Source organism: Lepidothrix coronata, unplaced genomic scaffold (assembly GCF_001604755.1).
Source record: "Lepidothrix coronata isolate B3197 unplaced genomic scaffold, Lepidothrix_coronata-1.0 Scaffold31, whole genome shotgun sequence".
NCBI lineage: Eukaryota > Metazoa > Chordata > Aves > Passeriformes > Pipridae > Lepidothrix > Lepidothrix coronata.
The window spans coordinates 5,311,011-5,383,099 of NW_016690211.1; the positions used below are offsets into that span (position 1 = coordinate 5,311,011).

The 72,089-nt window shown below is 40.1% G+C and overlaps 1 protein-coding gene across 1 annotated transcript; it reads right to left on the bottom strand.

Moving 5' to 3' along the window:
* Positions 1 to 2,796: 2,796 nt before the first annotated feature.
* LOC108495561 (chondroitin sulfate proteoglycan 4-like) lies at positions 2,797 to 42,593 on the bottom strand. Its single transcript, XM_017811377.1, is given in 15 exon segments — positions 2,797 to 7,208; positions 8,463 to 9,622; positions 9,624 to 9,853; positions 10,352 to 10,535; positions 14,736 to 14,908; positions 18,910 to 19,041; positions 23,028 to 23,226; positions 29,465 to 29,641; positions 30,257 to 30,727; positions 31,582 to 32,196; positions 32,199 to 33,697; positions 33,700 to 34,466; positions 34,468 to 35,153; positions 35,747 to 35,910; positions 42,510 to 42,593. Coding segments are annotated over 15 exon segments (7,194 nt in total). The 5' UTR covers positions 42,583 to 42,593; the 3' UTR covers positions 2,797 to 6,544.
* Positions 42,594 to 72,089: the final 29,496 nt, after the last annotated feature.

Sequence of the window (72,089 nt, forward strand, 5' to 3'; positions counted from 1 at the left end):
CTAGGGAACCAGTGAAATGGGAATGGGATTAAATGTGTCTTTAACTGTAATTCGTGGGTTCAGATTAGAGTAGGCTACAACAGAGATGTGATGACCAACTGTGACCTGCCTATTGGCTCTTGAATGGCACACAGAGAAGTACTGTGCTTCTGAGGGCAGATCCCATGCTCAGAAGCAAGGAGATGTCTCCAAATCCCAGAAATGAGCACCACAGGGAAGACTAAATGAACATAAGTCCTGCAATCAGGAGCAAGGTGATTCAAGGAAGAAAAATGAGCAACTTGTCTCACTGATGATTATACTATAGCATTTCTAGAAGCGTATAGAACCTGAGATGGCCAATACCGATTGGCTAAGGGATTCTATAAAGTAGCCACTTGATTGTTCTAGTCAATTCATCATACTTCTGCTTACTTCTACTCCTTGGTCTAATTTTATCCTAGTGCTGCTCTTCAACAGTCTTTTGTTCAGCCATGTGTAAGCAAGATCAGTTCTAAAGCTACTCTCCTTTCTTTCGAGAACTAAGCTCAGGTCCATCTTTGTTTGCATTACTTAGCTCAGTGCCCAAAATCAAGACCTCTGTTGCCTTACTTATAAATACCTTTCAGTGTCTGCAGATAACTAGATTTACCATTAATCATTAAATACAACTACAGTCAGTCAAAAGCCCAAGCAAGTTCACCTTACTTCACTGCACTTTGAACCTTGCAGCTCTGTTTTTAAGGTAATATTCATGCCAACAGACTTTAACATCTGAGTTACACCCTAGGCAACTTAGCTCAGCCAGACTGGGAGATGATTATATAAGAATTTTGGTAATCTGATCTGATGAACCCACAACTGGACTTCTTGAAAGGCAGCCACGTTCCTAAGTCAACATTCAAAATGTTCATGCCATAGGAGATTTATTTCTACTAGATTTCTCGCTAGCTGCAGAGGGAAGCAGAAGAAAAGGCAAACTGAACTTCTAGGTCTTCATACCCCTGTCTCAATACAACTGTCCCCTTTAGTGGGAACAAAACTCCTCTTGATACTTTCTCTTCCCATTCTCTCGTGGTGAGGTGAGCTCTGCAAGTAGTAGTGGCACATAGCCTACTTGTCTGAGACTGAACCAAGCACATCACCTCTGCCTTTCAAACAAGCCCATAGGTCTGCTTCCAAATGACCTTCCCCTGCTTTTAGAAACTCTATCTAATGCCAGAAAGCTTGTCTCTGTAATCCTACTACCTTCCCCTGCCTCTTAAACAACCTCTTCCTCAGCACCCACTGCTAAGCAAAGCAGCTTCCCTGGTGGCTTTGCACATCTCAAACCAACCTCCTAAGTGCTTCTGCCTTTCCTTTATATGTGCTTAAATATGTACATGAAATACAAACTCTTGATTACTCTGATTTTTTTATTCTCTCAAGAATTTCCTCATCAATGTGCTTCCATGCACCATATATAAAAGGACCTGTGCAAGATGAAGTTGTACAGTGTATGAGCTGGAGCAAATCTCTGTGATCATTCACATGCTATACATCACATGAAGTTATTCCGATCTACTGCTTGTGTTCTTCAAAGAAGTTCTGACACTTGGTAACATCCCATATCAATGCTCAGTCTGCTCATCCTACATTTTTACTCAACAAATTTATGCAAACTAATGCCCCTCTCACTGTGATGCTATGCAAATATTTTGCAGCTGAAATCTCAGCCTATAAATAACTCCATGTCTGGCAGTGCCTACCAGCATGTATAAAGCGTTCCCACAAATATAACCAAGCAGCAAGACTAGAAATGAGGAAACAATCACATAAAGCTAGCACTTCACCACACAGAATCTCCGTACAAACAGATGTGAAAATACAGATTTCCCCAGTTGCAATGAAAGAACATTTTGTTCTGGGATTACATATGCAAGCTCTAGCAGGAATTATTTAGCTGAAACAGGTGAAGATAAATTAATACAGTTTCCATTGAATATGCCAGGACAATTATTTTCAGCCCATTTAAAAATATTCACAGAATGTACTTCAACATAGCATCACAAGGACTGACTGAAAAAAACAGTGCAGGCAGGATGGAAGCCTATAGCTAAGGACACTTAAGTACATTCACTCTGGATTTGGCCTTGTAATAGGGAGTAATAGGATACTGCAGGGAAAGTTGTAGCTGGCCCTTACTAATATTTTAATAAAAGGAAAACCATAAGAGGCTTATGACCATTTCTGTCCTATTTTATCTTCTTCCCAAACCAACATTTTCTGAGCTGTAGGAGGGGAACTAGACTCACTACTGCTGAGACAGACTTCTGCGCTCAGGATGCTGAGTCATGGTGCAGGGAAATCTGCTCCCACAGGCCACCAGCATTTCTGATGCATCAAGAGAAAGTTCCTTACCTCAAGTTACAGGAACAACTACGAAGCACCTGAGTTCTGATTAAGAAAAAAAAATCAGGTTGAACAATGCATTTGGTGTGAGCCTGGAGTAAGTGCATACTTTTGATCAAGTGAAAAATCAAAGACTAAACACCACTGATGTATTAACAGTTAAGAATGCAATATTTTAAAATCTTCTAATCATGTGCAGCTAAATAACAGAAAATCTTCCTGAAATTAGCCCAGTGCAGTCCTGTTTGAGCAAGTTCAAATCAATGCATTTATTCTCATGTTACTTTCATTCAAGCGCTGGACATGGCCACGTTAGATGCACAATGAGAGGTCTCTCCTTTTCTAGCCATACACATTGTGTTGCACTAGGCACAGCAAAACAGCCATCCCAGCATATGTGCAATTTAAAAAATAAACATCATAAAACTCAAAAGAATGCTGTTACTGGCACAGGGATCCTGTTCTGTCTCTTCACTGTTGTGACACAGCATTGCACAGGTCTTTAAAGAAAGCATAAAAACTTAACTGTGTAGATTATAAACAAAACAGTTTATTGATTTAATATATGTTTTCAAGGGACTTCCATGTTGCAGTTTAGAACTCCATTTGGTAAAAAAGGGAATCTTTCACAAACCTCATCTTCACTAAATAAAACATGTAACTTCAAGGCCAAGTGAAACAACCAAAATATTCAAACCAGATCCTGACCGTTAACTATGTAGGTTCCTAGAATCACAAAAGAATCCATAAGCACAAAATGCGGGGGTTTTTTGAGTTTTCTAGATTGACAGTAATTTAGGAAACCCAGTATGTGATTCATCCTAGCCAGATTGTACCATCTCAAAGCTGGACTTCTAGCTAAGCCAGGACTGACTTCTCTCATCTATATAAAACATCTATGCGTGAACAACGTAGACTGTCCTCTGGCAAAGATTACTCTGTACCATCCACAGAGAAAGTTTACATTATTGTAATCAGATTTTTTCCTGTTTTTTTTTTTTAAATAGGGATTCAGGGTGGGATATAAAAGCAAAATTCATATGTAGTAATCAGCTACAATATTACCTCTGCATTTTGCATTAAACCAAGTAATTACTGACACAATAAGCTCACATCCATACAGTTTTCATTAAAACATTGCATAATATGGTAGCCATTTTGGCACAGCTGCCTCACAGTAGCAACAGTTGAGGGAGAAAACTGAATGCTTGCACACTACTCTGATGAATTAGGTGTTTAGGCTGATTTTAACAATTAAAAACAAACAAAAAACAAAATCGGAAAAAACCCTCAATGTTTTAAAAATTGAGCCAAATGCTCAAGATTCAATCCCGTAATTCCTGATCTACTTGAAATGAACATCTGTTGTCAGCCAAAGCCTGACAGTGAGTAAGACTGGAAACAGTGAGTAAGACTTCATCCCCTTATGCTAAAGCCAAAAGAGCCTGCACAAATTCTATCACCTTTTCTGAGGTTTTCATATAGGATTCCTTGCTCAGAGCATGCAAGTGCTCAAACTCAGGAATGCCCAGTTGTGGAGTTCTAACTGCATTGCGGGTTCTTTGACTTTGACACTATTATGTCATGGTCTCACTTTTACATTGCCAGCAATATGGAAGCCCCACGCTCCATCTCTACTACGCATCCCGATTTGGGCACACCTGTCCTTACACCAATATCTTTATTAAAATCTCATGAAGCATGCATTTCACTTTCATATTTTTGTTCAGCCTGTCACAAGTCAGCAGTGTGCATTTTGTCACCAGACTCCAGGAGCTTTTGGCATTGTCCAAACTGTACCAAACTGTAGGCACACCACTTGATCTCCTGGTCAGAATTGGAGCATGAGACCTCTTGCTGTTAACAGGACAGTCTCAGTGGTAGAGCAATGTGAGGCAGGCTTCATTAGGTGTCAGGAAAGCGTCAGGATTACAATTATTTACTCCTCCTTGGAGTGTGGCCTTGGAGAAGGTGTAAAGGGATCAGGTTGCTGCTACTGTCCAGAAGGCATTGGAGACAGCCTGCAGCTGACAGCTGGGATCTGGAGGAAGCTGCTGTCTGCTTGGTATTACTAGAAGAGGTCTCAGGAAATGGCAAAAGACATACAGCTGTACCTCCGCAAAGGATGCTGGGTTGCCTCTGTGATGGCTGACAACACCACCTCAAAACAGTGCCAGAGATTTTCTTGGAAAAGGAGAAAAGTCCACAATGCAGATCTACAGTGGTCCATAAGAGACACGTGAACATCCCGAGCCTTTTACACTGATCAGTTACTTGAATTCACATGCTGCCATCAGGGAAAATATGGTAATGACAGACAAAAACCCTTGGTGTTCAAATACATTTTAGTTTGAGCATATAAAGGGTTCATATCTTTAGTCTCTGGTGCCCTAACAACTTGACCAGCTGAAGAGATGGCTTGCATATTTTCTGGTGATGAGCTACTCTTCTTGAAGTGGGCTCTGAAAAATGTATTGCTTAAAAATGCACCCCGATCATGGCTGAACATGGCAGAGGTGGTAAAAATGAGAGGGGCTATCCCCAGTGCTCCTGTGTTTAGTTATCAGAACACAGCAGTACGGAGTTTAAGTCTGGCCCTCCTTGTAGGTAAAAATTTCCCATAATTGAAATATATAAATTACAGAAACATACCTAATCGTTAACAATAAAAAATCATCCAAAACAAAGCAGCATGAAATGAATAGCACCAAGGCTCTTGAGATCCATAAATCCATTGTATAAAAGTGAAAATGACAGTACATAGGCCTAAATAAAAAAGGTATTCCAGTGTTAACTGAGCGAGTGCAGTCCTGAGAGTGCTGAGAACAGTGTTTTTACAAAGAAGCTATCTGGAAGCTGTAACAATATAGAGGTAGAAAATAGATGAAGATTTGAGTGGTAGTAAGAAACTGGTTATGATCACACCACCATTCCCTTGAGTTTATTCAGTTCATTCTTTGAAGTCAACAGGAATTTTGTCATTTGTCCTCTGTGGAAGAAAAACTGGACCTTAACTGGAGGCTGCATATCACTGTAGAGCTTGGATTTCCAAAAATGCTAGAATATTCCCTTTGAACAGAAACTATTGCACATTTTATCACCAGAGCAAAGTTAGTAAGTAGGTAATACTCTGTTTGTAGCGTGTAAGGCATATGTGTTCAGTGTTCTGGGAGATGAAGGGTAAATTGTGAAACTTCAAAATAGGATACATTCTACCTCACAGGATTGTTTCTATCAGTAGCTCCATGACACATGACAATATGCAGCACAGGACTTAATTCTACTGTCATCTGCTTGAATACACAAACTCCAGAGAAAGTTAGGTTTGCTTCACTGAAAGCAGAATTAACCCCTTTGTCAGGAGTAGGAAATTTTGATATGCACATCCAGACATAACCTAAGCCTGAAGATAATTCAGCAGACAGGCTGGCTGGCAGATACACAGTTTTTGGCATGTGGATTACGGGTCACAGATATATTTTGCCAGCCTGCAGACACTAAAGGCTAGAGTTCAGTATCAAATAAGGAAAAAGAAACCAAAAGAACAAACAACATCTCACAGCATTTTACTAGAATCCTTATTCAGTACTGTACTATTGTTGCTGAGTTGAATTCTGGATTTCCAGTTCAGTGACCTGGATGAACACCCGTCAAAATAATCACAGCTTTGTTTCTTCAGTACTGGCCTCTGAACAGCCTTCAGGTCAAAATTATATTATTGAGATTAGCACCATGGCAATTACCTATTGGAATAGTTTAAAGTTCTTCGAATACAAGTCATGATTCAGGAAGGAATACAAGACCTTTATAAAAAATTACTTCTTCGAAAAAAAGTAATTCTATTAAAAATATATAATCCATGATAGAACATTCCATTTTACGTGTCATGGAAAATAAAAAATAGTGCATACATAGAATGCACTCAAAATACATGAGGCCAAATTCTGCACTGAATTAAGTGAGAACTTTGCTGATGTACTAGCTGGAAATCTTATTTTATGGCCACTGTAATCACTAAGATTTTTATTATTATTATTATTTCACAGATATTTAGATTTCATCTAGTGCATCATTTGACCTATAATAAATGAGTGCATAAAGAACAAATTATATGTCAACAACATATATTCTCTGTTCCATACTACATCAATTAGCATGACCAAAACTGGAGTAACTACACCCAGTACTGACTGCGCTTCAAAGTTGGGTTTGTTTTCCGACAATATTGGATGACTTCAGGATCAAGATTTAAAATGCTGTTTTGCAGAGGCCTTTCTATAGTTGGAGAAACCACTGCAGGAAGCAGCTGCTCATGTCTTACTGCCACGAATGTTGATGCTGTACTTCTCTCAGCACCCTTCAGAAGAGGAGTCACTGTAACAGTAGGTACAGTCAAGCTCCATTCCAGACACCGACCGGGACTACTGAGGATTGCATCTGCTTGACTTTTGACAAGTGATTTCGTCTTCTCTTTCTTCTGGCACATTAACAAAATGCACACAAAAGTAACAGCAACAATGAGTAGCACAGACACCAGGACCAGAGGGATAATGATGTACCAAGCATTGCTGCTTTCACCCACTTGCTCTCTGGGACTCTTGGCATTAACCTGGCTTGTAGTCTTTATCTCCTCAGATACACTTGTTCTCATTGCCAGATTTAGCAATGGGCCTTTCTCATGTAGATATCCCCAGTGATTCTGCCCTGGCCACTTAGTTGATTCAGGCTTCTGTGGTGCTACTGCAGGCTCTTCCTCCTGTGAGGAAGCTGGTGCCTCATACTTTGAGGTAGTATGAACCTTTAAAGTAGTCATGCTGGTTACGAAAGGCACTTCTGTCATTGTCATGGTTTGAGATAGCCCCAAAATCCAATCCCCTAGTCTAAGCCCCTTCCCACATCTCAACCTAATGTGAGATGGGTTTTTTCCAGACAAAACACACCAGACTCAGAATGGAGGAAAGGGAATATATTACAATGACTGTACAATAAATACCAAATCACATTATACACACGATCACAATATCTCTACCATGACATATGTATTTACAATGGACCAGATCTCTTCTCCCCTCCAAATAAAAGTCCAGGAGGGAAAGAAGGACAGATCCCTTCCAGTCTCTGAACAGCAGGAGCATCTTCCAAGGCAGCAGGTTTCTTCTTCTCATGTATGCAGCAGCTGTGGCTGGCTTTCTGCCAGCATCCACGAGGGAGGTATCCAAGCCTCTCTCGGCCCCATCGCCTCACAACTGAGGGGTCTTCCGTGGGCTTCGTCACCCCAGACAAGGTCGTTTCACCACGGTCATATCACGAAGACACAGGGGGGTCTTCGTGACGGTCTGGTATCTCCAGGAGATTCAAGCTCCTGCAGGGCCTCTGTGCCCTGTTCTCAGGCTGCCACCATGGCAGCAGTGCGAGGGGGAACCAAAGGCAACCCCCTCTGCATTCCTCTGGTCATCCCGGTCCAGCTCCGGGACCTCTTTGAGCTTCTTAGCTCCTCTCTCTCTCCGGTGCTGCATATCTAAAACTCTCTCCAAAATAGGAGTCCATGTCCCTCTTCTCTAAGAGGGGTCTCAAGGGAGTTTTGGGGTCTGGTATCAGTCTTACCCCAAACTCTGTAGCTCTGCTGCTCTCTCTCTCTCTCTCCCTTCCAGGAGTCCTTTCTGCGATGCTGCATGTCTCTGTTGCTTCTCCAGTTCAGGTCTTATCTGTCCTGGCTCTGTGCCACTGTTTCTCTGGTCAGTGCCGGCTGCTGCTCTGTGCCCATGGAGAAAAACATCTCCCGGCATACTACAGACACTTAGTCCAGTCTAACACTGTTCCAGGTCTTTGCAGTCCCCTCCCAGCCAGGGGCTGGGAGGCCCCAGAGGGCCCAAGGGGCTCAGAGCCCCTTCCTCGTGGCTCACAACATGGCCACCACTCCAACAACCACAACTAAACTACAACTCATCTCTTCCGGTGAGCTTGTGATATGTTTACATTTTTGCAGGAGCGCCCATTGGGCAAAACTTCAAAACTTCCAGGGGTTTCCACCCCTTGGGGTCTACCACTCTTCAGCCTCTGGGGGAAAAACCAAGGTCCAAACCACCACAGTCGTAAAACCCTGCACAAGTGGAGGACTGTGTGGCACAATGGAATACTGAAAACAGCCAACAGCAGGTTGCACAGCATCTGCCCTGAGTATAAATGTAAATGAGTCATTTAACAGATCAACGCCCGTCATATTTGTATCTATGTCTAGAAGCAAAACACCACCATCAATGTCAGCCTGGGTGAATGTCTGAATGTCTTCAAACACTGCATCACTCACAAACTTTTTCTTTACAATCTTTCCATGTGAGGGGGGCACTATCACTTCAAATCTAGGATTACTATTTGTCAAATTAGCTAGCTCAGATGCATCCAGGTCACTGCTTCCAAATTTATAAGCCACTCCATTTGAAATCTGCAGATCAGGTACAACTTGTACTAAAGGCTTCACTGTGATGTTCAGCACTTGTCCTGTTAAATTGCCTTCTGCAGTGAAAAGCATGAACTTCAGTACTTCTTCGGATGCAGTGAGATTTGACAGGTGGTAGGAGAGCCTTCCCGAGTACAAATCTGCCTGCTCAAATTTAGTAACCTGCTTATTTCCAATCATCAGGTGCCCGTATTTGAGTGGCTGAGTTATTTCATACATAATGTTAGTGCTTTTTCCATTTGTGACAGCTGAAAGCTGAACATTAGTAATAGTGACAGATGTCTGGCCCTGTGGAAGTACAACATTGGTAAGGTTGACTAGGACAAGAACAATTGGTATGACTTCAAGACTGAACAGTTTGTATAAAGGGCGATGTTTACCGTCAGTCACACTGAAACAAAACACCCCAGAAGATGAACTTCCATCCTGTACATACCAAATGTTACCACTGTCAACATCAGCTTGTGTGAAATCTTTTATAGAGACACTGAGATTGCTTTTCATTGCTAAATAACCATTATTGGGGTTGCTAACAATGGTATATTTGAGCTCAGCTGGGGCATTATCTAAGTCTTCAACTTTCAGGTTCTCCGACCCCAGCACTGACATATCTCCTTGCAGGACTTTCAAGTGCAGCCTTTTAGTCTTGAGTTCTGGAGATTGGTCATTCACTGGAAAAACAGTGATATTAAACATCTCCTCTAAAACTTCACTGTGGGGCTTTGTTGCAGACTCGCTCTTTAGGTTTAACCAAACAGCAAAAGCAAAACTGTCATTAAGCGATTCAGAATTATATTATTACATACACAATTCCAAATTTGTTCAGTATGTATTGGGAGAAATTAGGTTTTTCTTTGGTAACGTTTCTTTCTCCAACAACAATCATGCCATGTTGGGGGAAAGAAACAACCTGATACCAGACTTCATACATGGAGCACTGTATGTCAGGTAGTTTAATCAATAGATTTGAAGCATCTAAATTTGTTTTATTGATCAATACTCTGCCTCCTTCCTGGACTGTGGCACCTGGCAGAAAGGAAAAGAGAATCTTAGTAATTGGCAATTTTACAGTTGCAATACTTCAGAAATCAGATATCAAACACTGATGATGCTCAGAAAATTTTCTCCTTCATAGTATCCTTGATTTCTATATGTCATAACTAAAAATGTATTACCACTACTTTTAAAATACAGTCACACATAAGAGACAAGATTTTCTACTGATGCATATACTAAAATTAAAGAAATATCAGAGTGTCAAAACTTCTGAGTGTTTTCACCTACAATTACAGAAAATAGAGAATATTCTCTACAGCAGTAGGAATCATCAAACATAGGTAGTTAATCTCATTTCTAAAGATGTAGTGATGTGGCTTTCCAAGATACTATCTACATTACACTGTGTCAGAAGTATTCTGTTTATTGCTTACTGAAGAGAAAGGAGCCTTTGTTTTTCCTCAGTTCTTCCATGGAACCCTGACAGACCCAAAACAATTTGGAGCCCAAACAGTACAGCATTTTTACCTGTATTTGCTAGAAGACGACTATTCCGATCATCTCTGGTAATTTCATATGAAATGACAATATGGAACACCTGGAGGTCCAGAGCTGATGGTGGAGAGGAGACAGTAAATGTAAAGAAATCTTCTGCACTCCGGCCAGCTAACTCAGCATGTAAGTGTTCGTACATGATCACACCTTCATCAACCTATTTTGGGTAAAGGAAAGTCACAGGTGTAAGAGGAAAATGACTTTAACCAGAGGACTGTTAAGGACAGAAAAAAAATATCTTGAGAACATTGTTCAAAGAGGTCTTTGTACCTTAGTCCATGCACAGCATATATGGAACTTAAAGAATTGTTTATGTTGGAAAAGACCTTTAAGATCAAGTCCAACCATTAACCCAGCACTGACAAGTCCACTACTAAACCATGTCCCCAAGTGCCAAATCTACACATCTTTTAAAATCTCCAAGTTGGTGATTCAATCACTTCCCTGGCCTGGTTCAATGTTAGATCACCCTTCACATGAAGAAAGATTTCCTAATATTCCAGCTAAATGTGCCCTGGCACAACCTGAGGGCATTTCCTCTCATCCTATAGAGCTTGTTACTTAGGCAAAGAAGCCGATCCTCACCTGACTACAGCCTCCTTTCAGGTAGTTGTAGAGAGCAATAAGATTCCCCCTGACCCTCCTTTTCAGGTGCCCCCTGAGCCTCCTTTTCTCCAGATAAACACCCTCAGTTCCCTCAGGCACTCCTAGTAGGACTTGTGCTCCAGACTCTTCCCCAGCTCTGTTGCCCTTCTCTGGACACATTCCAGCACCTCAATGTCTTTCTTGTAGTGACTGGCTCAGAGCTGGACACAGGATTTGAGGTGTGGCCTTACCAGTGCCCAGTACAGGGGGACTGTCACTGCCCTGGTCCTGCTGGCCGTACTATTGCTGATCCAAGCCAGGATGCCATTGGCCTTGGCCACCTGGGCACACTGCTGGCTCATGTTCAGCTGCTGTTGACCAGCATCCCCAGGTCTTTTTCCACTGGGCAGCCACTCTGCCCCAACCTGAGGTTGTGCTGCCTGAGGTTGTTGTGACCCAAGGTCTTGACTTGGCACTTGGCCTTACTGAACCTCATACCATTGGCCTTGTCCCACTGATCCAGCCTGTACATAACTTACGCTGAGATTATCTTGCACTTCTCTTTTTCTTAAAATGGACTCTGTGTTGCCAGATTAGCTTACCTGCAAGTAGGCAAAATGTTACTGGGCATGAATGCTCAGTAAGAGCCTTATGTGAAGAGCAGAGATATATAACACTGAGAAACCTATTTCAAACTAGCAATGGTAACAGTGATCATAAGCTCAGCTGGACTGTATCTTTAGTGAATCAGAGTATCATATGTCTAAGGTTTTTCTTTACAAGGACACTAGCAGGTCTGGACTCATTGTCCTGAAAAAGCATATGAAAGACTGAAGGATTGAAAAGGACTTTGATGCAGGTATTTCCTGGGAACAGCCAAAGATACTTGGTAAGAGACTAAGAAAACCAGAAGGGAGTGTAACGACAGTTGAAATATAATGTCAAGTATCAGCAAAGAGCTGATGAAATTACTTAGTGGGAAATTTATACATCACAGCAAGAAGGGGATTCCTAAGAAACAGGAAGAAACCTGTTTTGTCCTACATGTGCCTGCACTGACCTTGCAGATCATCATACTCAAGAGAATCCTATCAGTCCACTGAGTAATCAAGACACAGAAGTAAATATTCAGAAAAACAAATGCACACACAACATAAAAACATTTATCTCTCTAAAACCCAAAGCGAAAGGCAGTATTTTCAGACTATTTCTCATCAACAGGAACTATACATGAATTTCAAGATCAATACCATAATACACTGGAACTGCAACAGAATTCCTAATAACAGCAAGATTAGAACACTCTAGTAGATTCAGCATCTGGTCTGCTTGCTAATTTATTCACTAGCCTGGAGAGAAGACAGTCATACCTATTAAATCCTTGGTAAATTCCAGGCAACTGCTAACCTGGCCTGCATGTGTTAGTTTGTAATTGCCACAGAGATCCCTGTCTGAGATGGCTCCGGTTCTGAGTTTACTATTGTAACACGCTCCTCACAGCCTGCAAAGTCTGACGGGACTCATTAGCACACGTTTCTATCACATAGGCTTGAAAGGTGTGAAAAAGGAAAACAAAAAGCTCCCTGCTGCTATCACAGATGAAGCATTTTAGCAGTTTAGAGACTGAGGTGTGAATACAGAGTTCTAATACTGAAATTATTGCAACAGCCCCCTTTTAGATCACTAGGGAAACTGAGCTTTCAAGGTCGGGTTTCTCAGCAGCCTCGAAACCATCCTGCTTTTTCTCTAAAAAAGTCAGACTGATGTGATAAAATCCTATATGCACATCTTCAGGTTTGTGCCTTCCCTATACTAATTTTATTTTTAATGGCTATTACAGGAAAAAAAATTATATCAAAAGGATACATTGATTCATGGTAACTTTCCAAAACCTCTAGGACTTCAAGTTGGGAGAGACAAAAAAAGCAAATATCATGCTGAAAAACTATTGTGTTATTCAAGAGTGTTTAATGCGCAAATCATTTTCTTATATTCCCAAACAACAACTGTTCAAGAAAAAATGCCTTGAAAGGCAATAGTGATTTCAATCCTTTTTTTTCCCCCTCTGGCAACAAAGCAATAAACGACAGGGCACAGGAAGAGTTCAGCACCACAGCAAAACATAGTACTTTTATGAAGTGAAATCTGAAGTTCCTCAACACAGAATGAAGAGTATGAAAACCCAAAGTACTAATCTAATGCAAAATATTTTCAGTTCCAATCAGATTTACAAGCTCTTATTACTAAACAGAAACTGAATGTCTTAGTCTCCATTACATGGAGAATGTACAATGTTTGTAACATCAATGTAATTTTTTTACTGGTATTTTAACTCCATGTGCTACAACACACTAGACTGAAAATTTATTTAGATACCTTTTCTCTCCCTCATACCTCATTCTCTACCAGCATCAATAGCAAGCAATAGGTTTGGATACCTTAATTCTACCTGTAAGCAGTCACTTAGCTCTACTTGTTTGAAATTAAAATGGCCAATAGAAATATCTCCAAGAGACAAGAAAAGCATACATATTATTATAGCTCAAATCCTTACACAATTTACAGAGTTCAAAGGAAATTTAGCTATACATTAGTAAAAACTAAAGCTACAGAGAAATAACTGGTATGTTCTGACATGGCACTGTCTAATAAACATACATAAAAATCATATCCATAGGCATAAAGAGTGAAACTCCAAAACCTTAACTGAAAGATTTTCTGTCGAACATGCTTAACTTTTTCATTTAATGCTCATAAAAAATCATACCTTTTGGGATCAGAAGGGAGCAGCATCATCATATAGTTCATCTCTTTAGTAACTTAAGACAAAACTCAGCATCTATTGTAACAAGACCAATAACATCATGGGATTAGTACGTGGTTTTATGAGAACCGTTCTGTGTTCATTTTGCTTTATAAAGTCCAAGTGGAGATTCATTCCATCACAGTCCTCGGTCAGGCTGTTTGAAAGTTTGATGATAACTAATAAAAATGTCAACCTTTTTTCCAGGTTTTACCTATCAAGTTTCAATTTCTGGCCAACAGATTTTCTCATTTCTTCACACATTGAATCAAACAGCCAGATTTAAAATCTGTAAACATAGGTTTTTCCATGAGCAAAGTCAGAAGATTGACCCCCTTTTGTCTCCCTCACTTTGATTTTCTGAGAATAACTTAATGCAGAGGACATAGTCATATTCAGATTCTGCACACAGACATAAGTAATTTCTGTTGCAGAAGAACGTTTCTATCAAGTTACATAAGCTGCCATGTTTTAGTCATTCAGTATGAGAATCTATATTACAGGTAAGATACTTTAAACACTTAGTATCACAGCCAATCAAGTCAATAAAAGTCCTCTTGGGGACACCCATGACTGTGTACAGATAAATGAATATGATACTTTCAGAGTATAGACTTTTCATAGAGCAAAAGGTTGCCTCTTCTGCCAGAAACTAAAGGCTTCCAACCTCTGCCTGCTGGTTAATGGCACCAGAACAGCTTTTCTTGACAAATACTATTACAAGCAAAACAGTGGGAATTGCCAAGACCCTGCTAGTATCCAAGCAGAGAGGAACAAAGGCTGCCCTTGCATTCATTACTAGATGCCAGATATTTAGTGACATAGCAAATCTGGATGGTTGCACTGATGGATCACATATGCCTGATTACTTAACAGATATAAATGGAATCAGACAAAGAATAAGCAACTGAGTTGCCCTTTGAAGTAACAATATACCCCTTAATTAGTTATTACAGAGTAAATGCTTACCATAGACTGTGTAAAACTGAGAATTTTCTGAGTGGTATCATCAGAATTTACTCTGATCAGCCTTCCAAGTTTTGGGAAAGTTACAATCATAAAAGTTATACTTCTGTTTCCTGCACTGATCACATCATTGGTTACAGCTTTAAGATCATGTTGTGAAATAGGTTTCCTGGAACCTAAAAAAGTGTCAATTATAGGAAACACATATTTACAAGAGCAATTCTACAAACGGTTAAGTTTTGTATGCACAACTCACACTCTCACCCCGGTATTCTACTTAGCCTTTTAATAATGTTTTATAAGATCAGCAGGCTTACTCTTTTTCTAGTTTCCTTCTAGTTGCAACTCTTTTTTCAATTGAAAAGGCCATTAGTAGTATCTTTGTCTTACAAATGTAAAAAATGCAGTACTTTTCAGCACATGTAATCGCTAAACATTAGCTTCTGCAAAAACAACCCTAAGTAAGGAATAGAGCATGTATAAGAAGCTCTGTTCCTACATGACATGTCTAGAACTGAATTCATACTCCAGTGTTTTGGGTATTCCCAGTTGCTAGGGACAGGATGATTTGGCAGGAAGAAGCCTCAACACAGTAAAGTTTTCAGTGAACACATAAACCAAAGCCAATTACTAACAGAAACATGAAGCACGCTTTATCAATATGAAATATTATTTTCATTAAATGAAATTAAAACATCAATACTGAATTAAACAAATTAGGAAGAACATCATATAACAGAAATGACAGCCTGAACTGAAATAATGTATTATTTATTAAGAGGTAAAAAAATCCTTTTGATACATAGCACTGCACTAACCTAACTAAAGTTACTAAATTCTGGCTTAAAAATGAAAAAGATTATTACGAGCTTTCTGGCATTTAGTCAAACCAAGACAATTTTTGATATAGGTGTGACGAAACCACACTTAGTAATTTCCTGAAAGAAAAAAATAAGTTTTATTTGGCTTTTTTTGAAGTACTTTCAAGGTATACAGCCAGCGCACTAAAAGTCACATTCAGTGATAATTTTGGAGGAGCAATAGATTCCAATAACCCTATTCTCCCTATATCCCCACTTCTGCCTCAGTTTTCACATTTTCTTTTTTCTTAAGCAACAAGCTTTTGCAGATTTCAATACATAATTTCAGATACTAGCAGTATATATCCTTGAAGTCTGAATTATCAATCCACCTTCAATAAACCATAATGTTTATACAGGAATAACACAAAATAACATATATATGCTACAATATTCAGAGGAAAGGGGATGCTTTGCAAGCCATTAGTAACATCAGGTTTACCTGCAGCTGTGCCATGGTTCAAATCACAACTACTTCGAAGGAGAGTTGTTATAACAAAATAAGATCTTCTGGCTCTGTCTGTTTTCCCATTTTTACCTTCCCATATCTCTCTGTGTCCATACTGTTTTGAAAACTGAAACTGTCCCTCAGGTCTAGAAAAATTCTCCCACACTGTATCTAATTCAAGAAAGCTTCCTTATCTTTCTCTCTCTTCTTTTCCCTTTTTTTTATGACAGTCAGGGAGGGAAGCATGACCTTGTGAATACAGCAGATATGGTCAGAAATTTACAACTTAGAGCAGCAGTTAATCAGACCACATAAATCTGAAAATGCAGTTGTTTATCAGTAACCTGCTACTTATGTAAATCAGGCCTCATTGCCTTAACAGTGTAGGACAGAGTAACTCTAAAACATGGTCACTCTGTAGTGATGAAAGTTACCGCTTCAGTTTTTCATAATCATACCAGGTTATCACACCACAACCACCACAGTGCAGGGCCAAGCATGTCTGTCACAAAACCCTGTTCCTTCCTCATAGACCTGACCTCACTTCACTGCTCAGCACAGGCTGAAATATAGCCTAGGGCAACAGACAACAAAGTCTATCATGCTCTTCTGTAAAATAGGATCCTCCCCCTTTAACCTTTAACCTTCTCCTTTACCCACTCCTGTCCTGAGAGATAAGAACCTTCTCCAGCACCCACAGTAGTTCTCCTCTAGTCTTCACCCACCCAACAAACTGGGTGAAGGAAAGTGAAGTGAGAACACTGCCTGTGTGTTCCCAAATACAGAAGCAGAGAGGTCACAAAGACAACCCAAACCAAAGGAACAGAGAGGAGGAAGACACACAATAAGGACAGGTGATGCCAAGTAGAGCCAAACTTATCCATACAACTAGAGTGCAACAGCATAAGGTTGGTACATAATAATTTTGTTACACATTTTTACATTTAAGATTTGGAAAATGCTTTGGCATGAGCATTCTGCCTATCACTGGTAGAGAGTTATGAATCATCTCATCTATGGACTGATTAGACAGCTCTGCTTCCAAATAACTAAAAGTCAGGCTGCCCCTCCTTTTCAGAGAGAAACTCGGCTCATTCCTTCTTTGAGCAATTGCTTCCCTGAAGAGAGCAAATCCCCACATTGCAGATATCCAGGATACATGTGAAAAAACTCATGTATCTCACAGACAATTTGCTGGCACACTGATAAAACAAGCTCCTGTTAAACAGAAAAAAATCAATAAATTATGTAAACAAATCTGGTATACCCAACACAACAAAAGACAGCAGTACATGCTCTTATAAAATTGCAGAACAATACACTTGAGAGAATAGTTTACACCCAGTCAAGAAGACATGGTAAATTCCTCACAATTAATTCAATTTTTACCACCCCAGAGAGAAGGATTCTCAAGTTGCCTCGAAATTAACTTTCATTCTGCAGTGCTATAAAATATAACAGGACACTGGCTGTTGTTTTAATTTATATTAACCATTTGGCACCAGCACTGTTTTATTAGTCATTTCATGACAGCCAAGTACAGCTGAAACCCACACAGCTCCAGAGTGTCCTTTAAAAATATCATAAAGAGAACAGGTGAAAAAGCTAGTAAAACTTTTTAACACCTAAAAGGAATTTTGCTCACCCAAAGTAAGTGAAAATTCAGGAAAAACTGTAATCTTAGATTAATACAATGTGCAGTGCTGAAAGAAATACTGTATTTTGCAAAGTGAAGAACTGATTGACAGTCTAGAGACTTTGCATTCTGTGGAAGTATCTGCCATGCTTCTCTTACAATTATCATTGTCTTAAGATAGAACTTCTGTAAATCCTTGTGCCCAAGGCAACCTTACATACCAATATTGCATGGTAATAAGCTTTGTAAGTGGATTTATGTGAATCCCATTTATATTGACTGAATTAGAAGATCACGCTGCTACAATCTCATTTTTGTTGCCTGTGTTTAAGTGGCTTTCATGGCAAACCTTTGTTTATGTAAGCTTATAACTGGGAAGTTTAAGAAGATAAAGTGCTCCTCTTCTGTATCCAATTAATAAATCAAGGTACAGATTAATACCTCTAGAACACTGCCAATTCTACATCTCTCTCTGACTCTACAGACTGTATTCAGAGAAAAGAAAAAGGTAGCACAGACAAAAGTGTGATGCAAGACATTGCTCAGAGAAAACTAACCTATTACTCCTTTAATCCTGCAATTAATGTTAGATTACTACCTCAGTCAGGGACTACTCTTGCCAATGTCAAGGAGCAAATGGCTCTGGTGAGACCCTCTTACATCAATTCCTGCAGTAGTATGACTTCATTTAAAAAACACTTAGCTGCTGATACAACTAGTTACAAATGCACCAATATGAACCAAAGTTTTCAGTCCTTCTGATTCATCAGTGAGTCTCTCCATAACCCATCTTAAACAATAAAAAAGTGAATTAGCAATCTGCAGAGTTTACATGTGCTATTCAGAATCTGACAGACACGAGCTCCATTCTGCTTTTACCAATCAGTATCACAACCATCTAGGACACTTCTAAATATCTGAATATAATAGAGAGCCTTTTAACAAATCTGAATGGGGAATATTCAGAGCTTAGGAAGACAGTACTATTGTCACACTGTGCTTATATATTTCACTGTCAGTTTCTATTGACTCCAAGCATATCAAAAAGTTAGACTACAAAGCAAAAAAGCAATATGTTGTTTGAGAAAACATAACCCTTCTTTTCAAAATCATACAGACAGATGTTCTCAGGTACAGTTTTCCATAGTTTAGTCAGTTAGGTATCTGACAAATAACTCTATATTATGCAATATTTTCAACTGGATAAAATCATCGTAATCTTAAAAAACAGACCTGGAAAGACTCCAAGTCCTTTGTTGTCTTCAAGGCTAATGACCAGTGTGTATGCTGTGATGCTAAAAATCTGTTGAGGTGCAAAGTTCAAACCATCTGTCACCTGAAAGTTGAAGCCTCCATACATTGCTCCTGTAGAAAAGAAAATCATAAATTTATTCTTGTCTTACTCTGTCACACAAAACACAAGCATACTTTTGGACACCTTTTGCTCTTGGCTACAATGAAATATTATTCAGGAATATATTTGGTGCAGGTAGCTCAGTGTGCAGCTGCAGTGCCAGCTACAGATTGAGCTCTGGATGGCAGGATCCCCAGGCAAGAGGGCCCCAGGCAAGAGGCCACAAACTGCCCACCCTTTGCACAACAAAGGGCACATGGACCTGTGGCCCAGCTGGACACAGAGAAACAAGAGGAGCCAAGAACCCCAGACTTCCTTTGTGCTTAGACTGCGAGGGTATAAAAGCCCAGGGGTCCTTGTTCAGGGTCCCACCTCAGAGGCTCCCAGCTTGAGCTGTTATTCTGTTATTGCACCATGACTAAATTATATTAAAGAACGGGTGCCTAAGACTCTGCTATGGGAAACCTGGGATTGAACTGGTAAGGAAACCTAATCTGACTGTGTGAGCGGTGTGTGTAGGGTGAGCAGTGTGTGTAGGGAGTCAGGCAGTGACCTGTTGGGTCACTGCAACCGCCCACTGTGAAAGGGCCTTGGTCTCCTGTGGTATAACTGTGACTGCCTGAGTGACTCCTGAATGGAGCAGACTGGAAAGTTTCCTTAACAATATATATCCAAAGTCATCGTGACAGCAACTTTTGATCAGAACCTTTGTATCTTAATTAGAATTAAATAAATTGATTATGCAGTTAACACCCAAGGAAGAACTACTGGCTGCTGTTCACAGTGCAGGCCAACATCCCTTAGATGTAAATCACGAAGAGCGGGCCCTTCGTCTCTTTCTTTACTGACCCAGTGGAGCTGAAACCAACTTAAACTTGGGGAAACAATGACTTCTAGATTTCCAACTTCTTTTATAGCTTAGGACGGTCCAAAGCACTTAAGCAGTCACATTTTGCCAAAGAAGGAACTGGAGGGGAAAGTAACTAGAATGTTCTTTCCTTTTGTTTTACGTTTAAAGGTCTGTATCAACCCTCGGGTTGTTTCCTTTGCCCCTTTGCTGCACTTCAGCTTTGCTGAAGTGTGTATGTTGTCACAGCTTAAAATATTTCAGAGGTTATGTGTACTCATAATAAATGCACATTTTTGCCTTTAATCTTAGGATCTTTACATACTTTGGCACAAGCAATAGCAAAATACCTCCAGGAGTCTGAGTGGATTCCTGTAAAAATACATCTCTCAGTACTGACTGACTGCTTCAAGCAGAGGCTTCCCAGACTGTTCAGTTAGGTAGAGAGATTGAAACATTAGCTGTTGTAAAGAGTTACCATGCTCTTCTATTTGCTTTGCTCAATTTAGCCACAAGGTACTGCTAAAACAATATAGATCCTGAAAGCCAGAGGGTGCTTGCATGTGAAGATCAGAACACCTTGCCTAACTACAGATTAACATATCAGAAGAATCAAATGTGGGTTCTGAGATTATAGTTAACAACATCCCTAAATTAACAACACCCCTGGCTCTTATATCCAGCCAGACAATGAAGCAGTTCTGGAAGATCATGTCATATAGTTTTTATTTTAACAGTTTTTATTCTCTGATGTTTTCTCCTGATATAAATGAAGAAGCTGCTTATTTAAAAAGGCATCAAGGAGTCTAGTATTTGCACTAGGTTGGAAAAAAAACCACCCGGCTTACATAGCCTCATTTGCTTTTTTGGCTAATGCAGGTCAACTGCTTGACTGACCCAGATGTTTTATCATCGGCAGTCAGGAACATAACTACATCTCGAACTTCTGCTTGGGTGGAGCATTTATTACTTTATCAATTACTTTATCAATTAATTTTCAAAGACACACCTGATCAGAAGCGATAAAAAGGACACCAAAAAGAGGGTTGTAAAAGTTGCACTGAAAAGACATTACAACCTCAGAACCAACAAGACTTCAATTCAGTACTGCCCTTAGAAAAATACTGGCAGGATTTGTGGGCAGACTCCATACTGAAAAAGCGGGAGGGAAGTACTCTAGAGTGAAGGAAGGGTGGAAAAGATAAGGAATTCTCATGCTGAAAGAGGAGTACAGAAGTACAGGAGTACTTCTGGTTCTACTTTTATGCTGGTGACAAAACAATCAGGGATTACGGAAGAAACAAAACATTCAAGGTGACAATATGAGAAAGACACGAGAGATTTGCAACTCACTTCACACAATTAGCAGCATAATGTAATGCATGAGGCTGAGTAAAGATGAAGGGAAAGTTTTAAGGTCTAACTTAGAAGCATAAAAGCGTAGTACTTTCTTTAGTACTCCAGTACAAAAGACATGGAAAAGAATGGAGAGTCACTGCCAGGTACAGATGTAAAAGATGTGTGGTGCCATGAGGAGTAGCCAGGGAATGAAAGAGCTGTCTCAGCCAAGCGGATGCTGCTCTTCCCCTTGGAAGGGCTACAGTGGGTAGAAGAGTAGATAGGGGTACTTCCCAAGAGGACCCAAAGAAGCTAGTGCACACTCTAAGACTGACGACAAGGGACAGAGAAAAGGGATAAAAATCTGAATGACAGCAGAACACAAGGAAAGGCCACAGGACAAGGCTGGGAGCAAGAAAATGAGAGTAACAAGTACATTTCTAGCAACAGTTCAAGATGAGAGAGCAAAGAAAATCACTGACAGAGAAAGGAAAAGAAGTAAAATATTCAGAGTCCTTTCTGAAGCACTGGAGGCCATGAGGCTGAGCAGATGGCAGAGATAGAGCAGCTGCAAGACCTGACATATGACCTGGGCAATTTTATGTTATAAAATTACTATACAAGCCACACTCCCACTCACTTGAAAACAAAATTTTCTGTTCTTTTCACTTTTATTAATCAAGATTCACTCCCTAAGACTACAGATTTGCATGTGCCCTTTCAGGAACACAGAAGGGAACTGATTTCCTCACACTGAGACTTCCACTGTCCTACCACCATAAGGGTTTTTATATTTCAAAGTCTCCCTCGGAACAATTTAAATAGCTTGGCTCACTTTTGTCATGCCCTTGACCTTTAATTTTCTGGGCAAATTATTTGAGCAGGATTCTTATAGGTCACCAGCAACTGCTTGTAAAGCAACTTCAGTAACATATACACACTCTGCCAGACAGTGCATCATAAGTCAGAGCACATCAACCTCATGAAGACACAACATAGATCTGGAGTAACTGCTGCAGCCAAGGGAGTACTGGAATTCCAGCCTGCCTTGGGGCTGGCAAGATAGCGCTGTACCTCTTCTATCTCCATCCTAAAAAAAATGGTTTATTCCTCCTGTAGAACAAGTTTCTTCTTTCAGCTGAGGTAACACGGTAATAGAGCTGGAGCAGGAAATAAGCACCATATAAAATCCCCACCTCTTCCTCTGCATGGAACCCTGTTGGGATGTGGCTTCCCAGCACTACCACTCAAGGATGCGTGAAGCTGCCCTGACTTCTTTTATTCCCCACACATTCTCTCAAATGCACAATAAACCCAATCTCTAACTCTGGCCACTGGCACAAAGAGTCAATGTTTAAAGCTCAATTCCTTCACAGCCTGAAAGGGATGTTGACATCACATCACAGCTTGATCATCCATCACCACCACATCATGGCAGGTGTCTGTGAGACTGCTGGTCCATGAATAGCTCTGCACTGTAGCAAGACAGAAAGGCTTCAGGAGATTTTCAATCACAATAGTCAAAACCCTGGATTTCATATCTCTGAAAGCTGCATGGCAACATTTCCTTACTGCAAAACTGCTTTCAGAAAGAAGGCTGCTATTAAATAAAGCACCAGTACGCAAAGGTTTCCCAGTAGGCACACATTTAAGTAGGCATCAGACCCTTCTCTGTTTAGTTTGTGAGATCATGTAAATAGTTTCTGAAATCTTTGTGACATTACAATGGCATCTGTAACGGATTAAAAACACAAGTATAGTGAATAGGAACAGTATTTTGGTAGCAGGCATGGTATTTGTGAAATCACATACCATTGTGTACAAATACCAGACGCCCTTCAGTTATATGAGCCTGGGTAAAACTAAGGATGCTCTTGTTTGGAGAAGACTTCAGAGCCAAGTGCCCATTGCTAGGTGGAGTAATGGAATACACCAATTCTGATGGTGAGGAATCCTTGTCTTCTGCACAGAGGTCATCAATAGTTATTTCTGTGATGGAACCCACCTAGACCTAGGAAAACAAAATAATAAAAATAAATAAAGAAAATGCATACAAAAGAAAATAGGGGGGGTGGGAAGGGGACAGGGATGGATGATACATAACTCAAAGAAAAAGAATGACTAGAATAAAGATTTGCTACACTAGTAGCTATGGCAAGTTTCCTTACTGTCCATCCAAATCTCTGATCACAGATCGGAACAGTTAATGTTGGCAAATGGTTTTCAAAATATGAGACCTTGGAACAGTACAAGCACATACATCCTGCACCAGTTAGAGTTTCAGTGAGCTGCAGCAGAAGTGCTCTATTTGTCAGGCACCATGCAAACCCTAACAAACATAACAAAAATTGTATTATGATAGCTGAGTCAAGGAGCTACTTTCCAACACACACACATGAATATTAGTGTCATGTACTTCACAGCAGGCAAGGCATTCAATATGCTCTACTTTCACCAGCAGAAAAGATAAAAGAAAAACAGCCTGGGGACAGCAAAAACTTTAATACAAATGGAACACTTGTTGTAGGTGCATTATTTCCTCCTAACAACATGCACTAAAGAGCCTTTTATAGTGCACCAAACAACCCACAGAGGTGCTCAGTTCAGTGGGAGATGAAAGAACCAACACCTCCAATAGCTGCTTAGCACCTAGTAAGGTCATGATTCCAGACAAAATAGCTAAATAGTTTTTAGAAAGATGGTATAAATACCATTACTTAATTCTAATAAATAATCTGTTGGTGCAAGTCCAGAGGAGGGCCACAAAGTTGATAAGGGGACTGGGGCACCTCCCCTGCGAAGACAGGCTGAGGAAGTTGGAGCTTTTCAGCCTGGAGAAGGTTGTGTGGAGACCTCATAGCACCTTCCAGTATCTGAAGAGGGCCTAAAAGGAAGCCAGAGAGGGACTCTTCAACAGGTACTGTAGTGATAGGACAAGGAGTAATGGATACAAACTGAGAGAGGGGAAAATTAGGTTAAATATTAGGAAGAAATTCTTTACTTGTCAGGGTGGGGAGATACTGGAACAGGTTGCCTGGGGAAGTTGTGGATGTCCCATCTCCGGAAGTGTTCAAGGCCAGGTTGGATAAAGCCTTGAGCAACCTGGGCTACTGGGGGGTGTCCCTGCCCATGATAGGGGGGTTGGGACTAGAAAAACCTTAAAGGCCCTTAACATTCTATGATGCAATGATGATTGTATGAATTGCTTCTTTGTTTTTTAGCTGAAGATATGGAGAAACTGCAAGATTCTCCTTTCAAGCAGAAAGGACTGCTTTCTGAGTTTCGTCTGTATCTTACTGGTTAATTCCTTGTTTGGAAAGAATAAGCAACAGCTCATTTTATTCTTCATCTCTGCTGTATTTATTTGGCATTACAGACAAAAGTGCTAATGAAGAAAAATACGTATTTATCTCAATATAAAATTAAATTCTTAAATATTCATTATGTCGATATCAATTATTTCCATGCAGAATTTATATCAGAGATACAATCTTAAAAGCCTAAGCCTTTAAATATCTCAGCTTGAGCTTCAAAATACACACTGCATCATCCCTTCCTGTCTTCCTAAGGTCTTAGTACACTTAATAAATATCTGGTAGTAACATCACACCAAATGCCTGAAGAATGACCTTTGACAAAGGTCATTTTACCTCTGCCAAAACCAAAAATCAGCAATCACAGATTTTTCCCTAAGTATTAATTTTACTTTTTAATAAAAAATATGGAAGAAAACCCTTTAAAGCCACTGGGATTTTTGCCACTATACTTCAATAGAGGAAAGATTTCAGTCTACATTGTGTCACAGACTATGTGCCATAGAAAAAGAGATACTAAAATGAAATTTTTTTTTTATAAGTAGGAAAAAAGTTTGAACAATAAGTTTATAACAGAAAATATCTTGCAACCAGCAAATAGCTATTTTCTCCCTTGAAATATATATTTCTCTGCAATGTAATTACTAATATCAAATTTTGATAAGGAATGACACCTATGAATACACAGGATGATAACTAATCCTAAAGGGTGACTTAGTGAGTGGCATCGAATATGCATATCAGTGTCACAGGTTTTGTATCAAGACCCTCATCTCACTAGGACTCATGTAGATTCATCATCATGGCTGGGCTTTGCGAACAAAGATTTAGGAAGGCTCTATCCACATTTGTTACAGGCATGCTGGTGGCTTATGAGGCCAATACAAGATAAACATAGATTATTCTACACAGAAAATAAAAGGTGACATAGAATATGCAAAAATATAAGAAATTACTATGGATGTTACTACAAATTACTTATTAAGTTTCAAATTTTTTCCTTACTAAAGGAAAAAAGAACTATAATTTCTAATTATAGAAAAAAGTGTTTTTTCTATAATGCCAGTATTTAATTCCATTTTTCTAGCACATTAACACACAATGCTTTTTAAGTACTAAACATGACCTGCAACATGATCCTTGAGGAATGAAAGGAGATCTAACAGCTGAAAAGAGCAGCAGGGAAGCACACATTGACAGTACAGCAAGAAATGTACAAGAATCTTATTTTCCATATCTGGGATCAAGATGTCCTTGAAGAACACCATAAGAACTGTATCTGAACTTCCAGGATGTAGCATTACACTAGTTTTGCATGTGCCTAACACATCCCACAGCCATGGTCCAAAAAAGGTTCATGACCTTGCCAATGGAAAATAATTCATTCTGCTCTACTTACAGCATTTGGCTCATCAGTATCTCCTTGCATGCCACATATCTTACCAGACACTCTATATTCATAGCCATTTTAACACTTTAGAGAGTGACTTAGAGAAAACAACAAATTAGGGGTTTTTTAAACCTAATTGTAGGAAAATATAGCCCTCTTGTGGCAAAAGGGGGTGATATGGTTTGAAGTTGGCTCCCTGCCAAGTCTCGAAACCTTACCAAAAGAAGTCCCCCCCCTCAAACTTCAAGGAGAAGAGGGAGAAAAAACAACCAAGAAAACCGAAACGAGAGAGAGACAGCTAAAGAAATATATAAAAATATATTTACACTTATGTTACAGTTATATACAATTGAAATATATGTACAATTTCACAAGGGAAAGGGAAGGGGGAAGGGAAAAGGAACAAAACCAAAACAAAATATATATATACATCCCAATCAGTAGCCCGAGATCTAGCAACTAAAAGAATTGGCAAAAAAACTATCTTACTACTCTCCTTGGGACAACAGAAAGTCGCTCAGGAACGATCGCGGCAACCTCCGTCTCCCAAGGTCGACAAGGCCTAACCAGGCCTCGCTCCCCAACACTCCAGACTCAACAGCAGGGAACCTGCACCTCCAAGCCGCCGGAAGGAAAGAGACCGAAGGCCTTTCCTCCTTTCTTCTTATAGCCCGGCTGATGTAAAAATCATAGGGAATACTGGGTAAATCTGGGCACTTCCTTGGCTACAAACTGGTCACCAAGGAAGGCCTAGACCAAACTACCACAGGAGGATACAGTCATTTCATAGTATTGCTAACTACAAATATCTTTAAACACATACATAAATGCAGCAAGTAATGCCAGGATGGTAATTTTCTTTAAAACATCCTATTTCCCTTATCCATTCCCAACACAGAAAAAAATGTCCATAGAAAGTGTGGAAACTTTAGGAAATTATACCTAAAATGCTGATAACATAAGTTTCTAAGTAAACATACCCCTCATGAATTAGTTCCAATGGAAAGGCTTTAAAAGAAATGCAAGGATTACCACCATACATTACAGAAGCTCTCAGGACTATGAAACTTTCTGTATCTCATATGTTATGTCATAAATTCTTAGTCAAGGAAAAGCAAACAAACAAATCAAAACAAATAAACAAAAGAAAGCCACTAAACCCCACTCAAAACCTTCACTTACTTTCACTTCCTAGAGAAAAAACAGAAACAACTCCCAAAATGTTTGGTTGTCTGTCACACAAACTCCATAGTGTTCATAATCTTCATGGTGTACACAAACTTGGTAACAACAGACAAGGTTGTTTGAAGAAAGGATGTTATAGATGCCTCTGAAGTGGGGGAGCTAGAGTTGGACTCATTCGGCATATGTGCACATGACCAACAGTTTCTGGCATTTGGCCAGAAGCCCATGACAAAGGCGAAAATTAACTTCCATATATCCACACCAACATCATAGCTGCTATATAATGCAGCTCTTCACAGAAGCTATTTCTTAACAGATGCCAACAATAGCACTGCTTTCTAACTCTTTATACTGTAACCTGCAAAATTTCTGAGGGGCTGAACTTCAGTCAACTCAAACGGTTCATCTGGACTTTAGTTTTCACAGTACTGGTTCCTCATTTTATACATTCCCAACCCCACAAAATATATGAAAGAGCTACTGCATTTTTAAAAGCAACAGTCTATTACTCAGCAGCCACCACTAGCAATACCCTTGAGGAGCACAAACTGCTTGGCTAGAACTTGGGGTCAGCCACTATCACCCTACACAGGAATGCCTATCTCATCTCAACCATTTTCTCCCACTTATTTGGGATGTGCAAGTTTGATTTGAGGAAGAATCATCTCAGTGTATTCCTCCCAGTATATAACCTGACTGACAGCTTTGTTTTAGACTGCACACGAATCCACCATATGTGTGCATATTGGTTAAAACCAAAGATTATTTCTCAACAGCATGTGCCTGACTAGCATAATCACAGGCACAAAGGCAGCATCCTTGTTCTGGGTAAGCAAACAGCCTCCCCAGTTATCATTGTTCTCGGGAAGCTTACACTTACAGATATTTTTAGAAAAATCCATAAGCTGCATTGCCATGCACTGTATAGCCTTCGTTTTATTAAGACTGAAGTTCAATGCCAGTAATGCACCAGAATGGAGACTGAAAAGTCTGACTGGACATATTGCCTTTTTCCCTGTGACTAAACATTACTGCATGCTGTGCTGATGTCTGCACAATACATGTAATTACTTCAACCAGGAAAGTTTTTACTCTGTATTACTCAACTGCTTGTAAAGGGAGTCTGCCCCTCTGCCCAGCAGTGTCTGCACAAGGCAGGGTGTCTTTGGTTGTGGGCAGATTATAACAGACTACCTGCTGCCATTGCGAAGTTGTGCAATACCACCACTGCTGATTAAAAATGTCTTTTCTCGTGTGAAAAGGCTAAATACATAACACAGCGTTATGATCATCTCAAAGTACCGTTTTAGCTTCTTTCAAACCTATTCCTAAGTATTTTGTTTCTCTTGCTGTCTCTCAGGTGGGTTTACTGTGACCACTGGTTCATTAGGTGATCCAAATTCCTTTCATTCTGCTTTTCTGAGTCACTTAATTTGTTTTTACTCATCAGATTTCAGATTGGAAATGGGGGCTTCATGGGCACAGTGCCTATAATAAATTGTTTCTGGTTACTGAGTGCCACCATAATGCAAAAAAATAACAATGCTATAGCTAAATAAATTAATTAATTAATCAATCTGAAAATGCACTGAAATTGAAGTAATAGTTGTTGTAGATTTTTTTTTCAAATATCAATAGATTAAAAACTCAGCTATTAAGAGCAAAATGTAGCATTAGTAAACAATTTTAACATTTTCTTCAGGATTTTTTTTGGGGGGAGGCCGAGTTAGAAAAAAGTTAACATGTTGTTTTTTTAGATTATAGTATCACACAGGAATAGCTTCAGTGCCTGCACCAATATTTTGATGACCTGTAACACCCCAGATTTGCATAGACTGCATTGTATTATTTGCAACTTTTAAAGAAGAGAACATTCCTGTTTTGTACAAGAAATACCCAACAGGCACAGGGTAGGAAGGCATTCTCATCATCACTACTCTTGGCACTTTTCTAAGTTACATGTTCATTAACAGCCCTCAAGATACCCTAGCAAACAACACTAAGACATAATAGTGATCCAGGTGTCAGCCATTCACTCCTACAAGCCCGTCAGTCCAAAACACTTCATGTAACTTTAAGATTAAAAGAACGCTCACTCAGCCTTCTAGATAAACTTTATATTAGAACAGCAGAAAATGTTCTCCATGATGACTAGAATCTTCCTAAACACAAATTAGCTATGTACTGCCTGTACTGCCTCCTTTCATTAGCATTAATTTCTCTAAATCCTAGGACTGCTATTTATTATATTGACTATCCCACCAGAGACAAATATAATACTCTGTTAATGAAGGTGCATCAAATGGTAAATCAAAAATAATAGAAATAATTTTAAGACTTCAAAATATTGACTAACATACCTGAAGAATTTTGTTAACTTTTATAACAGGAGCTTCATCATTTACTGCAGTAACAGTTACAAATACAGTTTGGGGCAAACTTTGTTTCCACAACTCCGTGTTATTTACTATCACAGTAAAACTGTCCATCAGTTCTTCACTGTCATCATGAACATAGTAGATTAATTCTTGTTCCACCTGAAAAATACAACAAGCTGAAAAACTAAGGAGGCTAGAAGAAAATATATCTCACATTGAAAAATACTCAAGTCTAGTCGTGCCCCTCTGTATTTATTGCATGAACATTTTATGATTTCTAAGACTTTATTTATGCTTATGTTAGTAAATGGTGACTTATGATACTATTTTGTTTCTTGGAGCTAAAAGACTGAAAATCAGTATATCATGCATATACTGGCTGCCTTGGAACAAAGACATGACCTAAAAAAATTACTTTTTTTCCACTTTCTTCCTTGTTCAATTTACACATCATATCCTCCAGTCTTTTCAAAATGTATCCACAGCCTTATGTCATCCTACATTTCCAGAGTATCTACAATGCTGCCTGAGAATGAGTGGCCCATCAATCCACTGCGCTTATCACAGAAGCACACAAGGAAGTGATGTGGTTCAATACAAGGTACTCTTCCTCCCCACTCCAAATGACCAGCTAGAAACTGCATAAAGATGCTGGGCTCAAGGCCAGAATAAAGCTCAAACTCATGCATCTCACCACCTCCCACAAAACCCCACAGCTTTCAGCAATACAAAGAATCCATCATGATTACAGTAAAGTGAATCTAAATGTGTTACCTGTTTTCTGGTAAATGTGGTTAACTTTATTCCAGGAACATGAGAGTTTTCAACATACCCATGTTTTGGTTGCTCAGTTAAAATGAATTCACAGCTGAGTCCTACAAAATGTCTACTAGAAATTTTTAGATAGTCTTCCACCAGGGCTTTCGAGCCCCCTTCAATTACTGTGAAGTTCTGTACTTCCAGTGGAATGATTCTGGGGATGATGTCTACAGAGATCTCTATTCCACTCACTGTTTGGACACCGTTGGTCACATCCAGAAAAAAATGGTCCTCTGGTTGGTTAGAAACTGTCTGCACATACTGGACTTTGCCCTCGTCGACATCTTGCTGTGTGAAGCTCAAAACTGGCCTTTGGTCAAAACTGAGATAACTTTCTTCCAAGGAAAATTTCTGAATGTATCCGTGTACTGGAAGCTTTCTTACTGTGAACACAATCTCAGATGGAGAACTGTTTTCATGAACAACCTTAAATTTAGGGAAATATCCCAAAATTGTTCAAATGGAAACAGGAGAAACACTATAATTCTCTTCTGAATTTTTCACTTTTAACCCTGGGACTGTCTACCTAACTAAAATGGCATTCCTTAATTGAGTTACACGGTTCCCAAAACAATACAATACTTTGAGCAGACACGTATTAAATATATGTGACCTAGGAGCCTTCTGTAACCACAAGTATGTTTTGTAATTTTGAAAAGGAATACACTGCAGAATTAAGTAATGGCCCCAGAGCTATAGATCCTGCCTGAAACAAGGATTTCAGCAGCACAGAAACGTGCTGTCAGAGCCCCCTCGTGGTGGTTATTGGAAGGCTACCCACAAACAACGGGCAGGAAAGAATTAACTAAGCAGAGACGGCCTCCGGTTTGTGATCTGATGTTTTTAAAATTTTGGATGTAGTCCTCGAACAGTTTTAACTGGGCTAGCTCCAAACTGAATGAACCAAAACCGTTTCTTCCTTGGCAGTTCCCACCAGCTCAACTAAGAACAGTACATGAAGTACCAACAATTGTTAGAAGTGAAACAAATATATACATGCAGCATCCCCAAATTCTAATTTTTTCAAGCACCAGTATATAACAAATGCAAAGATTATGGGCAGCCTTTTTTCTTTAACATAATCAGTTTTCCTTCCTATAAATGGAAGCTTGCTAGTGTCAGTATTTACACAATTAAGCATCCAGAATGCAGTCATATTAGTGGTAACCAAAAGGAGTCAAAGAAATGAAGACACAAACTAAAGACACTGCAATGGCTGAAAAAAACAGTGAGGAAAACTTGCAACAAGATTGGAAGAATAGATAGCACAGTTAACTTACTTGCAGTTTGCCTTTACTGATTTCAACTAGTTTTCCTTCTTCAACCAAGAGATTGTTTTTGTTTGCAACCCTTGGTGGCTGCTGCTGACTTTCCAAATATATGCGAACCTGCACTTCAGCATTTAGATGGACATCTCTAGCATAGACTGTAAAGTTGAATTTGTCAATAAGGTTGTTGCTGTCATCATGCCTGTAGGTTACATGCCCCTTTATCAGATCACGTTGAGTAAAGGAATCCATCAACAGATTATTTACATATATTCTTCCATATTTTGGGAAAGAGAGTATCTCATACGTAAGCTCATGATCATTTCTTATGTCTTGGTTTGTAGTAGCACTCAGGTTAGCTGTTGAAACAGTTTCCGCTTTCCCTTTTTGAACCAACAGTCCTGTATTATTTGCCAGCCTAACATAAGGATCAGTGGCATTAACTTCTAGAAGCAAAGAAGTATAGTGCTTGCCATCTGTCACAAAAAGAACAAAACACCCAAAATCTGCACCACAGTGTAGAAACAGGACTTGCTTTTGCTCCAGGTCGACTTGTTTGAATTGGTAGAGTCTATGCAAAGTATCATTTGTTAGCACCAAGTCCCCATTGGAAATACCACGTCTAGTACAGTATATAGCAACTGTCCATCATCAAAATCAGAATCAGGATCATGATAGCAAAGATCTGCCAAAGTCAATAATCACTGCCCATTTCTCACTATGTTAAATATCGTATCAATCACACGTATTGGTTTCTCATCATTCTTCAGCTGGACAGAAATGTTGAATCTAATTTCTACTGACAAAGGTTCTACTTCTGGATCAAAGTTTGCCCACTTTCCTGACTCTTTGCTGGAAGCTCTGACAAGAAATTCATCAAACACTGTCTCAGAATCGTCATGCACATACATGAGGCGGTTATTGGTTATATCTTTATTAGTGAAAGTTGTGAGATTGTCATTATTCTCAGAAGGGCCTGAAAAATCAATAAGTTTTAATTTCCCATGCTTAGGAAACTGTATAACTTTGTATTGGAAAGTTTTATTATTTACTGTTTGCACAAACAATTTTGTGCTCGTTATTAACTCTCCTTCACCTTCAGTAACATTAAGGCCATTGTTAGTCAAAATAATGTTTCCAAAATCTGATTTGATGTAGACTTCAAAGTCATACAAATTTGATTCCAGATACTTTGTAGAAATTAGGAATCTAAATGAATCATAGTTGTCTTCATGGTATCTGCTGATTAATTCATATGCCACTTTTTGATCAGTAATATCTTTTTGGCTAAAGATTGAATCTTTTTTCAAAGGCTGGTTATTAAGCAGTATCTGTCCATTTCTTGGTAGAGACAGCAATTTAAAATGAAGCTCATCTTCAGGTATTTCTAGATCTGCAATAACAGCAAAAAGATTATCAGAATTCAAGTACTTCTTTTTTGACTTTTCAATTTCTAGAGGACTGTGTTTCAGTAAAGTGTACCTTAACCATTTCACTTTGATTGGAAATGTGTGCTCTTCACTGATTCTGTTTCCTACACTAACTTTGAATTTAAATTGGTCGGTAACATTTTCCAGCTGAATTTCTTTAGAAGTGCTACACTATCTCACACAGCTGCGCTAAAGAGAGTGTTGAGAGAAACAATTGACTTGCTTCCATTCCTCCCTTGAATGCTGCCTTTGGACTTGACCAAACTGAGGTGGCTCTGTGATTTCGTACTGTATTTCCAGTTCCTGGAGGACAACATTTGTTTCAACTGCCAGATGCCTAGGTGCTATAAGAGTTGTAATACCTTGGAGTAGATTTATTCCTGAGTTGTTGACAACTCTGTAATCCAAAGGAACTACCGTGACACGTAACACAACAGTGTTGCTCACCTTCTCACCGTCACTTGCCCTGAGAACAAGCCTTGAGTTCTTGACACCTGTGTGGACAAAGAAAACAGTACCTTCTCTTAAGTCCTCATTAGAAAAAGTAGTAATGGCTTTTCCAGGATGCTTTGAGTTTTCTAAAAATCCTGCATCTGCATTCAGATTTCCAAGGACTGAAAGACTGAGACCCCGAGAATCTGTATCCTTATCTAGAACTTTTATCAGGTCTCTAGTCAAACGTTTCTTTGAGTTCTCTAGAGAAGCAGCAAGTTTCCCTCAGGAAGCGCGATCTCAGGTGCATCATTTACTGGAATGACAGTAACGCTAAACACATGCTGCTCATTTTCTTGAAAATATGGAGGCATGATCTTCTCGCTGCTGGTAGAAATGGAGAAATTAAAATAATCGTAAGTGTCCTCAGAGCCATCATGGAAATAAAGAATCTTCCCTTGCCACACATCTTGTATAGTAAATGTATTTACCTCCTGCACTGGTCCAATATTCAGTTTCAAGTCTCCATGAGAAGGTGGTTCCTTTATTTCAAAAAGAATTTGTGACTGATGAATTCCTAATTTCTCAAAGTCTAAGCTGACCTTAATATGCTTAGATTCGAGTGAAGCTTGTCCACCCTCTGGCACAATCAAGTTACTTAGAATTAAAAGGTGGCTCTTGTCTTCCTTGCCCAGAGAGACAGAGCTTTCATGAGAAATGGCAAATACTGGGGCTGTTTTCACAGGAGGGTTCTTTACAGCCATCTTTAAAGAAAGATTCGTATTAAAAGCACTCTGCATTTCACATCCAGCTGAAATGTCCTTAGTTACCAGAACATTCTTCAGCGATTTCTTTTCTGAATTGGCTTTCAGGTTTCTTAAGCAACCTTTGAAGGATCCTCCTCTGGCATACTTCCCAGACACTGAGATTAGCTCTAATTTAACCACTTCTGATCGTATGCTGTCTTCTACACCACCTACAAAGAGGGATCCCTTCAGAATTGGCAGCTTACTATGGGGAGGCAATGATTTTTTCAGTTTCTTCATCCAATGTCAGCTGCAAATATTCTGCAGTAAATTTCAGCTTGATGTAGTGCCAATGACTATCATTGACCGATCTACGAGAAGAAAGATGGGTTCTATGTCTATGTTTTCCAACATAAGCTTTAATTAAACCACCTTCCATTTCCATTGCAATGAAATCTCCCAATTGCCCAGGGTGGTAAAGCAGCAAGCCACGTGCAGCTGAGGTTTGCAATGTACACTCGAAACTTCCCTCATCGTCCACATTCCATGATGGGAAAGAAACATAGGACATGGAACTGAAGAAACTGATCGGTTCTTCTTCACCCACAAAGAATTCATCACTACATCCCACCAAAACTTCATGGATGATTTTGAAGCCAGGAGAAGGTCTCAGAGGAATCAGAATGTCTCTGTGGTTGAACAACACTTCATCAATACATCCTCGGAAACTGGGAAGTGCTCCAACAAGGTAGGGAACATCAAGTTTACTAGTACCACCTATGTAGAATCCATAATCAATGTTTAATTCATAGAGAATTCCAGGTATTTTTGCACTAGTTCTATCATGTTTATCAATTACCAATGTGACATTATCATGTTCATGATGTAGTTCAACCAGGTGCCAAGCTAAATCATTCAGCTGAGATCTTTGCTGAGAATGCAGAACTCTTTCCCCCACACCAAAGTTAATTCTCAACTGCAAGAGATAGAATTTTAACTATCAAAATACAAAGTGGTATTTTTCGCAGTCATATATCAATATATGGTTAACACATTAATTTTCACACATTTTCATACTAAACACATAATTTACAAAATATAATTGAAAAAATAAAATCCCACTAAAATTCTGTGTAGGTTTACTTGCCATGACAAATATGACCTGAATAACTCCAGAAGCAGGAACGGACTTCTCTGCAGTTCTGCAAGGAACAACAATCCTGAGAACCCAACTGACAATGATCTTTCAAGACCTTACCTTGCAGAAAAACAATTACTTGGATCCAAACATTTTTTATGATGCTAACATCATCAAATCTGAAATTCTGCCTTTACTGAATGTCATGCTTTGAACACAATGACCTTGATTTTAAAATCTAGATATCTCAAAGCCTATAGAGATATAATTGTAAGAAATAAATACCATATTTTGAAATTATCAATTATATTTTGTGATTTTTCCATTTCTTTAAACAGAAACTTTGAGACTTGTTATAGACAACAGCTTAAAGAAAAACACTGAGCAATACAGGCTACACATACCTTTTTAGGTACAGTTATAAAGCATACCTGTACAAATCCTGAGTGTAGCTCCATTAAACAATAATCTGTCTTCAAAGCTGCAAGAAAAAGTAGTCCCTGTGCCTTGCTTGTTCGAAACTGCAACTGTAAAGATGTCTGAGAGGATACCTCTGCCGTGTTCAGCTCTACAAAGCTATCACCATAAAACGATACTGAAAGAAATAAAGGAAAATAAACAGGAAATTTAATCGCACACAAAAACCCTCTCTTTTTCTTATCTACAGCTAAATGTATGTAAAAAAAATTATATTACTCTCTATAAACTTAAATATGCACAATTTAAAATAAATCTCAGATACCAAATTCACCAGTCCACACAACAAAATAAGAGCCCCATGGCCATACCAGGACAAAGCGTGAATACAGCCCAGTATTCAATCTCCAACAGTGATGACTGAGAACTGCAGAAGCAGTGCAATTATATTGAATAATTTCTTTCAAATATTCTTTTCTGCCTTGACTGTAACATCAGTAAGCTTTCTCATTTGACTACTCACTGCCTTTACCATCCCCATTACTACTATACTGAACAACACAAATCCTAAGACCAAAGCCTCTAAAACTCTGCTAGTAACTTCCCTCTGACATATGAAAAAATGAAATCAATCATTTACCCCTCCTCCTACTTAATCCATTACTTAAGATACAAAGCCCTGTACTCCTATTCAATGGCTGTTCAAAAGCCTCTGATGGTAAACTTTATCAAAAGCCTTCTGAGAATCTAAATCTTAGATGACTTGCACACCCAGGTCAAGAAAGCTGCAACAGGTTTGTAAAGCAGAACCTATCTTTAAAGAAATTGTACAGACTCCTCCCAAGTTGATCCTACTCACTTGTGCATCTTCTATCCTTTGTTACAGTATCTATAAATTTGACAGGTATGGATGTCAGGCTTACAGACCCCTGGTCATTCTTGTTTTAAATACTGGAATAAAATCTGCCACCATCCATGCTCCAGGTACCCAGGGAGTTAAAAGCATGAGATCAGACATCACTCTTAGCAAGCAAGTTATTTCACCCTCAAGTTTTTTTAGGTCAACCCCTCTCTTTCCCTGCCTCCACCCCAAAAAAGAAATTTCAGTTTGGGAATCCTCCCACTTAGCAGCAAACACCATTTAATTTAGCTTCCCTGCAGTAGCCATGCCCTTTCTGAGTGCTTCTTTTATACAGATAACTTAATCAACTGGCTGCACAGACCCTCAGCAGGGTTTTTATTCTTGATGTACTTAAGAAGGATTTAGTAAAAGCTTTGACTCCTTCAAGCTGATCCTTGACCTTTTTTATTTTTTCCCCCAGATGTGTCTATTTTCAAATTACATCTGCTAGGGTTTATGATGCTTCAGCTGTGTTAGGACACAACTCTGCAAGGACACCACCAGCTAAATATTTATTTTGCAGCTTTTAACTTCATTCTGAAATAACTTCCTCATTTTAACATAGTTCTTCCGAAAGTCAAGCCTAACTGCAAAGGACTTTTGAGGTTTAATTGTTCCAGTCTCTACATTAGCTGTCCCCGTGCTGAATCTAAAACACTCTGATGACTCTTACAAAGTGTGGCTTTAACTCAGACTCTGTACTGGATTCTGCACAGACTACCAAATCAAAGATCTCATTAAGCAGCTGCTTCATGAAATAATCATTAACAGTATCTAAAACTTTGCTGTAAGATATATAAAAATTCTAGGTAGCTTTCCCAAGAACAACATTCAGTAAACCCCACAGCCAAAAACTATGTAATAGCAAGTTATATAAAGTACCCAGAGAAACACAGGAAAAATCCTCAGATTTATCCTCAGAAAGACACATATTTCTTCCAAAGGAGGAGTCACCACTGTGCTAAGAAAAACTGGTTCCAATTGGAATCAAAAGGAATTCTTCCTCACCAGTGTACTTCTAGCTCAAAAAAAGCTTTCATCAAATAGCTCTAATACACTTTACAAGTCTTACATAAAATTCATAGACTGCAAGAACCTATGCCATTTGTTGTACACAGAAATGTTATTCTGTAGAGTCAATAAAGACAGACCTCCTCTTTAAAGCAAGTATTGGAATAACAGAACTATAGACAAATCTCCAGTATAAGAAACGACTAATAAGTCAGGAAACAGGTTAAATATTTATTTTTTATTTTGTGCTAAATTCATATTTTGGCAGTGCCTGGGACTGTCACTGTACTATTTAATGTACAGATGGACTATAGGAGATTGTCCCTACCCTACAGAACTGTAGATCCAGTGTCACAGGTAAGGAGAGGAGCCCCTTGATTTCCTCCTCAGTAAATGATGCACAGAGATACTGACTTCCTGTTCTGGTTTCAGCTGGGATAGAGTTTATTTTCTTCCTAGTAGCCAGCATAGTGCTGTTTTGGATTTAGTAGGACAATAATGTTGGTGACATAACCCTAAGTTAAGGACATTCCAGTGTCCCATGCTCTGCCAGCAAGCAGGTGCACAAGAGGCTGAGGGAACCATGGCCAGGAGAGCTGACCTGAACTGGCCAAAGGAATATTCCATACCACAGACCAACATGCCCAGTATATAAACTTGGGGACAGGTGGGCATCAGTCAGCAGATGGTGAGCAACTGTACTGTGCATCACTTGTTGATTTGCAGTTTTACTTCTCTCTTTTTGTTGTCTCCTTTTTCAATACTATTATTACATTTTACTTTGTTTCAATTATTAAACTGTTCTTACCTAAACCCACAGGTTTTACTTCTTTTTTCTTGATTATCCTTCCTGTCCCACCATGGGGTGAGGGACTGAGCAAGTGGCTGCGTTGGTACTTAGTTACCAGCTGGGGTTAAACCATGACACTTCCTGAAGATCACAGGTAGCACAACCCGCTGTCTGAAATAACCTGTCCTAATCAAAAGAAGACTCCATTTTCGTCAGCATCATAGTAACATCAGAACATCAATATAACGTTATGGGTACAAAGAGGTTTCACCTTGAGAAGACAGACCACTCTCCTCACCCTACTGAGCCTCCAAGAAGCAGTTACATTCATTCACGTTCATCCTTGCACCCCCACAGAACTGGCAAGTAAGAGATTCTATTAAAATTTATCAGTCAAGTTCCTCAGAAATGAACAAATTAAATCAAAATCTTTCACAGATGTCAATATCCTGAAAGTTTCATTATGATCACTATAACACGGCCCCCAAATTTAGTTAATTTCTGAATGAACAGTAATGATTGCTGATGGAAATTGAAAATTACTTTTAAATACACTACCTTTTCAACAGACTTGAGTATGTGCGGAAAAAAAATTGGATTTTTTGGGAGGCAACTGAGCAGAAAGATAAATTTATCTATGAATTATTAAGCACAACTTGGAATAACTAGAATGAAGCTGCAAAGTCAATATTTTGCAGTGCACCACTGGGAAAAAGTTTGATATTTATACTATATATAAATTCCCAAAAAGGAAAAAAGAAACATAAGTTAAAGCTTTTGCTTTCCATAAAACTCTTCAGAGTCAGAATCCATCACTGCAGGTGGGGCAGGTAGGCATTGATCCAACACTAAACAAGATCTTGGGCCAAGACCACCCACAGTGCCTTGGCATAATTTCTGCTTCTGTACCCACCAAACGAAGAAGCATGTTATTACAGTATAGGAATCAAGTTCCTCTAGAACAGACACTTTTAGAATGCTTTTTGGCTGAAACCATGTTATGACTGACCTCAAATTTAATCTGGTGCTTTTGAAACAGGGACATTTTGTCGTGGACCATCTGACATTAATCACATCATTACAGAAAGTATGTGNTGGACCATCTGACATTAATCACATCATTACAGAAAGTATGTGCAGTTCAACCAGCAATACCAGCCTTTAAGGTCCCTTGCTGCTGGAATAGGTGAATTCAGCATGTCATATAGGGAAAGATTCCTCTGCAGCGCCTGGGCAGATAGCTTATTCTGTAACACCTCTGGGCCTCAAATAGAAAAGACAAGTGAAAGCAGCTGAGAATGACAGCCAGATCTATGTCAGTTATTAATGTCCTGTTATGGACACAGAAATAGATACACAAAGGCTCAAGAAAATAGAGGCATAATCACTCGGGATGCAAATTTAAAAATTTGTTTAAACTCAGTTACTAATTTTTGGTACCCATCCCTCTCCCTTCTCCCTTACAGCCAACCCTCAACGCTAGGGCTATAAATTCTTCCTGATATTTCCATCACAACAGGTAACATTTATACGGGAAGTGTAAGTTTTGAAAATTGTGTTTCAAATAATATCACTGAAGATTCTCAACCAGCTCTGTCCACAACATCTTTCTTTGAAGCAACCACAAGAAATCAGGCAGGCATAGTGAAAGCCTTCATAGTCACAGAGCAAAAGGTTCTTCATTCATCACTTAGTGGTGGAATTTGGTTGACATCTTATCTTTTTGTTCAGCTTTCATTCTCTAGTGCTAAAAACATCAAATTCAACCAACAGCTACACCTTGAATAATGTTTCTCTTCTTTCTGTACTCAAAGCACAAAGAAATATAAGCCTCATCACTCCTCCATCGCTGAAACTAAAAACTGTACAAATGTATCTACAAGAAACCAAGCTCAGAGTCACTACACAGCTAACATGAGCCATTCACATGGATAACTCTGTCCCCCTTCTTGGGGCAGCTTCTGTCCCTCCATTCTCAAAACAGTTTTTTTTCATACCTTGTATTTCTTCTGTACTAACAAGTCTTTTATGGTGCTTCAATAAGAGGTGGAGGGGTTGTACAATCTAGAGATGAAGGCACGTTTCCAAACAGTAAAAATACATTCAGCTATATAGAAGTATAGCTTGAATCCTCATTTAAGAGTCCTCATGCACTAAATGCTAGGCAAACAAAGAAATAGCTTGAGTCCCAATAGCTTCTGCCATAACTAAGATAAAACATGCAGGTCTCAACAGATGAAGATGCAAGTCTGATCTTTATTTCCCTAAACCACAGGATAAACAGCTTGCAACCTTCAACATAAATAAAATAGGAAGACTGTCCCTTGGGATAAGATTTGAGTGATGGAAACAAGTGTTCAGAGCCTATAAATACCAAATAGAAAGCTGTTGTGATATTAATAACTTTAAAAGACTTGTTTGCTATGACTGTACAGCACAAGTGGAGACATTAAAAAGAGAGAAAACATTAGTGAGAGAGCATCAAATTCCGGGTACTCTATGTAACAAGCTTTTTTTAAAAAAGGCAGAATGATTAAAGGATACATTTGCAATTACTGCATGGACTCACATCCTGCACTATAAACATGCCTAGAGCTTTCCCATAGAACCAAACCATTTCTCTAGCTCCTTCCCACTAAAACAGCTTTGCACTCAGGTCCAAGGTTTCAACCACTGCACCACATGAACAGTTGTCAGTCCTCTCCAAGGAGAATTCCCTAGTGTACAGACACTTCTACAAAAGTTTGTAGCTTTAAAATGTCTCAGTTCTGTGCTGAGTAACTTAGCTGGAATCTTCAATCAGAACTGACCCAAAATGATTCTTTTCACATGCTGCAAGTATCTGTTACAAAATGTTGTGACTTGTACATTTATTTCCCTGTCTAGCTGTATTTCTTGCTTTCATCTTGAATCTGTCAGTAACACGTTTGAAATCATTGAAATCCAATTAGGCTCTCATTAATTTCTGAAGAACTAAAAACTATTTTTTTAAAGTTACAATTAAATATTAGTTTGTTTCTAACTAGTCTTCTCATCTAGTGAAACAGACACCACATAATCACAGATCAGACACTCAATATTTCTAAAGAAAGAGTTATGGCAATTGGTTCATCTGACATGGAATTGCAAAGAGCATGAAAGACCAACTGTTTGATGATCCATTATTTTAAAAAGATATTTAAATAATAAACTCTACTAACAGTCTTTGATGCTCAAATTATAATTTACTTCAAGTTGTATCTCAAGAAGAAATACAATTCCCAGCTAACGTTTTTGGCTGTTCCAATGATTTTTGTGACTGCCCAGGCCCTGCACCGTAAGATGCCTCACCAGCAGTGAGGTGACTGGCATGTCTTGGCACATCTGAAAAGCCAAGCATAAAACAGCTTAACTTGTACGCTAAAAAGCAGATACCTGCAGTTATCGGCTGACACTTAACATCTAGACTACTGGTTCACACCCATGCCAGAGCAGGGGAAGGAATCACAGGGAATGTTCTTGCACGTACCATAGGATCCTTGAGACATATTACAGGGAAGGCATCACACGGAATGTTGTTGGACGTGCCTCAGCACTTTCCTCATGACATACTACAGTTATGACTGGGGTCGGGGGGCGGGATGGGGGAAGTTTTCATCCACGTGGCTTGGGTTCTCCTTGTTTTTATTAGAAAGTCTAGCTATGTCAAGTCACAGCATCTCCACAGCGGGAGGAGCCCGCACCGGCGCGGGCTGACAACGAGCGGCCAGGCTCGGCCTTCGCTTCAAGGCACAGGGACATCACGCTGTCACAAAATGCCCCCTGTCTCACGGTCGGCAGAGCCCTGGCATCCCGCCCTCGGCCGAGCGGCTGCCGGCCCGGGCACCGGGCCGGGGCAGCGGCCAGTCCCCGCTCGGGCTGCTACTTCCGCGGGAGCACCGGCGACAAGTGGCTCCAGTGCTCCGAAGAGCCCTAGGGCCGCCCGGCCTGGCCCGCCCGGGATGCCGCTCCCCCCGCACCGGAGCTGCGGCCGGTCGGCGCCGGGCCGCCCCTTCTCCCCGGCCGCAGGTGCCTTCCGGCCCCGCCGCGGCCCTACCTGCGAGAGCCGCCCGGCGGGCAGGCACTACTGCCACCACCGCCACCAGCAGCGCGGCGGGCGCGCCGTCCATGCCGGAGCCGCTGCCCGCTGCCCGGCTCCCAGCCCTGCGGAGCGGCGGAGTGTCGCCGCCCCGGCCCCGCGCTCCCCGCCCGCTCTCCCGGAACGGCCTCCTCCCTCCTTCCCTCCGTCCTTCTTTCTCTCCTTCCCCTCCTTCCCGCCCCCCTCACAGCGCAGCTCCTGCGCCGACCCGCCCCCAGCTCCAGGAACACCAGCCTGGCATGGGACACAGGGCAGCTCCTTCCTGCAGCTCCGGCTACCCCCACCACGGACGGGCTTGGCCCTCCTCAAGGCTGTGGTTGAATCTGTGCTTCGGAAGGGACCTGCCTGGATGTGGTGTACAGCTGTTGCCAGTCGTTCAGCCACTTCAGTCTCCCTCCGTTGCCTCCCTGTCGCAGGGGGAGGCTGCTCTGAGCTATCCCCAAACCTTCCCCTCTTCTAGCTGCAGCCCCCTCCCTCGAAGTGTTTGCATACCGTCCGTAAAGAAACACATCACGTTGCTTTAGGGAAGAATCATGTAACAGGAAGTACAACCAATGGGATCAGAAACTGAGATGAGTACAGAATCACAGAATCAATTAGGTTGGAAAAGACCTCTGAGACCATTCAGTCCACACTATGACCAAAACCACTGTGTCAACTAGATCGTGGCATTAAGTGCTGTGTCCAGTCTCTCCTTGAACACCTCCAGCCAATTCCAATATCTAGTCACCCTTTCTGTGAACAAATTCTTTATAATGTCCAACCTGAACCTCCCTTGCTGCAGCTTAAGACTGTCCTCTCATCCTGTCACTAGTTGCCTGGAGGAAGAGACCAACTCCTACCCAGCTACAACCTCTTTTCAGGTAGTTGCAGAGAATGATAAGGTCACATTATAACCAGGACAAGACCTAAATTAGAAAAAATTATGTATTTCACACCTCATCACTGGTGTCCTGTTCTTGAAAACACAGTTTCAGTTCAAAAAATGTTTTATAGAGCACACTTGAGCCACTCATGTATAAGCCTTTACTGTACTTAATTCAAATATGCAGATATGCCTTGAGTTACATAAGTCATCCGTTCCAGGAACAGCCTTGCAGTCATGAAATTTTCTCTGATGTTATCAGCTGGCAGGGTGCACTGCAATGTGTCTCAACAGGTCCATTATTTTTTTAACTTGTTACTCCCTTACACATAGGACCGGAATTTGTCACCTGAAATTTGACACTAAGTAAGCAGAGTAAAACTGAGACAATATTCCAAAACTGCAGAAAGGAGAAAAAAGGTTATGGCATGAATCTTTTCTCTGTGTCAGCTGTCTGATTCTTTTCTTCCTTTGAGGTTTACAGTCACCATTTAGTCTAGATGTTCCCTAGAAATTTTTGGCAAGCTTTGCTGTCTATGTTTTTAGAATAATGTATGTGGCAGGAGAGGGGATCTGTGCCCAGAGGGAAATCGTGGGGAGTGATCTTCCCCCAGATATCACTTAAAGGCTTTACTAAAGATTTCCAAGACAGCGGCCTAGTAAAATTCATTCTCTTCACACGGGCACTCAAAGAAGATTTGTGAAAATCGGGAGGAGGAGTTGTAAAAAGTGCCGACGCCTGAAAGACATGAATCCAAGATGTGAACGAGAAGGGTAAAAAGAGAACTTAACATGGGATAACAATTTATAACATGACAGAGACTGGAAAAGCAGATCTCCACATGTGCATCAGCAAAAGTCTGTGCTGCAGTAGGGAAGCCTGGGGAAAAATTTTACCTTGGCATCATTCATGAATTACATGTGTCTGACTTAACATATCCCTGCCCTGGACAAAGAATTTTTCTGGGATTGTCCTTGGATTATACTTCAGAAGGAACAGCATCATTTGCACTGTAGGCTTTGAGAAGTAGTAGTCAAAACCATATTAGGAAAAAATACTGCAGCAATGTGCTTGAATGAGAGGCAGAAGGTAGGTAAATGGGACTATCCCAACCATACCAGGTGTTTTGGGGTTAAATGCAGAAACAGCGGGACAGGGAGTGCAAGAGCCCTGGTATCACATTCGCTCCTGATGAGGCCACATGCAGCACGCTGTGCAAGCCAGGGGCACTTCTGTGCTGCACCAGGTCACCACTTGGAGGTCTGAGTTAGAGAAGGGAAGAGAAATGAATAACGTGATTGGAGGTATCACACTGGATGCTGAGCTACCAAACCTTTGTAGAAAAGAATAATCCATATTTTTTCGAATACCTTGTGATTCATGGTATAGGACAAAACTTGGGAATATGATGCAGTTATTTTAGGGTACGTGAAACATAAAATCTATTCCACATTGTAGCTACACCAATGCAGTGACAAAAACATAATCAGTCTCTAATGAATAACATAGCAGTCACTAAACTAATATTTTTGTTAAACATAGTAATATTTTTTCTTTTTTAGCATGCTCATTTCAAAATTACCTCTTGTCCAAAGAAAGGCAATCTGCTCTGACACAGGAGAAGGAATGGACACAGCTGGGATTGTTCAGCCCAGAGAAGAGGAGCTTCAGGGAAGTCTTACCAATGTCTATGAACAGGTGAAGGGAGTATGTGAAGGAGAGGGAGCAAGACTTCTCAGAGGTATCCAGTGAAAGGTCAAGCATAATTAAGCACAAACTGAAATGTAGGAAATGGCATTTAAAAACAAAAAATATTCCTCACACTGGAGATCAAGAACTAAAAGAGGTTGCTGAGATAGGCTATGAGGTCCTCATCCTTATTCATATTCAAAAATTGAGAGAGCACAGCCCTGAACAACCAGCTGTAGGTGCCTCTGCTTTGAACCGAGAGGTGAGACAGTCTCCAGAGGTGCCTTCCCACCTCAGCTGTTCTGTGATGCCATAATTCAGAAATCTTCGTGGTAATTTAGAACAAAATTAAGAGACTTCTGAAAACAGAAAAGTCACATCTTGAGAAAGGCCTAAATAGCTATAGCTTTGAGTCACGTTTTCTTAAGTCATTCAGGATTTTCCAACCCTGAGTCCTGCTTGCTTTCAGCAGGACTTAGGTTTCTTAAGAAGTGTAGATTTTATTTTATTTTATTTTTTATTTTATTTTTTTAGTTTTTGCAGTTTCCAGATTTCTGTGGTTTGACTTTTTAAATTTTTTTTTCCTGTTTGACTTTTATTACCTAAGGATTTATTATGTCTTGAAAGCATACCAAGATTTGTTTCCTCTACAAAAAAAATTCCAATCATTCAGTCAGAGAGACAGAAATGCACCATAGAAAATACTCCAGTTTCTGTTCTTTCTTCCTCCTCTGTAGGATGGTTCCAATATGCCAGCTGCATATGGAATAGTTGACCTCAGATATAAATAAGTTATGGATGTCATCTCATCAAAAGCAAACACAAACCTTCAGTCTATATAGATCCCCAAAGATCCTGTTTGTAATGACACTAGAGGGAGTCCTGACGCTGCAAGAAAATCTTTTTCCTGTGACAATTCCTGAAGTAAATAGTGCCTTATAAATGAAAATGTTGTTGAAATAGAGCTTCTGGAGAAAATGAAGGAGCCATTCAATTCAGATGAGATCAGACAGTATTTGAACTCTAAATTCCAAGTTTGCAATGATTCATATATAGAAGTGAATTTTAAAAAGGGTATTGTTAATAAGGATTTTATTTTTTTAGTAAAGAACATATTTGAAGTCAGTATCCAAAATTAATCTCTACAATATTGTTCTGATAATTTAAATTACAAGGGACCTGTTCTACAAAACCTATGCTCTTCTTGTGATCTCTGAATACTTAAGATAGACCATGTGGCCCTGAGTTTTCAAGTTAGACTTAGACAACAGAATTTTTACTGAGGTCACTATCAGTTCAGCACTCAGGACCTCTTTTTCAATAAAGATAGGTTCCCAAAAATGCACTGGTGCATCCCACAAGTTACTATGATATGCTGGTCCATGCATGTTCCTAATCATGTTAACAATTTTGAAAATCATAGATGTCTGAAAGAGAAATTTGCATGCACCCAGGACTAGTGGTACTCAGTACCTCAGAATCATAGTTTATCCTATTTGCACTGGGATTGGGAATACTCATTGCACTGTGGGAGATCATAACATTCAAGCCTAAAGCAAGGCAAGGCACTATGCTCTGAATGAAGGAGGATCCAAATGCAAGGGATACAAATGCTTCCTTTCTTCCCCTTGGTGGTCTATGCCTCAAACGAAGACCCCTTAGCCTGCTTCATGTATTCACCATATTCTTGTCCCTTTCAAGGTTTCGCGGAGTGAGTGATCACCTCTTGCTCCTTTCCTGATGCTGGGTGAGCTCTATCAGAGAACTCAGAGATTGCATTCAGGAACAGGGCATGTAGGAAATTAAAACATTCCCTTTTTCTGGTACAGTGGCATAGCCTGAGAGACTCAGTATAGGAGGCTGCAGCTGCTACTAGAAGGAAAGGGGAAAAATTGGTGGAATGATACTGATGGGTAGTGGTGCCTTTTACCTGCATGGCAATAGCGTGTTCTTGAGATCAATCTGTTAAATTGCCAGCCCAATGAAGATTCCCAGTGCAGGAATGTTACCAGGGCAAGAGGAAAATCACAGCTATGTAAGCAGGCCAGATACCAGATTTTTTCTCCCTTGAGCTCTTCATGGGGTAAAAGCTTAGGCATGCTCATCCTTCTTTTTCCATCTGTGGGTGGCAAAGCCAAATTACATCAGTTTGCAGCTGTGTACATCTACAGGCTGTGCAGTGAAGGATCTGCTGTCCTCCCCTGCTGTCTTCATATTTATACCTGGATTGTCGTGGCTGCTCAATTACACTAGTAAAGGCTGCTCTTTGTAGGACTCTGGGTTACAGGAAAGATGCTAGATGAGGCATCCTGGGAAATGAAGTCCCGAAGTACTCCCACACATGGGCAGTGAGAAGCCCTTGGTCAAGGGAGTCACATGTTACTTTGAGGTGTATATAAAAGATGTTGTCTTATTTGAATAAAGAGGATTTGGTGCTGAACCCCCAACTATCTAGTGGGGTCTGTGTAATTTATTTACCTATTATATTAATATGCCACAGCTCTTTCTGCTAAAGCAATAGAATTTTAGAAAAAGCAGACTCAAAGAAGCATGAGTATATATAATATGCTGCCACGATGTGGGGTCTGCCTTATTCCCCATAGAATATGTGCTAGCAAACACGGGACACTCACCCTGTGATCTCTCCTAGTCACAGGTCAAACTCTTATAATTTCCTAACAACACAATTCCTTAATTCACAGAATATAATTAGTATATTACCCTCCATATTAAGTATTATTGAAATCAAACTAGTATTATTAAAACAAATTTGGGAAGTGCACCAACCAATGCGGTAGCCTTTTTGTATTATTATGTATATGTAGCATTTAGCTTGTATTTTTTTTGCTTGTTTGTTCACTTTCAATATGTGGATATGTGGTTTTTTACTCCAGGTGTTTACTGATTTACGTATATGCAAGAACTTCCACACTGGCCTTAAAAGGAATATTCTTTTGCCCCGAATTCAGTGTTAAGTGTTGCACTTTAGTGTCTGCTCTTCTGCAAATCTGTATGAAAGTCTCAGGTCATTTCTTTCAAGGGTTCCTATTTAAAACATCCAATTCCAGAAGCTTCCACAAAGATAATATGTCAGAACTGGGAGTCTTGAAACAGACCTTCACCCCTGTCTGCCAAAGCAAAGCAACTGTCAGTCAGCCAAAAGTCCAGCAAAGGAAAAACAGAAACACAACTACAACAAAACTATGCAAGTTATCTTTCCACAGGGAGGAGACTAGAATTTGGCTTTTGTACAGCTCAAAGGAGACAGAGGAACTCAAATGGATGCTTCTAAAGAAAATGCTTTCATGCCCCTGGCTTCAGTACACTGAAAGAGATAAAGCAACTCCCTGGAAAACGGCTTCATTTTCATGGCAGTGATATGTGGTCTTTCTGAAGACATTTGCAGAATTTAAATTCTTAGGTTTTAGTGAAAAATATACTCTCATTCCGTGAAATGACTGAGTTAGAGATTATGTAGTGATCAGACAATTAAGCAGCTCATTTCCAGGGAACATATGTCAGAATGCTAAATAAAGGTAGTTAAATAGAAAAAATACTTTTATACAGTTTTGAGTTTTGATGGGGTTTTTTATGCACTTCACTGTTTTGTGCAGTTTCTCTAATCTTTTTTGGCTTTAGCAGTTTTTTATGCACTCCTGCAGATCAGAACCTTCATCATTATTGTTTGTAACTCAGTTCCCTTTGGTTAGACCATTTTCATCTAGAAAAAACACTTATATTCCTCCACACTAATCTGTTTTTCTCATTTGCCTGTGCAAATGGTTTGGATTCTTCCAATAATGATAATTCATCTTTCTTTCAGCAAGTGAATCCTGGATCAGTGAGAATTGTCCTCGGTGTCATTGTTATTGTTCTGGTTGAGAATCTGGTAATTTTTCATGCGCTGTCTTTGACATCACTAGAAATTAGTGGTGCCTTTACAGCCCTCCTGCTCTGGTACTCACATGGCTCTTATTCCTGCTGCCTATATTAAAAGATGCATTTGCAAACGTGTTTTGTATGGCTTTGCTTTTTAGATTAATTATCATATTGTACCTGTAGTAACTTCATACCATTGCTAGGCAGAGAAGTGTCTCTTTCTCTAAATTATTACCCTCTGTTGGTATCTGAACTGGATTCCTGTCTTGCATCAATCTCACAGAGGTGCTGCTGCACTTGCTAAATTTCCTCTGGCTCATGGTAGCTATCTTCACAGCCTTCACAGTTTTGACTGTTTTGCTCTAATAAAGCACTTGAATTAGAAATAATGGGAGCCTCTCTTTTTTTTTTTTTGTTGGCCATGGGGATGGAACAATGCTGGTTGTGGGTGCATAATGACATGCGATGGAAGAAACCACCTGAATCATTAAATTCCACCTCCCAGCTACTGCAAACGCTACTTCATATCACTTCATTATCACTTCATAATCACTGTTATTCATTTTTGAACTCTACCTTAAAAACATCCAGATGGCCTGGACTCATCCCTGTCCTGTACCTGATTCCATTTTTGCAAAACTGCCCCTGAACATGATTGGGAACTACTGGTTTTCAGCTGAAGTTCTTTATGGGCAGTTGATACCTCATTTGTACTAACACTGCTTTTTAATCTAAGTGGTTACCAAACCCTTGGTGCTGAGCTTTTTCCTCAAGGTATTTGTAGATGGCACTCTTTTCCTATCAGCCCTGGCTGAACAATGCTGGCTTGTCTATCTAGCCTCCTCTTACAAATTATGTTCTTAATAGTCTCATGGGTTTTTTCAGCCTGCTCCCTTTCTGGTCTGAACAGAATAATGCACAGCCACTTGGATCTGATCACAGAAAGGCTTTGTCTCACACCTTTCCCTCATTACTTCAGGTGGTCTGTCTCTGCCTTAGACCATAGACCAGATTGTCAGATGCAGGGGAGACCCATTTACCTCACACCTGGCAAAGGAGGGGACAGCTACAACAGCTAGCACAGGAGATGGCTGTCACCATACTGCTATCCAGAGGCCCCAGCTTTCTCCTTTTGTGCTGCCTGATAGTGACCTCTCAACGATGGCTCAGACCCATAGAAACAGCTGGCTTAAGGCCTATGCTCCCCATGCCAGGTGTGTGGAGCACAGATGGGATTGTCATGGACGTTGTGTCACAGCAGGATTTACCACACCTCTCACTGCAACCTGGAGCCTGTGTAGTACACAGTATATTGGGTTCACTATTGTGGCTCTTTAATGCCAGTAATTTGAACATTATTCATTTTATGCACCTTTTAGAAGTTGTGTCCTCCAGTTTTTCTCCTATCTAAACAAGTTGCTTCATTGCAACTTTTCTTAAGGACCCTCTGCCAGTTCTCTGTTGCTCCATCATTGTCATTTATTTGTCTGGAAGTGCTGCTCTTCTCCCTGCATAGACAGTTTGGAAACAGTCCCAGCCCAACAGTTTAGGAAATTCGTCTGATGAATAATCAGAAAAGAGTGAAATGGTAGACTAGATGAGATAAGCTAGGCTGCAAAGGGAGAGAACTGCCTGTAGGTTTTGAATATTTTGGTGGTGTGTTTCTGTAATGGTTAATAGAATTAATATTTTATATATCGTGTAGGTTTTGCCAGAGGGTTTGGAAGAAAGATTGGGAGTCTGGGCTGTTGGGTTGGCTGTTGGGTGCTTGGGAGCATTGCATCAGGGAAAAAAAGCTGAGAAAGTACAGGAGAGATTTTGAGTAAAGAGGATATCAAAAAGACCGTCAAAGCTGATGTCATTGATGAAGCAGATGACACAACTTTAGTGACGTATACCCTTGAATGAAAAGGCAAATAATAGTACTGACCTAAAGGCCTGCTAACATCATCAAAGACATTTGCCTTGAGCTTCACATGGCTGGGATTTAATCAAAAATTTTTTACCTAGTACACATAGAAACATGGCAGGTGTCAAGGTGACTTGGTCACCAGTAGGAGGGATTCCTAATGGCTATAATTTTTGCAACCAGGGGGAACAAATTCTTACATATCTGTAGTTTTTGTTGCTCTCTGGCTAACTTGTCATTCAACCAGATTTCCTAGTGTCTCTGAGCCAGGACAGTTTCTTATACAAAGAAGAGGAAGATTGTTTTAATTTTTAATTCATTAATTTCCTTAAGAAGGAGGGTGTTAATTTGAAAAGTAACCTCTTAACCCTTCGGGCATGTTTGATTCATCCTGTGACTGATCCCTCAGTCTATAATAAACCTAGTGTGAACACTTTGTTCTGGTGGGTGGTAGTTCAACCCTGAGATTACATTTTGGAAGCAGTCTGGTTATTATATCCCACGATACTGTCCAAACCAACTGAACTGGAGCCAGTTCACTCTTCACTGTTGCTGCTGAGGAATGTTTCAGTGGTTTGGGTGGCCCTGTGGCAGCTGGGAGAGAGAAAGATGTACTCTGAAACCAACATGACTACAGACTTCCCCATCTGTAAGTGGTGTCAGTAATGCCTACTCCATTTTATCAGGCATCTTCACTACTCCAGGTCATATTCCTATAGACTGCTATATCAGAGGTTCTGGACTTCTACTCCATTTCCTACCTTGTGTGTAAGCATAACCATTGCCCACCCACTAGTGGTGCACATAGTCCCACATTTCATTGCACATCTGTGCAGCCACCCCTTCAAACAGAGGCTCCAATATCAGTAATGCTGTTTTTCTGTGTTTTGTTCCAACTGTGAGACCCCATGGTGCTCCTATATATCTTTTTTAGACTGATCACTGATGAAAGTTTTGTTTCCTTGCTATTATTTAGTGTTTAGGCCTTGACAGATCACAAGTGATGGCAGGGCTCATCTGCAATGTCTTTCAGTGCAAAATCTTTATCAATTGTTGTGCAAGATAGTTTCTCCTTTCAGCTTTTACTGGTGATCTTAGATCAGTGTAGTGCTGTTGTTCTTCACCTGGTGCTTCAGGCTGGAATGGAGATCACTTTTCCCCTCGGCAGTTTAAAAATGGCAGGCTATCCCCATGCTGGTAAAACTAGTGCTCTTGTTTGAGACTGGGTCTCTAAACTTGCAGTGACACACTAAACACCATTTATGTTCCTCCCAGCCAGGACAATCTAGTGATATGGTGGTTGAAAGCAGTAGCTGGGCCTGGAGCCCCACCTTTGCCAAAACACGGCATCATGAAAGTACGCCTGAGTTAGCTCTGAGAGCAGAAATAGGTCTAGGTATGCGGACTGCCAGTATTACTTCCAAAACCATATCCAGGTTTCCCCAGGCTGCTTTAAAGATACGTCCCAAGAGCAGCTTCAAAGTAGAAATTCTTTCCTGCAGCATTACTGGTGTCAAAAGCAAGCAGCCATGAGATGCTTCAAAACAGAGGGAGCATGGATGTTCGTGGTCAGTCCAGCTTCTGTCAGAAGGACCTAGAAAGGATTGTGGGGGGTGGATAAAGAAGAAAGAGGAAGAGAGATTGTCAGACAAGGGAAAAAAATGTGTGAAGGAAAGGGAAAGATAAATGAAAGGCTTTCTGCCTTGCTGTCTGCTCTACAGGTGGTAGGTAGATATCTCTTTATGTGTAACTGGGATATAGATATGCAAAATGAGAGTAAGTATCCTAGTAAATTAGGGAAGATGTTTCATTGATCATTTATTTTTACAGTCTGTCAGCATTTTCCCTAAAGCCAGGGTAATTCAGAGAGGTTATAATTACTTCATAGGCAGACCCCCAAGCTTCCAATTGCGGTCCCATTCCCCTTCAAAAAAAGAGAGCTTCTATCCCCTCTTTTCTATGCTCACAATGAAGTGTGATTTTCCAAGGCTCTAAGTTTGTATTCTTTGCACAGAACAATACCTTTTATTGTTACATACTCTGACCATGCTTCTTCTGCAAATACTTAGCTTTTAAACACAGCATGTCTGGTTTATTTTGGCTTGCTTTCTCTTTCTACCCAACATATTAGGAAAACAGACATGCATCTCTATTACACTCTATTGTATTCCAAGCAACTGATCTGTGCCGTTCTGCACCTCCTGGAAGTGTTGTTCTTGTACTGTCATTGAGAATTCTTTGAGGCAGACATTGACCAAAACACCCTAAAATTACAAAAAGCTTTGTTTTCCCACTATTGTCCCAATTTTTTCATTAGCAGTGTCAGAGGTCAGCCAAATCTAATACAATTCTTGTGACAAGATGTCAGGCCTAACTAACTACTTGCATGGGTGTTTCCTGAGCAGCCTGCCTTCAGAGAGCCCTACTACCTCCTCAGTCCTACTGATATGACACTACCAAATCCAGCTGAACTCCAGTATTTGAAAAGTACTGACAATGAGAGCAGCAGCAGCCCCATGACTGTGTGTGTTTTATGTGTTTCTGTAATTTTTTCCAACCCACTCCTGACTCTGCTTCAGATCTGTGACACTGACGCTCACAAAATGTAATGCTTGATAGATCAGGATAGATATTTTTTTTAGTTATTAAAGTGTGTAAAGTTTTGAAAGAAAGCAGTGAGTTGCCTTCCTTTGTGCAAATGCAGTTTTTCATATTGAAAAACAGGATTAGTCATTTGATAGCTGGCATTTGAGCCATGTTGCAAAGAGTCTTTTTCCCTTAAATGTGGTGACTACAGCAGTACCTGTTGCTCTGACCATCAAAATCCATCTCTTGTAAAAATGTCCTTAACATTTGGGTTTGCTTGCAGAGGTAGTTTTAATCCTCTGTCTGACAGTCAAACAGGGATTTTGCCAGTATGGGTTGCCCAGGAGCTGTAGCTGCTCAGCATTCTCTGAATGCAGCATGATTTCAGAAACAGACCCATTGAGAGCATTACTTTCCCTGATATTTAACCTTCTTTATAGGATATTACTCCATCTGTGTAGCAGTCTTCAAAAGGGAAGTAATAACAAAGGGAGAAATTTCTGTTATTCTTTGTTGTTCTCCTCCTTTGACACTATCACCATGCAGGGAATTCATGACTGAGCTCTCCGTCCTTCAGCAGAAAGAGTAATTTCACTTGTGCTTTCAGTCCTCTCACCTGTAAGTCTTGAGCATTCAGCATCTCCTTCCAGTTCCAAGACAAACTGTTTTCAAAAACCTGGCATTTTGTTAACCTATGTAGAAAATGGAGTTAGGAGTTATACTCATCTTAACCAATGAGTTTAACATCTTGTCCCTATCTTGAAACTTAATACTCTCCAGTTCCTGTTGTTTTGGGTGATCAAACTAAATGTTTAACACTTCTCTTATTATGTTAATTTTCAAAGGATTGCAATTAGAGTCCTGCAATTAGCATTTCGCAAAGAAACTGCAAAGTCACCAGTTATTTCTCTTTATGAAATCACAGAATAACCGTGGAATCTTGCCTATGCTGCCTAGTGAGGATTGGCACATGCCAGCACCAATGTAACAGACACCACAGCAATATCAGGCAGAGAAAACTTTCTAACTGTGAAAGGAGATGCTCTGGAGACCATTGAGACTTAGAGATAGATGTTCATTAATTAATCACTGGTGTTTGAACATTACAGTAATTTGCTTTTCCACAGAGAACTTACAAAAACTTTCAACAGACTAGCCTGGTCCCAAATCCAGCTGAGATAGAAATTGCCTCAGTTCTGCTTCAGTGAGAGTAGCAATGATGATTTATGCCATCTTAGCATTTGAGTTTGTGTTGCTACTTGTAACCATGGTGAGAAGGGTATATTCCAGTGAACTGAGTAACATAGCGTGCTGGATTTAAATGATTTTTCTTTTTCTAGCTCCTAATTTCCTCTTTGTCTCATTAATGTTGTAAGCAACATCAAGAGTAATATGAAAAATGCAGAAATTCAGATACAACATTTTATAAGTAGCTTTACAAACTTGGACTTGCTGAAATGGGGACACAGAAAGTCGGTATGTTTATTTGTCTGCAAATATTTTCTTAAATTCCAGGAAATATTACTTACTCTTTTTGTCAAAATATCAAAATCTGAGATTTGTTTTCCAGTGTGAATGTGATTCTCTTCTAATGTTTCTGATGATTCATCCCCCCTTCTTATCTTGGCTTCTCCAAGATGTAAATTGGAAAATATATGCTGCCTTTGTCTAATTGTCAGGCCTGTTTTAGTACCTAGGTAAAGTTCACTATGTGTTTTAAGTAATTCTTAGGAAGTCACATTTTTCTTGCAACAATGGAAAATAATTCTAGAATGAAAATTGTGGCATCTTTTTTTGTTATCAATTTTCTGGAAACACTGAGAACAGTCAAACAAACAGTTAACTCTTAAGTATTTGTGTCTTAGTTATATGCTTGTAGAATTGTGAAAATGATTTCATCTTTCAATTAAGGAGCTCAACAGAAAGAAATCATGGTGAATATTTTGGATCTACCTTGGGAAAAAAGTGGTAAAAATATGTTGAAATTAAATATGTTATTGGATCCATCGACATAACATTTATTTCATTTTCAGTAGTGCTGGAAAGCAAGTAGAATGAAATAGTTTGCTGCTTATAGGCATGTGCAGATGAGTTTGCCTGTTTTATCACAACAGAACTGATTTCTTCCTTGTCAGGGACAGCAGGGAGAAGAGGCATCTTTACAACTTTTCTCCTTGCATGTAGCTGAGCTTCATTTTAAGAGTGTCTTTTAACTTTGGTTTTTAATCCTAATAATAAGTTGAAAGAATATTTTTAAGCAGTTGCAAACCAAAAATAGCAATTCTATGGCCGACACCACCTCCCCTTCCCATCCAACTCTGGCAAATATTTCCCTTCCTTTCTTTCTCCTCTTATCCAGCCATGTCCTCCAAGAGGACCAGAAGCTGGGATCTGAAAGTATACCGGAAGGCAGCTGGGGAGAGAGGAGATAAAAGCATTTAGGTTTGGAGAGGACAGAGATGTTTTCTCTTGTTCCTTATATGCTTTCTAAGCATCCTGTCTGACTTAGGGGGAAAAGACACCACATCTGCCAACCAGCTTTAATGTCTTTTAAATGTATATCCTTTTCCTAATCTGGTGTTTGGAAAGCTGGAATGCCAGTTGAATGTTATGAAGTGTCATTTCAAAAGAACATTTAAAATGGTCTCTTTGGAAACTTTAGAACTACATGTCTTGAATTTTCTAGAAATAAATAAATTGTCTCATTTTGTTATTCTGAAACTGTTTACAGAACCAAACTGTTTACAGAAACCAAATGTTTACAGCTCCATTCAACCCCAGAAGTGCCTTTTTTAACAAAACTAAATGTTTGCAGCCTGCTGTCAGATGCCAAATATCATCTGCAACCTGCCAGCCACTGACTTACATCTTGATAAGCAGTGTTTTTCATTTCATGTGAAGTGGGTTTTGTTCTTGTTTACACTCAGCAGCTCCTATTGTCCATTGTTCCCCTATGTACTCTCAGAAAATGTATTTGTTTCTGACAGCCTTCTCTTCAAGGAAGGTGATGCAGAGCACAGATAAAAGCTCAAGCATCTGTTAAGATGATTGGCATTAACCTCACAACAGTGTAGAAGTTGTCTGCTTAGGAGGACTGGCAGGCACAGCCAAACCAAATTAAGAGTAGCTTTAATTTGCCATAGATGTGATAAAGCATATGCTTTAATTCCAGGAGACTACGCAAAGCCTGATGCTTATTCCTGGGATTCCTATCCATGGCAGGCATGCGCACACAGGTTCACTTACCAGGAACTGACATTTACATAGGTGCTAAGCTCCAACATAGTTTTGAGGATAACAGTGCAGATAAAGACAAAAAAACCCAGAGTTCTTCAAGTATTAGTTTGGTTTGGGAGCTTTAGGGAATGTTTGCAATCCTAGAAGGTAGTACTTGACAGATTTCATGTCGATGCTTCATTTCAGTCCTGAGTGGCAGAGGAAAGTCTCCACATTCATCAGTGCTATTTCAGGCAACACTAAGAAAATTCTTGATGTTTTCTAGTTCAAGCTTTGACCTGAACTGACCCTACTTAACTTTAAAATCTGACAAGTATGGTCTAGAGTTATTTTTTCTGTAGTGTCCTAGTTAGAACAGCTGGGACCAGTTCATCATTGCATGGGTGTAACCCAAAACTGTGTATTCTATAGCCTTCCATGCCATTTCCCAGAAACTGTTATCAATGAACCATTTACACGATCTGCCCAGAGCAGCCTGACTCCTCAGGCTATAAACTGGGTGTTAAGAGGCCTGTGAGATAGGAGGGTGCTCCTGTCCTCACGCCCATTGAGGAACCCCCCCGCCCTGAGGGAGGTCCTGGGCATTCCTGCCTGAACTGTGGGATATATAATCTTGGGGTCTTGGGGACTTTTTTTAACCACTCGTGGGATCCAGAGGAAGACTGCAGATCACCACTCTAAACCAGACTGGAACCACCACTCTCGACCAGACTGCAACCACCACTCTTGACCAGACTGCAACAGCACTCTCACCAACAGGTTTTCCCCTCTCCTTTTACTTTGGACTCAGGGGGTCCAAAGAACACCACTCTGTTCATGCCCCAGGGTGCTGGGTTATACATTTGGGTTTTGTGGGTTAAAACCAATTGTTTGTCTGTATAATCGTACTTACTGTATTATTTTATTAAATTGTTATTCTGACTTTTAATCTCTCTTTAGAGTTGAGTTCATTTCCCCTGCTGGTTTACCTTTAAACCAGCACATGTAGCTAAGAGTTGAATGCATATTTAAATGCTTTAGGCCTCTACTATCAATGTTGCTCGTATGTTCAAAAGATAAATTGTTCTATTTGGCTTTCACATAACTGATTTTGCCTTGGCGTCCCTAAAAATACTTCTGTAGGGAAAAATTACTGAATACTGACATCCTATGTGCTTTTTGTATGTCTCACTAAAACATATTTTTAATAAGGAACTAAGAATCTTCACTGGTTGCTGAAAGGCACCACTGCGTTCCTACAATGATATATTTTTCTCATTGTTCCTTATTTGCTGGCTAGATTCAACAACTTAATCTTTCTGAAAGGGACCAGCTGTATATTCCATTGTATATTCCTCCACTGTTTTATTTTTGGCTTTTGATACACAAAATGCAGAGATCCTTCTAGATGCTTTCAGCAAATACAAGTGTTAAATTCCCTAAACATCAGAAAGCAAAAATAGCCATGGACAGTCTTTTGCAAGACCCCAATCCTCAGCGCTTTCATAAAACAATCAAAGTGAGATGACTGACATGAAAACCAGGGAAAGACTTCCTCCTATCACTGATGTTTCTCCACAGGCTGCAAGGGGATATCAGGTTGATACTTTGATAGATTGCAATCTGTTTTCAGCAGCTGACCCCGGCATAACATCATCATTTCCTGATTATATTGATATGTGTTTCTATTATTTGCTTATTTTGCGCCTTGAGAAACAATTCCTTTTTGTTGTTAAACTGTAAACAGCATAGCAAGGCCTCATATTAAATCATAATTATTTACCGTGCTGTTCACGCACCTTTGTCCCTGGGGAACGTGGTGACGTGAATTTACAGGAAGATCGGGGTATTTCTCACCAACAGTTTCCTGTTATTGATATGCTTTTGTTTAGTTGTGATCTTTTTTTTACTCTTTCAGGTTCTCAGGGGAAAAATAAACAGGCACATGACATTAATCACAGTCCTTGGCTATCATATTGGAGGCCTCAAAAATACTTTCGATGTGGAATTGTGAACTAGGTTTGGATCTTTGGAAAATGACAAGTTATTGTTTACTAGTACTGACCCTCCTATTCTGATAAATTATTCCAATAATTCTTAAAAATTCTTTCATGACTATGTTCCTTTTTAGAAGCCAGAAGGGTTCAAAAGTTTATGAAGACAGCCTTGAACGGTTTGCATCTGTGTGTGTAGATTTGCATAATTGGGCTAAGTTTTTGTTTGAGAGACAACACAGATCATATAAGAGATACAGAGGTAATTAAAAAATCCAGAGTCCTTTCAGCAAATAGTATAAAACATGGAAAAAAACCTTTTTCTTCAAGATAGTTTGCCAAGTTCTTTTCTTTAAGAACATATGAAGTGTATATTCTTTCTGGAAAATAAAGTAGTATATACGTTGTATTCACCAGCATAATCACCAGGGTAGATATCTAACACATATGAATGTAGCTCTTGGTTCTTTTACAGTGTTTTTGGCTATTCTACTTTTATGTCTGTCTCTGTGGATATGAGGTACACTCCTAGACAACAACCATTGCATAATATCTTGATTTTGCAATAAAGAGCTGCAGTGGAACAACCAAGAAATTTAATGTCAAACCAAACTTCGGGAGGTTTGGATTTTTTTCTTTGAAAGCACTGTAAGAAATATTGTGGTAAAAGGCAAAATGACATTATATCCCAGAGAACCCACACCAGGAAGACCACTAAGAGATAGATCTGTAGGCTAAAACAAGCCATTAAAATAATCTCACAAGTAATGTAGTAGCTATTCAGATTCATGACCAAATTCTGAGTTTAATATTTTTGTTTCATTATTGTTAGCATCTTTTTTAGAAACTGTGCTGTAAAATTTAGAGCAAAATTTAGAGTCAAACCTACACGTCTACACCCTATTTGTGGCTGCAGATTTATTGTATTTGGTACTTAGTGTTCTGCTTTGAGTGTGTGACACTGTTGTTTTCCTTAATTTCTGCTGCTAGCATAAAGATTAAGGATAAGCCAACAAAAATTGTAAGTGATATAATATTAATAAAAATCATAGAATCATAGAATTTGGGTTTGAAAGGGAATTTAAAGACCATCTAGTTCCAACCCTCCTGCCATGGGCAGGGGCACCTTCCACTAAGACCAGGTTGCTTAGAGTCCCATCCAACCTGGCACTGAACGCTGCCAGGGAGAGAACATCTACAACTTCTCTGGGCAACCTCTTCCAGTGCCTCACCACCCACACAGTAAAGAATTTCTTCCTAATATCCAGTTTAAACCTACTTTTAGTTTTAAGCCATTCTCCCTTGTCCTGTGACTACATGCTCTTGTAAATAATCTCTCTCCACATTATATAACTCCATTTGGAGGTTTTTAATTACCTTCTCGTTTTGGAGTATTTAACATCTGGATAACATATAGATGTTATATGATTTCTTAAAATACTCAATTGTTCCTTTTGAAGCAGGCAATGTAATCTAAATGACTGTAAAAAGTTTCTCAATGGCCACGCAGAGTCCTGCTCCCACTGGATTTCTGTGAATTTGTCCTCATCTGTAAGCTCAACCAAATGAGGTCTGGCTGTTTTTCACATGATGAAATTCTAAGAATTCTCAGGTTGTTCTAGGGACATTTCATTCTCTGGACTTCCAGACTTTGCAAGCTATGTGCTGGTTCCATTACTGAATCAGATATGTTTTCTTCCAACACCATCAGTTTAAGAATTCCCAACAGAGGCAAGATATCTTTTTTCTTGTGGAAAAAAAAAAACAAAACAAAACCCACAGATGCTTTATTAAGCAGACCATATCAAAGCTTTCTATCTGATTTTGTTTATTAAACACATTCATCCCTCACACCGTAAAAGCGTGCAGTCCCCCCAGTCAAGTTCTTTCCATTCCAAGTGAAGCTCAACACTAACAGATGAAGTCCCCATCACATCAGCAAGCTCATCTCCCACTCTGATATCACCTTTGAAGAACTTAGGTGCTGGGTTCTCTCCCAGCACATAGTCCTCTAGATTCCCTATCTAAAGTCCTAAACTCCTTTCACTTCTTTTCCAACATGCTGCTCTTTTAGCAACACCTGTTGGAATGTCTGCTCCAGGTTGTGTACCTGTGCACTGTACCCAGGCTGTGCTTGAACAATTGGGTGTCCTGAATGAAACCATGGCTCAATATTTCACTCATTCAGCTGATGCATCCTTTCACCTGCTGCCAGAGCCAGTTGACCTGGTGAAGATGAACTCAGTTAAAATGTTTTAGATTTAAGGAAATGCCTAATTCCCTAGACATATCCACAGTTGCACTCCAAATGCACAGAGTTTTAATGCAGTTCTTCCTTCCTCAGTAAGGCTTTAAAATATGGATCTGGATCTCCTATTTAAGTACTAGAAAGGATGAAAGGAAGTCATAATTACATTTTATCCAAGGTGTCTCAGGCTGTTTATTCCTTCTGGTTTGGTGTTTGGGATCAGTCCTCAGCAGAGAGGAAGAGAAAGGGTCTGCCATTTCTCTGTCATTAAACATTTTCTTGCTGTTGTTTCTCTGTAGTTCTTGCTCTCTGCTAACCACCTCAGGAGCCATTTCCACCAAGATGGTGAGACCAGCTTGTACTTTGTTATATCCCTCTGAAACCTGATACTTTCAGCATCTCTGTAGAGAATTTTTATTATTATTCTTTCATGCCCCAGGAAAAATTTGTTTCATTTGTTGTTGAGCACCTTTGGAAAGCAGAGATGTCAGTATAGAATTATGACACTAAATTAGAATGCCTTTCCCTCTGCATGGATGATCATGGCCCTTTCATATTTGTCACAATTAGGAGGAAAAATAATCAAGATAACAGTCAAAGGCTGGGTGTTCGAAGGTCAGTGTTAGTTAGAGAAGCTTATTCACAAACACTATCCTGTTTTCAGAAATATCCAAGTCTGGGAGACTAAACTTTCTTAGAAGCTCTTAAGTCTCTTCTGTTTCCACTGTTCAATTCCTTATTGGAAAATACTATTTTCACCCAGGATATGCACTTATCTATTCAATCAGCTGATATTTTCATATTCCTCTTCTCCCCTAATGACAACTTTATATATTTCTTATTACTTCCTACTGGTCAAATTCCAATTAAATAGGCCTTGATTTCCTTGCCACTGCATTTTAGCTTTGCATGATATTTAACTGGTCGAGTAGTTGGACAAGATGATCATTGTAAGTCCCCTCCAATTGAGATAATCTGTTCTATTCCGTTCCATCCCAACTTCCACTCGCCACCTGCAGGGTAAAGAACTTCCTTGATGAGTTTGTGCACTGTGTTGTCCTCATCGTACTGGTTTACATCTAATCTGTCTATAGCTATAAATGTTATTTTAACACAGGGTCCAGAGGAATACTGAGGTATTTATCTCAGTTAAAAATGTCGGGTAGTATTCACCTCACTTAACTCAGACAACTGCAGTGCAGACAACTACTGCTTTATCTGTTCTCCCTAGTCTCCCTATATAATTTATAGAGAAAAATAACTTCTTTGAGTGAATTTCTCTCACCGTCCTGAGAACACCAAGATCAAGTCTGGTGCATGTGTACAGTTGTTGCAGTTGACCTGGGTTTCTGAGTCTAGAGGTTTGGAGGGAAAGCAAATTACACTAAAGCTATAGCTGTATGAGCAATTTTAAATACAGAGTGATGTAAATGGCAGTTGTAGGGGATGCTGCAGTGGTAGTTGGAGGGTCCAACCTGCCCTTCCATCCAAGACTCGCCATCACTGCATCAGTCAGCCACAGCTTTGTGTAGCCCTATGGCAACCTCGCACTAACACACACTAACTGGCCACACTGTTAAGCTCTCTTAGTCCAGTCTCCTGGTCTTTGCAGCATATCTCCTTTTGGTGTGTTAAGCCACACTCAGAACCCTAGTACTGCATGTGCATCCCTTTCTCACCTTCGGGGGTTTTCATCTTTTCTTGGTTTTTTTGGCATTGTTCATTGTCTAGGTGTGATTTAGCTGTGAACTCAAGCACACAGAGGCACCCAGCACACAGTGGGCAGTGCTCTCTCTACAGATTGTCACTGGATTATGCAGTGAATGCTCTGAGGGCTTAGCCACAGTTACAAGGAATGACAGATGCATTCTGCCTTTGAGAGGCAGGGTTAAACACGGGTCAGCCTTAGGTGAGCCTATACACTGTCTTAGATTCCTAAAAAATATATCAGTTTTGCAATTCAAAAGTATATTATTTACTTGAGAAGTCAGTTACACGGGTGGGATTTTAGATATGCAAATGCCCATGGTCAAAATGTGCACCTCTCGTATCTGCTATTTTGTTTGAAAGAAGAAAGCAGCATCCCTTAGTGAGACTGATTTAGATGTAAATTTAGGCTGGAGTTAGACCTGAGGGCCAAGTGTAAATACTAGACTTACCATCTTGCTGGGCAGGGCTTTTAAATATTTTGGCTAAGGTAGGCCTGAAGAGAGCCTGGTCTCACTGAGACACTGCCCAAACACAACATGAAAAGAGGGAAGGGGAACTCCAGGGACATAACCACAGGTCTCCCAAACAGGTCTCGAGGAGACCCAGCTGTCTTGATTGTTCAAATCTGGCATTTCCAAACAGTTTCAAGCCACCTGTTAGCTAAGAAAAGGTAACACAATTGTAGTAGAGTCCAGGTCCTGAAAACATTTAGGTGATTTACTTAATTAATGAGAGCTGAGTTGTAGCAATCAGGGGACTGACACAGAAATGGGAGTGTTTGAGTGCAGACAGCCCCTCCATTTATTCCAGAGGCAATTACAGTGTCCCATGTCTATGAGATGCTCTCACTCACATCTCATGGAGGGAAACTTCCAAGTGTTTTTAAAGCTGCACAATCGAGTAGAGCTTACAATATTAGTTATATTCTTAAATTTAAGTACACCAGTCAGAAAGCTTATCCCACGGGAGAACTGAGCTCACAGCCATTGAGGTCTACCGCAGAGAGTATATTTTTAGAACATAAACCCCTACTATCTTTCCTCTTGCAAAATATTTATTCTTTCTTTTCCTAAGCTATGTTTTCCTCTGACATTTTTCAGATATTGGTACTAATGTCATTTTACAATAATTTTTGGCTCAGAGTGCAGTATGTTAAACTCTTCCTCTCCACACAAAACAAACAAATGAAAAGAGAAGCAGAAAATCCTTTATTTGTTGTCCTTTTTTCCTCAGAATTATATAGTTACCCATTGTTAAAATAATCAAAAATCACTCAACAATATTCTGGGGTAAATGAAGAATGATACATATGTCACTTAATACTTCTTAGTTAAAAAAAAAAAAGGCAACAAAAAACCTCCATAATATGTTATCATAGAAGTAGACACTGATTTTATTTATAGAAATTCATTTTCAATGACAAAATGCCTATTTGCACTTATAGTGGATTGTGGCACGAACTAAGATGTATGTTTTTCATTATTTTTTACCTGGAATTCACATAAAATTTAGCAAGCTGCAATTTAAAAGAATGTTCAACAGTACCCAAACCTGCAATGTTCCAAAAGCAATTTGCTGCTTTTTTTAAGTAAAAAATAACACAATAATTCTTAAAAACCTCCAGGTTGCATAATTTGTCAATTCTTTATTTGATCCGACCTGGTTTCTTCCATTGCACTTTTAACTCCCCAGATTCTATCCAGTAAAAATCCTATTTAAATAAGAGATTTAAATGAACATGAGCTAAGCAACACATTTTCAGTATCCACATTGGTGGATTACAAGTACAACCCCAGTAAAGTTTGCATAGGTAGAGAAATTATTTCTTTCTTAACAAGAATGGAGCAGACCACTTGGCTCTTTCCCTTGGAAATGGGGTTCTTTGGCATTATGATTTCAACAAATTGCCACTCCACAGTGGGCTGGTGCATCGTGGTAATGTTGACTGTGAGCCTGAAGAAAATTGCCAACAAAAGTTGTAGTAGGTATGCAGTTATTCTGGGAAAAAAGTATCCAGTCAGTGGGGCTTATTCCACTCTGAACTGGTTTGAGGGATGCCAACAGAAGTGCTTTCTTGTTCAGGTGAAGAGATGTTGCCAGTATTGCTACAACAGAAGGTCTTCTACATGCAGACAGCCCAGCACTGTGTGCTGTGTGCTGCTGGTGAGCAAGTGAGATAGGTGGGGGACGTACATGGCCCAGCCGGTTCCTCAGCACTTGTTTTGTCTAAAGAGATGGTTTTAGTTTGGCAGCAAGAGGAAGAGAGTTCAAAATGACTTGCCAGCTAGCTGCCAGGCTGCTTCTACAGGTCCTCGATCCCTTAACCCACGCATGCAGGAGTGTTACTGGCTGTGTTCATGTCACCCCTCAGAGGTGGCATCTCCTGCCCAGGAAGGATAGTGACTGCAGTTTCACATCGTCAGGCCTAGAGGGTAACCCCCACAAGCCCATGTAGCTCTACCCAAAACATTTTCAGAAGGGCTGTGAATGAGATGCAAGGGGGTAGACTGGACAAGACATGGGAAGCATGTGCTGCTCAGCAAGAAGCCTGCCTGGGAGAGGGGGGACATGGCCAGGGAGAGGACCAAAGCACTAGCAGAGACGTCACACCTTGGAGAATGAAAGAAAAACAGGAAACCAAGGTGGAGGGAAGTAATGAGACAGACAGGACCTGGCTAGGGCACAACCTTGTAGGGAAGATGAGACACTTGCAGTAAGTACTGCTGGGTGTAGCTTTACAGTTTTCTCTTTGCTTTTGCTTTATATGTTTGCTTGGTTTTATTTCTCCCTACAAGTTTGTGTCTGTGTGTATGAATTCAGTGGCAATTGCCTTTCTCCCAAACTCAGAAAGACTCAACAGAATTTGGAATTTATACTTCCAACTTGCAAGGCACAAGTAAAGTTCTTTTCCCAAAATGATGCCTCATTTTAACGATCCAAGTAGTAAATAAAAATTTCAAGCATAAAGAGATTTGTTGTCACATTTGTATTGAGTGTCTGAGTTTAAACAAGATTTTTTGCTTTTTTTTTGAAATGTACTTTATTAGTAATAGGCTACTTCTCAAATATAGCTTTTGACTGAATCATTTATTTCAAACAAGAAGACAGCACCATGTGGCTGATGAAAACATTTGGAAGTGCTAAGTGTACAGATCAGAAAGAAAAATATTTACCTTTCATGAAGGCATGATGGCAAGGAAAAGATTCTGACGACATTTTCAGCTGCTGCTTGGAAACTTGGCACCATGGCCAAGGGACTTACTCTTTGCAGTCTTTACATCTCTTGTACCAAATCATACTTGCCTTCTGTGTAGCACTTACTGGGGAAGCACTGAAGAAACAGACCTATTCGTCCTCAAGGGGAAAAATCTGAAGGCATAGGCTTACGTTTTAGAGTGACAAATGATTTTCAACATCCCAAGGATTAACAGGAGACCTGAGTTTGTTTCCAGATCTCCCCCATCCGGTGGGTAAACCCAGCTATGTTACATTAATACTTTGGGTCTCACTTTCTTCCTCTTTAAACAGGAAAAGGAAATGTGCTTTAGAGATAAGGATGTGATCATTATACAAGGAGTAAATATCGCTATTATTTTTTATTACAAGTGTAGGACATAGTCATAGCACTATAGTGTTAAAAGCTTCACAGCTCTCAACACTGCCTCAATGTTTCTTCTATTTTTTTCTGTTTTCTTTTTCATATGTCCCAGATCATGGAAGGAAACTTATGAAGAAGAACTGGACAGAAATAGTATAAAGAAGTAAACATTTTAAAAGTAGCTAAAATTATTTAGACCTGTGACATGGGAAAGGGAATACATAATCAGTTCTAGAATGAGAAGTCATTTTGTCTTGCAGAATTGGAGGAGCATGAAACACGATTTGTCTGCCAAAATATCTTTAACTGCAGCCTGAAAAAAGTATCCGTGGTGATAAAAATACATAGAAGAACTTTTTATAAGAAGAATTAAAAAAAAAATAGACAGGAAGAAACAAATTAACGTAGTAGAGAGGATCAATATACTTTAGCCCAGGAAGAGGCAAGAAGAGAACATTAAATAGGAGTTCAAACAGCTACTTTAATAGAGACAGCAGTGATACATAGCATATCATAGAATCATGGAATGCTTTGAGTAGAAAGGGAACCTAAATATCATCTAGTTCCAAGCCACCTGCCATGGGCAGGAACACCTCCCACTAGACTAGATTGGTCCAAGCCCCATCCATCCTGGCCTTGAACACTTCAGGGACAGGGCATCCACAACTTCTCTGGGCAACCTGCATGTGGTCCATGTATAAGGTTATACTTCTAGTCTGATTCTGTGTAACTCATGCCTTAGAGTCATAGAGGAAATGTCAGGGATAATGAACTTGGATTGTGAGTTACAGGTGTGATACATCACTATACATGTTGACTATAACCAAAATTTAGAGTATACATGTTAGCACATATACGTGCTTATCTGTCCGGGTTTATACGTGTTTGTATTTCTCAAAGCAACATGGGTTTGCTCAGCCCTGCATGGGACTGGAACTTCTTTGTACTTTACTCTCTGTAGGCTCACAGGAAGACATGGTCTTTGTCCCAAAGCATTTTAGTGTCTACCTAGAAACAATGGCATGAATCAAAAGCAGGGAAGCAGAGAGGGAAAGGGAAAATGAGGTCTCAAACTTATACAATGGAATTGACCTGAATCATCTGAAAGGATCCCTGGGTAAATAGCTTTGCTGTCCTGGTATGTGTCTGGGCAGCTGGTGCTTTTATACAGCTTTGATGATCTCTCTATTCACCTTTTGTTCTGATGTGGAGGATGTTGTTTGCTTTGTAGGAGACACAGCCCTGGTTTTGAGGAGAGAAGCAGGACTTCCATATTTCCCTGCCACTGCAATGAGTTTGGGAATTAAAATAAAACCCAGGACATATAATGCTTTTTACGGCATGTCTTAGGACTATAACAGGAACTGATATTGGTGTTATCTGTTATTCTGGAGTTCTTCTGCTGTCCCAGCAGGTTCAGAGTGGTATGTGGGCAGGGGCTGTGGAGAGGATCTTTCTATGATTTAATTTATGTTCCTTGAGAAATCTGCTTGCTGCCTTCAAACTGTAGTGGTTTTCTGTCTGTGAGTGCAGCCAGGGAAACACATCAACAACTCCAAGGTGCTCAAGAAACGGTAGAGGAAGAACCTCTACCTCACCACACAGTGGCGAAAAGTTTTTGTAATACACAAGGCTCCCTATTGTTTACAGGAGAAAAATATTCCTACCTGTTCAGTGCAGATTCAGGTAAGATCCTATAGACATTGCGTCTGAGCTTTTGGAGCACAAAATCTACAGGTAGCTCATCTGCTGTTTCTCCCTATGTGAGCACTGCCAGTTGATCTCTCAATGCTTCTGTCTCCTTTCTTATTGAGAGTGCTATTTATAGCCCCTCTGGCTGCATTCCACCTGAAGGCCAGATTGTTTATGTGGAGTGAGGATATATTGTGTTTTTATAAATAGAGAGCACGTTTTTTGATTAATAAAAAAACCCACACCAACTCTCTTCCCTGCACATATTAATGGACAGACCTTATTTCTCACTCACAAAAGAGACCTGGTTGCAAATCCAGTGCATTCCAGAGAGTAGAAGTGGCTGAAAAATTGGGAAAGTACATTAAGGGTGTTCACGTGCATGCAGGAAAGTAAAGAACATCCAATAAACACAAATAAACACAAATAAATACAGTTTAATACAACAGCATTTATCTCCACTGAATGCTTAACCCAGGTTTTATGTTTGTTTTTCTTGCAGTGACTCTCACTCTGCTACTAAATAGCACATGAAGTGCTGCACAATTTCAGACTTTTCAGACAGTGCTACTGTTCTCGTTATTCATTTTCCAGTACAAAATTTTTTCTATTTCCTTCTTTGGAGGCAAGATTGAGTCAAAGGTTGTCAAGGTCTACAAACCCAAAAAGGAAAATGGCAGATACTGTATAAAACAAAAATGTCAGTTTATATGCATATATTACGTATTGTATCTATCTTTTTTTCACCAAATTCCACATGTAATACTGAAGTACTTCATGTCCTGGTGGAAGATTCCCTGAATATGACATGATATAGTTCTTCCCTTTCTCTGTTACTTTGTAATTCTTCACCACGTCCTTGCTTTAACATGACAAGGGGGAAAATATCACAAAGATAAGAAGCAGTCTTATCATTCAAATGTTTTATAACATAAATAAACAAAATAAACCATTTCAGAACTTTGATGGTGCAGTAGTTTGCAGGATAAAAGCACATGGAACAGGCAGAAAATTACACATGGAACCAGACAGTTCACATCGATCAGCCAAGAGAGCTATTTTTGGCATTTTATTTGTTCCGAGTAAATTAAGTGTCCCGAGAAAGAATTTTTATCCAGTGTATGGTAAGAGAGGACAGTGTATGGCCAGTGAGCTGATTATAGGCTCAAGCTTAATTGGAGAAATAAGGTCTTTAGCCTCTCCTCTCCTGTTAAGTCCAGCCACTGCCACGTCATGTGGTTACAACAGTACAGTCTGCCCCTGAAATGCAGCCTTTCAACAGCTTTTAAGCCTGATCTCTTCTTTGCATTACTGAGACTACTGCAAAGTTAAGAGCCTAAGAAAAAAGAAAAAAAAAGGTTTTAAAAAAATTGTTGTAAATTAAGTGACTGGAAAGGGTTGATAAATATCCCCTACTCTGTGAAGGCATGCAGGGAGTTGGTGTGGGAGGGGGGAGTACTGCTCAGCTGAACTCTGCCCAGGTATATCTCAAGGGTGGCAACTCCCAGTATGTGATGGAAGCATGCAAACCTTACAGTAACTGAAGGGAACCTACAAGAAAGATGGAGGCAAACTTTTTACAAGGGCATGTAGTGACAGGACATGGGGGAATGGCTTAAAATTGACAGAGAGTAAGTTTAGGTTGGATATTAGGAAGAAATTCTTTACTGTGAGGGTGGTGAGGCACTGAGACATGTTTCCCTGAGAAGTTGTGGATGCCCCATTCCTGAAAGTGTTCAAGGCCAGGTTGGATGGGACTCTGAGCAACCTGGTCTTAGTGGAAGGTGTTCCTGCCCATGGCAGGACGGTCGGAACTACGTGATCTTTAAGTCCCCTTCCACCCCAAGCCATTCTATGATTCTCTGAATCTATGATTCTATTAAAAGAGCAGATGCAAATCCCACAACTGAACTTGATGATGTGCTGTGAACAACTTGGATGGTGCTTCTTAAAAAGTCACTTGAAATCACAGAAAACCAAGGGTTTCAAAGAATTCATCCTATCTCAGACTAAAAGAAATCAGAAGCTGCATATGGACCAACAGTTTAGTCATGAAGTGACTAAATTGGGGTCTTCTCATCAGGTCTATTCACAGATGAGTCTTTTGGCACAGCATGAGCATCTCTGCTACCTGCAGGGGTAGGTGCTTCCCAGAACAGCCCCCTGTCTTCTTGTTACGATAGATCTGGTCGCTGGAAAGAGCTGCCAGATCCCAAGGACGTCATGAGAAAAAGACTGGCAGTTTTCTTTAGGGAGCTAAGGATCATTATGAAGAACATATTGGGCTAGAAGGATCTTCAGCCTCATCTAATATGACCTTTCTCCCTGCTTATAGTGCATTCTTTACTGCAGCAATGGAAGATGGCTCTATCTTGCCAAGTGTAAGGGTTGAGATCAGCCACCATATACTTCCTATGTGAAGTCACCAGCTTCCAGGTGTCCCAGTATTTGCCCTTTTGAGTCAGCTGAGACTGATCTCACCTTCTTCTACTTTTTATATGTCCACTCTGGAGATCAATAGAAAACAGCCACCACACTATGATCATCTACTTATCCAAGACAGAGCAAAGCTAGCTACAGACTTGAACACCGTCAGAACCTGGGAGAGATCTGGACCCAGGTATGGCCTTTGTTGCTGTACTGAGTTTGCATAATTAGGTTTTGGTAGCAGGGTGGCTACAGGAGTAGCTTCTGTGAAAAGCTGCAAGAAGCTTCCCCCACGTTCTGCAGAGCGAATGCAAGCCAGCCCCAGGACAGACCCACCACTGGCCAAGGCCGAGCCAACCAGGAATGACAGTAACACCTCAGTGACAACGTATTTAAGAAAAAAAGGTATTACACAGATGCAATTGTGCTCAGAAAAGTAGAGTGAGAATTTGTGAGAGGAACAACAATGCAGACACCAAGGCCAACGAAGAGATGCTTTGGATGCTGGAGCTGAGATTCTCCTGCAGCCCATGGGGAAGACCATGGTGAGGCAGCTGTGCCCCTGCAGCCTATGGAAGTAAACCGGGGTGCAGAGATCCACCTGCAGGCCATGGAGGAGACCCACACTGGAGTAGGCGGATACTCGAAAGAGGGCTGTGAACCTGTGGGAAACCTATGCTGGAGCAGCTCCTGGCAGGGACCTGTGGAGAGAGGAGCCCATGCTGGAGCAGGTTTCCTGATAGGACTTGTGATCCTGTGTGGGACCCATACAGGAGCCAGCTGTTCTTGAAGGACTGTACCCCATGGAAAGGGACCCACACTGGAGCAGTTCATGAACTGTAGCCTGTGGGAAGGACTCAGGCTGGAGAAGTTAATGGAGAACTGTCTCCCATGGGAGTGGCCCATGCTGGAGCAGGGGAAGAACTCCCCTCTCTGAGCAGTGGCAGGAACAGTGTGATGAACTGACTGTAACCCCCATTCCCTGTCTCCCTGTGATGCTAGGGGAGGAGGCAGTGCCCAGGAAGGAGAGAGGGGTGAGGGGAAGGTGTTTTTTTTAAGGTTCTGTTTACATCTCATTATCCTGCTCTGCTTTTGATTGGTAATTAATTCTATTAATTTCCCTGAGTCAAATCTGTTTTGCCCATGACAGTAATCGGTGACTGACCTTTCTCTGTCCTTATCTCAACCCATGAGCCTTTTATTATATTTTCTCTCTGCTGTCCAGTTGCGGACAGGAGCTTTGGTGGGTACCTGGCCTCCAGCCAGGGTAAAACCACCACAGCTGCCTTGGTAATTATTTAATTTATATCTACTTTATTAATTTAATTAATGCTCAGGGCATTTGTGCATTGTTTTCATCAAACATTGCTTTATGGATGTTAAGCCAGGTGTGGTGGTGTTAAGGTGCTGTGGTTGTCAATGCCAGCCCTCATGCTGGCCAGAGGGAGCCAGATGTTGTTGCTTGACATGGTAGCAGCCAAATTTCAGCAGTTTGAGGAGATTTTGTAAAGTAATGAGTAGAGCATGCTTTCACCATTCACCCTCCTTTGCTGTGTCCTCTGGTTTTGTACTTTCTGTCAGGTAGTATTCATATTGCCAGCCTCAAGCTCTCAGTCTCAGTTGGGAGCCATGTCCCAAGAAATCATGAAATCCATTTCAATGTGCTAAGGGATTCAGTTTTGAGGTTTTTAACAGCACCTCTTGCACTGAGCATGTAGCTGCTG